Source organism: Erinaceus europaeus, chromosome 13 (assembly GCF_950295315.1).
Source record: "Erinaceus europaeus chromosome 13, mEriEur2.1, whole genome shotgun sequence".
Classification (NCBI taxonomy): Eukaryota; Metazoa; Chordata; class Mammalia; order Eulipotyphla; family Erinaceidae; genus Erinaceus; species Erinaceus europaeus.
In genome coordinates, this window is record NC_080174.1 from 59,796,512 (window position 1) to 59,868,295 (window position 71,784).

General features: G+C 44.3%; 1 protein-coding gene across 2 annotated transcripts; it reads right to left on the bottom strand.

Annotated features, from left to right (window-relative positions):
- Positions 1–332: 332 nt before the first annotated feature.
- LOC103112008 (fatty-acid amide hydrolase 1) lies at positions 333–31,882 on the bottom strand. 2 transcript variants are annotated; one of them, XM_007521366.3, is made up of 15 exons: positions 31,565–31,879; positions 20,524–20,637; positions 13,728–13,862; positions 11,314–11,447; positions 11,028–11,234; positions 10,069–10,109; positions 9,752–9,876; positions 6,903–7,028; positions 5,966–6,063; positions 3,846–3,945; positions 3,522–3,562; positions 2,542–2,581; positions 2,025–2,133; positions 976–1,121; positions 333–744 (listed from the first exon to the last, which is right to left on the bottom strand). In XM_007521366.3, exons 1-15 carry the CDS (start codon positions 31,757–31,759, stop codon positions 616–618), a joined length of 1,740 nt encoding a protein of 579 aa, XP_007521428.1. In that variant the 5' UTR covers positions 31,760–31,879; the 3' UTR covers positions 333–615. The 2 variants fall into 2 exon arrangements, with proteins under 2 accessions (XP_007521428.1, XP_060061938.1); XM_060205955.1 differs by lacking the exon at positions 13,728–13,862 and having other exon boundaries at positions 31,565–31,882.
- Positions 31,883–71,784: the final 39,902 nt, after the last annotated feature.

The following is a 71,784-nucleotide window of genomic DNA, read 5'->3' on the forward strand; positions in this document are numbered from 1 at the left end:
CCTTCACTTTTGGGTGCACTTCACTTTTCGGGATCTGAGCTAGTCCTCTAAGGATCTGATTAAGGTAGAGGAACAAAAAAGACACCCTCTGTACAAGGGGTGCACAAAGGAAGGAAAAGGAGAAAGGACAAAGTTCTGCAAAGCAGGCCTTAGTCTAAATGTGTGCATGTGTGGGTGGGTGAAGGCTCATGCCCACCCTACCCATCCTGGTGGTGGTGGGAACCATAGGAGCTTTAGGTGCGAGAGACTGACACAGCTGTGGCCCAGCTCTATGTCAAGTCTCCAACCTTGCAGTGCCTTGACAGTGACGGCCAGAAAAGACACAGACCAGGAACTGTTTCTTCCGTGTTAGTGGCCCTTTGCCCATGTCACATCCACTAACTTCCCCATGGGGGTAGGGGTGGGGGAGGTCAATGCAGAGAGAGGGAACCAGAGTGGGGAGAAAGGTCCAGACTCAAGGGGTCTCTACTCCTTGTAGAGAGTATGGGGAGGGGAGACAAGAAGCTCTGTCCCAGGTTGAACGTCTCCTCCAAGAGCAACAGCAGCAGTGCCCTGGCTGTGGTGAAGTGAGTGGTGGGTCCTCTGGGACCAGCAGGCAGATGGGCAGTCAGGCAATCAGGATGGTCTCTTTTCAGGGGTCATCAGGTGCTCTACCTCCCGCATGAACCGCAGACACAACTCTTCCTGCCAGGGCAGAGCCACACACTGCACGGCCACAGGCAGCCCCACGCTCCCCTTCACGGCCTGCAGGAGACACAGGCATCAGGATGGGAGGCAGTGAGGTCAGACCCCCGCCCCCAGTCCAGGAGCCCCCTCAGTAAGAAGTCCTCCAGCCTGCCGTCTTTAGGGATCTGTGATCAGAAAGGCAGGAGTGCACATGCGCATGCTGTTCCCCCTCAGCAGCCACAGTCAAGGTGCGGGTGTGAGTCCTGAGGAAAAGAGGCTGGGTTAAAGGGGCCAGGCCCACAGCCTTACCTCCTTCCATATCTTGTCCCAGATATCCCCAAAGTAGCCCTGGTACTGGTCCATCTGGGCCTCATCCTCCTTGGTCACAGTGGTGACGGGCACCACCCCGGCGGGGAAATCCAGGCAGTTGAAAAGCAGAGTGTAGCTGACAGCACCTGAGACAAAGTACAAATAGCTGGGCCAGGAGGTGGCGCAATAGATAAGTTTTGGACTCTCAAGCATGAAGTTATGAGTTTGTTGCCGGGCGATGCATGTACCAGAGTTACACTCTGGTTCTCTTTCTAGTTCTCTCCTCCTACCCATCTCACTAATAAATAAATAAATAAATAAATAAATAAATAAATAAATAAATAAATAAATAAATAAAATCGGGGACTGGGGAGATAGCGTTTGTGGTTATGTAAAAAGCCTTCATGCCTAGGGCACCAAAAGTCTCAAGTTCAATCCCCAGCACCACCTTAACCCAGCTCAGCAGTGCTCTGGTAAAATAATTAATTAATATATGTACTCTATAAAAATTTTAAGTGACTAAAACAGACTAGGGGAACTTCAATGCCAATTACCCTTTCTGTAGTTCAGTTCTCTACCCTAAGAAATGGCAGCCTGCTGTCCCTACACACCCACCCCTCACTGCACCATCCCCCTTCCACAAAAGGTGAGGTTTCCTCCCAGAACTAAAACCTGAGTGGTGAAGATCAGGAGTCCAGATCCAGCACAGCTGAGAGGAGGGGGCTGGAGGGTATCTTTATCCATGTAGTTCCCCCAGCTAGAATACTATTCCTGTTTTCTTGGCTTATCCAAATCCCACCTAGGCTTCAAACGCCACTTTCCCAAACCAGAAACTCAAGAACGTGCAGGACAGGGAACTCATTCCCTCCTCGGAGTGCCTAATACAACTCCCTCCAAGGATGGGGTCCTCCACTAGAGGTAAAGCTCCACTCCACCCAGACCCCCAGGTTCCTATTTCTCCTCCCAGCAGCCCCGCTAGGTGCAGGGCAGACTTTATAGACAAGAAGGGATGGGTGGGTATCACAGGCATTGTGGGGAAGCAGGCTCACCTGTGGCCCTGCCTGGGGCATTCAGGTTGGGAGCAGGGCCCAGCATGGGGGTGAGCAACACATCCAGGTCCAGTGCTTTCCACTGGGCAATGACAGAGTTGCGGTACTCCTAGGGAAGAATACCAGAACCCCCAGGTAGAGCACTCGGGCCCAGCCTACCACACGCACTGTCTAGTGCAGACAGTGTGGCTGGGGTGTTGCTGGACCCAGCACTCGTCCCTGGACCTGAACTGAGCCATGATAGGAAGGAGGTCACTGGGGCATACTGGCATGACGGCTTATAGGGGACATCAGTTACTCCACCTCCCATAGGAACCACCAACACCATCCTTCCTGCTAGAGAAAAGCTTCACAATGCCAAGCCACACAGAGAAGCTCCAGGGCAGGAACCCAGGCTGCCTGGGCCCCAAAGGCAGGCAGCTGGGAAAATGTGGGTGAAGAGGCCCCAGTGGAAGATGCCCTTTTCAACTCCCACCCACTACTACACTCTTCTCTAATCTAAGGACTCCAATCTCACCTCAAACTCATGATGCAGTTCCCAAAGCTTTCCAGCCGACCTGAGTAGAGGGAATAAGGTTACTGACCATGTGGATCCTAGCCATGGGGCTTAACAAGAGTAGAGCCCTCCTCTTAGCATCACCCAGGTCTCATTCATCCACGGGCCCTACTCATCTCCATCAGAGCTCTGAGAAGGAAGTAGTACAGCATGGAAATTCCAATTTCTATAGGCCTGCTGAGTCAGGGACAGACCAGGCCTAATTCCTGGCTACCCTTAGAACACAGGAGAGGCCAGAGCTGTCAGAGACCCTATATGTCTGGTGGTGAGAGAAGGAGCAGGTGCAGCAAGATGTCAAGGACTAACAATGGAGTCAATTATGCCCTGTATTTCCTGCTCAAGCCACTGGGGGCTAGGCAGGACCCAGCGCAGCTTAGCTCTAGCAATAACAGCCCACATGGGTTCCTCATCATTCCCCTCTTCCTTGCCCCCCACCAATTACTTCTTTCCACCCATGCCTCAACTAGACCTATCTCCTCACCCTTTCCAGCCCATTATTTCCCTCACGTATTTGCTCCTTAGCCAGATCTGAGCTCTGCTAAGAAGTCAAAGTCCAGAGGGTTAAGTGCAGGTGGCGCAAAGCGCAAGGACCGGCCTAAGGATCCTGGTTCAAGCCCCCGGCTCCCCACCTGCAGGGGAGTCACTTCACAGGTGGTGAAGCAGGTCTGTAGGTATCTATCTTTCTCCCCCCTCTCTGTCTTCCCCTCCTCTCTCCATTTCTCTCCTAACAATGAAGACATCAATAACAACAACAACAATAAAAAACAAGGGCAACAAAAGGGAAAATAAATAAATATCAAAAAAAAAAAAAAAAGAAGTCAAAGTCACACTAGAAGACCTGTCACCCTATCTAAGTCTCGTCTTTTCTTGTCAGAAATCACTTGAATCTGAAATGAGATTCTGAAAGAGGGGGGCAGGCATCAGGGCATGGGAAATATTACCGAGACTTCATGTTTCGGAGAAAGGCTGCCATCCGTGGGAGCTGTAGAAAGGCAAGATCATGAACTCAGCACAGGGCCAAATGCAGGCAACAGACCTCTTCTGGCCAAGCTGTTTGTGCCTCCTCTGGCTGCCCCTCTTCATCCTGCCCAGGAACCAGGTCAGCACCCCTTTTATTGGTAGCATGCAGGCTGGGAAGGAAGGGAGGGTCTGGGTAGGGGCTGGAGAGAAGAGGCCATGCCTAGCCCAAAGCAAAAAAGTGCAAGAGAGACAGGAGAGCCCCACAAGTTCCCTCCAAGCCCTTTGACTCCTGTGGCTTCACTCACCACAGGCCTTAACAGGAAACTTAGCAGTCCTTTAAGCCAGTTGGGCAGCTTCAAAATTAAGATCAGTTCCCCCAAACAGGGGTCCACAAAGTCACCTTTGCTGGGAGACAAAGGGGTTATTCCAGGCACTCTCACCCAGGCACCCCTGCAGGCTTGCCCCCCCCCCATCACTACTTACTACTCAGTGACCCTATCTACCTCCTCCCCAGATTACAATAACCACTGGCCTCCCCTTGCAAACTTGTGACTTGTTTCTGCTGATCCTTTGGGAGGGCCTGGGAACCACCTGACACCCACTGGAGTTCCTCAGAGCACAACTCTGTGTCTCCCTCCCAGGTAAATTCAGCTTGGGGCTCTAAGGAGGAAGGGGAGCAATCCCTGGCCAGGACTCAATACTGAGGTGTCCCTCCATTGATGTTGACATCAGCCTGGGTGTTGCAGAGTGCTTCCTCCCAGAGGCTTAACTAGAGCCTGTGGCTCTAGATCTCAGAGAAAGGTCTCAGGTGGCAGTTGTGGGCCTCAGTCCCAGGACCAGAGTGAGGGGGCAGCCCCTTCTACTGAAGCCTAGTGCACACTCAGTTCCTAGGGAAAGTCCAGGCAGCCCAGGCACCTCACTAGGAAGTGTCTGCACAGGCCTGTCTTCTGACTCTGTCAACCTTTAAGGATCAAAACCCTGCATGCAAAACCAGCTTCCCTAAACATGAGCTCCCTCTCTGTCTACCCCTCCTCTCTCCATTTCTCTCTGTCCTATCCAACAACGATGACATCAATAGTAACCACAACGACAAAACAACAAGGACAACAAAAGGGAATAAGTAAATTTAAAAAAATTAAAAGGGTTCGATCCAGTGGCCAGGTGCACCTGGTTGAGCATACATGTTACAGTTCTCAAGCTTGATCTGGGTTCAAGTCCCAAGCTTCATAAGTGGTGAAACAGTGCTGCAGGTATCTCTTTCTCTCATTTCAATTTCTCTGTCTCTATCATATATATATATATATTAAAGGGCTTTATCCAGCAGTCAGGGAGTCAGGGAGGTGGCTTAGCAACATAGCATATGCCTTGTATCAGAAGGCCCTGGGATCAGTCTGTGATACTGCATGTGATGGAGCAGTGCTCTGGTTTCTTTCTCTACTTTTCAACTCTCTCTCTCTCTCTCTCTCTCTCTCTGTAAAACTGATTAGACCCAGGGTCAAGTCCTGGCATCATATGGGAGGTGCTATGACATCAGAGAAAGTTACAGGGTTCCCCAGTCTCTCTCTCTCCCTCTCCCTCTCCCTCTCTCTCTCTCATTTCTGAATAAAAGGAAAAGTGATGAAATCACACATGTTCAAGTAGCAACACACACAGTACATATCTAATCTAACCCACCCACTTTAAAGAAAACGGAAATCCAGTTCAAAAGGGAAAGGTGCGGCTCAAGTCGGAAGAGATTGAAATCACAGACCCCTCCCTCCTGCTGAGATGGTGCCCTTGTTGTCCAATCTGCCAATCAGACAGCCTACTCCTAACCCATTTCCTTCCTCCCAGCAAGCTCAGCTCAAGGCCACACCATAGATTCTCAGTCCAGTCTCACCCTGAGCTGTACTTTTCTTTTTTTTTTCTTTTTATTTATCTATTTTCCCTTTGGTTGCTCTTGTTTTTTTATTGTTGTTGTAGTCATTGATGTCGTTGTTGTTAGATAGGACAGAGAGAAATGGAGAGAGGAGAGGAAGACAGAGGGGGAGAGAAAGACACCTACAGACCTGCTTCACCGCCTGTGAAGCAACTCCCCTGCAGGTGGGGAGCCAGCGGCTCGAACCGGGATCCTTAAGCCAGGCTTGCGCTTTGTGCCATGTGCGCTTAAAATGCTGTGCTTTTCTAAACTCCACACACCACCACCACCATCACCACCACCAACAACAACTCATCAGGGCATCTTTGAGCTCAATCTGTACAGATGAAGGGGCTGCAAAGCCCCTGTCCCCAGAATGCGCAGACCTCCCAGTCCAACTGAGGTCCTCCTCCCATTTTCCTGCAGAATTTCCCTTTGGTAAGGGAAGGTGTCACAGTACCCAGATGCTCTCCTTGACTTTGCCCATCTCCCAGATCCCGACAGACCCCAAAGGCCAACATCACTCACAAGTTCTGTAGGAAGCTGTAGCCACCATCACTGAATAGCCCACTTGGTGATAGGGTCTCCAGAGCAAAGGGTATATTGTTTGGCAGGAAGGGTATCAGCTGTAGGAATTAAGGTGTGTAAGACACATGCCCCAGTCTTAGAGACCCTTGGTGTTCAAGGCCCCTGTGCTGCCCAGGAAGCCTTGAGAATGGGCAGGGCAGCCCCTGCCCTCACTAGAGCCACAACAGGGTCCTATTAGACCAGGACAGCTCCTTGTAAAATGCACACATGCGGCAACTGGGTGTCAGTGCACCTGGTTGAGCACTCATGCTACAATGTGCAAGGACCCAGATTCAAGCCCCATCCCCCACCTGCAGGGGAGAAGCTTCACAAGTGACAAAGTAGTACTGCAGCTGTCTCTCTCTCTCCCTATCTCCCCCTTTCCTCTCCACTTCTATCTCTATCCAATAAGCAAATAAATGAAATATTAAAAAACGAAAGAAGATGCACATGAGAGAAGTCTGGAGCCTGCTGTCTCAAATGAGCATACCAACACCCACCAAGCCACCATCTTAGTGTCCCAGGAGCCTCTGGGTGACTGTGAGGTCCTCTCAATGAAGTGCTTATGCATTTCCAGCATGGGTCTGAATTGACCACCAGTCCTTCCTCAACACTCCCTAGCAGCCCTCTATATGTTGGGGTCACAGGGACACAGTTCCATCCCCAACCACAAAATGGTCAGCATATGAGAACACCAAGGAGGGTGGTGGCTACAGGTGCCAGAAGGAGATAGCAAAGAGGTTTAAGCAACAGACTTTCATGCCTGCTGCTTGGAGTTCCCAGGTTCAACCCTTGGCACTGTCATAAGTTAGAGCTGAGCAGTACTCTCTGGTTCAAAGGATTTTCACAAAAGGAAGAGAAAAGGAAGCTGCCCTGAGGGAGGGCTCTGCAGCCATACCGTATGGCCAGCGGCCTCAAGACTCTTCTTGGTCTCCAGCACAGCCCGCTTCATGGCTGGGGTGGGCATAGTGTACTTGTCAGTCTCATAATAGCCCACACGCAGGGGCTGAGAGCTTCGGTAGACCTGGGGGCAAAACACAGGATGCTGAGTCAGGTCAGGAGAGGGTGACCCAGGATAGGGCTGCCAGAGATCAGAGAAACTGAGCAGCCCCAGACATGGCTGTAAGGTCAAAACTGACTTCCAGGAAGGTCAGCAGCTTCTACATCTGACCCTTTTATAAAAGCACTGACAATGATTGGGCAGACAGGCAGAACAATTCTCAGTGATCATTTGAGAATGAGAATTTCCACTAGTAATATAAGGAAGCTGAGGCTTCAGGACTAGATCGGGACAGAGGCCCATACTGATACTACGACATGCTCAAGGCCACTCAATGCAATGACAATGGCCCAGAACCCAGGTACCTGTCTCCTGAGCCAATGCTTCCCATTGTCAGCACCATGAATACAAGTCCTGGGCTGGGGAGATAGTACAGTGGTTATCCAAAAAGACGTTCATGCCTGAGGTTCTGGAGATCCCAGGTTCAATCCCCAATACCACCATAAGCCAAAGCTGAGCAGTGCCCTATATCTATCTATCCATATAGCTAAGAAAATAAAATATTTAAAAAAAAGAATACAAGTACTGGAATTATGGGATAATGCCCCAGGCCCCCAGACAGAAACCTCCTATCTTCTGTCTCTTAGAAAGCAGTTCATGAACCACTGGGTTTAGATAGAACATTCTCTTCTGTTGAGGAGGGGGAGCCATTGCACCCAGTCCAGATCTCCCACCTGCCAAGTACCACTGAGGCCCGTTGTTCTGCCCAGGAATTCTCAACCCATCTGTTCCAAGGTGCCTGGGACAGGATAAGGACAAGAGGCCAGGACAGAGAAGTGCCCAACTGCTGGGGAACAGAGCCTACCTTACACAACATACAGTCGTATGAACATGATGCTAATATCCCACTGTCTGCATCCATCTTCCTTGCCTACTCCTGGATGCTTTGCATATAAAGTAAAAAATAACATGGGCAGGAATGTAGCTTGGCAGGTAGAGCACAGGACTTACTTGCATGAAGGTCCCAAGTTCCATGCCTGCCCCAGTACCACATATGCCAGGGAGGTGCTCAGTTTCTCTCATTTAATATATTTTCTTTCCCCCCCCCCCTACTCTCATTTAATATATTTTCTATGTATATGGTGCCAGGGCTTCACACATGCATGATTCCACTGCTGCCAGGCTGGGCTTTTATTATTATTATTATTCTTTTTATTTCAGATATGGAGTGCAACAGAGATGAAAAGACACCAAAGTACTGTTGTTACAACATGGAACTTCCCTGGTGTCATGTGCTCCCATGTGACACTGGAGTTTGAACCTGGAACTTTGTGTATGGTAAGGTATGTACTCTACCAATCGGCCTTTCTCCCCATCCCAGATAAAGAAATCTTAAAGAAAAAAAAAAAAAACACTTCATTGGCAAGAGAGACGTTTCACCATGCAATGAGCATGACCCAGATCCAAATCTCAGCACCATATGGGAGGTGCTACGGCACAGGAGATAGCTCCAGGGTTGTGTATCTATTCTCTCCTTCTCTTTCCCTTCCTCCTCCTTTTACTAGAGCAGAGCACTATTCAGTTTTTGTTTATGGTGGTGCTGGAGGATTAAACTTGGAACCTCAGAGCCTCAGGCATGAAAGTCTCTTTGCATAACCACTAAGCATAACCATCTAGCTGAATGAAAAAGCAGCTGAGAGCAGTGGGGACCCCCTTGGCTGGGGGGAGGTGTATGGGGAAAGGGGAGGGGACATAGACACACACACACTCCATGCATTCTTGAAAGACCTACCAATTTTTCAGCAAAAATCTTTTTAAAATTTTTTTTATTATCTTTATTAATTTATTGGATAGAGACAGAGAGAAATTGAGAGGGGGAAGACAGAGACGAGACGGAGCGAGACAAAGAGATACCTACAGCTCTGCTTCACTATTTGTGAAGCTTTCCCCCTGCACGTGAGGACCCTTTCTCTCTCTATTTTTCTTTGTCTCTAGCCAAAGCCTTATTGTTATTTTATCCAGTAAAGTAAAAAATAAATATAATCTAAAAATGTTTTTTTAAAAAAGGGAGCTAAGGCTCTGTGGGGGCAGTACTCACCACAGAAAATGACAAACAGTCTGATCAACAGGCTATTTTGGGAAACCAGCTGCCCACAGAGCCCAGTTTTCTTTAAAGGGAAACAGCTCTGCTTTCTATCCTTAACTTAATCCTTAACTCACTCAGCTTACATGCCAAGCATCCTACTGGAGGCTTAGACTATGGCAACATTTCCTATGATCTGAGGGCTAAACACAGACTAGGAACAATTGTTTTCAGACCTGCAAGTGACTACTGTTTCTCAGTACCATTAGCAGAGGCAGGGGCTAGAAGAGACTCCCCCAGTTCAGCCAGTAGTTTTTAAAAGTTTGAGGGTCTCCAGATACAGGCAAGGGCTCCACCTGGTGGCTATCTGTGAAACAGCAGCTGATGATAGGAAATCTACTCCCGACTGAGGAACACAAGTGACTTTTTTTTTTCCTATTTTATTTGAGAGAGGGAAATAGAGAGGGAGAGAGAAACAGAGACATCTGAAGATCTGCTTCACCACTTGTGAAGTGTACTCCCCTACCCCCACAGGTGAGGCACAGGGGCTCGAACCCAGGTCCTTGGGAATGATAATGTCTAGACTTAACCAGGTGTGCCACTGCCTGGTCCCCACAAATGAGAATTGAAACTACCCTCATCCAGCCCAGCCGGCCCTGCTCACCTCCTCCTTGAAAGGCAAAGGGGGCACAGAGGGGTCCAAGCGGAACATGTCTTCACATAGCAGAGCTCTCATGCACAGCGCCAGGCTCTCCACATCTCGGGCCATAGGGCCGACTGAGAGCTGAACTGTGGGGCAGGGAGAGAAGGAAGAGAGACCACCTGGCCCCAGTAGGCTCTGGGGCTGGGTCATCTCCAGGATGTGGTAGCTCAGATCTCAAGCACTCTGAGCACCGAACAACAGCCCAAGGAGGAAGGGGCAAAGGGTTATCAGGCAGACCCTGCCCCTCACCCTCCAGGTCGGGGAGCCCTGAACCTCACCTGCCACCTGTCCGTAGACACAGCCCTTCAGGCCACTCTTACTGGATGAGAAAGACAAGGTTTTGGTAAAAACAAAATGGCCACCCTCTGCCCAGCCCCACAGCCACCCAGCAATCCAGTGGGACTGTGATACTGCCTCTCAGTAGAAGCCCAGGCCGAATCATAAAGACTTAAGAGATAGGTAAGAGGCAGGGAGTCAGGCGGTAGGTAGCACAGTGGGTTAAGCACACGTGGCACAAGCGCAAGGACCAGCGTAAGGATCCCGGTTCGAGCCCCTGGCTCTCCACCTGCAGGGGAGTCGCTTCACAAGCGGTGAAGAAGGTCTGCAGGTGTGTCTCTCTCTCCCCCTCTCTGTCTACGCCTCCTCTCTCCATTTCTCTCTGTCCTATCCAACAACGACGACATCGATAACAACAATAATAACTACAACAACAATGAAAAACAGCCAGGGCAACAAAAGGGAAAATAAATTTAAAATATATTTTAAAAATTTGAAAAAAAAAAAAAAAAAGAGGTAGGTAAGAAGGAGTCAGGCAATAGTGCAGCAGGTTAAGCACACATGGCGCGAAGTGCAAGGACCAGCTAAGGATCCCGATTCGAGCCCCCACCTCAGGGGAGTCACTTCACAGGCGGTGAAGCAGGTCTGTAGATGACTATCTTTCTCTCCCCCTCTGTCTACCCTCCTTTCTCCATTTCTCTCTGTCCTATCCAACAACATCAGTAACAACAACAATAATAACTACAACAACAATAAAAACAAGGGCAACAAAAGAGAAATAAATATATTTTTAAAAAATTTTAAAAAGAGATGCTGCCCAGTATTTATTTCTGAATAAATAACTTAATCTAGTAGGGAAAAGCAGAGAGGGAACCTAGTGTGGTGTCCAGCAAGCTAGGCAGCTAGGCCAGTATCACAGCAAGAGAGCCGAGGACTCCCTCCACCCCTACACACACCATACCTGAGGCGGTTCCCTGTGGGCTTGAGGCCACAGATGCCACAGAAGGAGGAAGGAAAGCGGATACTGCCTCCGATGTCTGTGCCCAGGCCAAGCGGGGAGCCTCCAGCTCCGATGAGCGCTCCTTCACCTCCAGAGGAGCCACCTGGGCTCTTGGAGGACCTCCAAGGGTTCAGGGTCCGGCCAAACAGGGGGTTACTACAATCAAAGCTGGAGGAAGCAGGAACAGGTCAGTCCACACCAGGCTGTCACCAATGGCCCTGCCCCCAGCCCACACCTGAGACCCAACCTGAGCATGGACTGGGGGACGTTGGTGTGCACGAAGGGCACGGCACCCTGCAACTTCAGCACCTGCACCACCACGCTGTCACATTTTGCCGGTATTCCCTCATTGATGCTCAAGCCCAGCGTTGAGTCCTGGCCCTGGGAGGGATGGGCACCAAGAAGTGAGTGGCTGATGGACCAGGAGTTGTTCAAAACCATGGGCCCCACACTGTCTCCTCACAGGCCAGGCCAAGCACACTATGCCGTCCATGAAAGGCTTCTGGGAGATCAGGGATGTGGCTCAGTGGTAGAACACAAGTCGTATGTGCATGGAACCCTGGGTTCAATTCTTGGCACCACATAAAAACAAAAAAGATAGAGCTGAGTTTCCAGGTGTCATCAGGATGCTGGCCAGACTTCCCTGGATTGAAGACCCCACCAATATGTCCTGGAGCTCAGCTTCCCCAGAGACCCACCCTACTAGGGAAAGAGAGAGGCAGACTGGGAGTATGGACCGACCAATCAACGCCCATGTTCAGCGGGGAAGCAATTACAGAAGCCAGACCTTCTACCTTCTGCAACCCACAATGACCCTGGGTCCATGCTCCCAGAGGGATAGAGAATGGGAAAGCTATTGGAGGAGGGGGTGGGATATGGAGATCTGGTGGTGGGAATTGTGTGGAGTTGTACCCCTCCTACCCTATGGTTGTGTTAATTAATCCTTTCTTAAATAAAATAAATAAATAAATAAATAAATAAATAAATAAATAAATAAATAAAAAAGATGGAGCTGAGTGGTGGCACACCTTATTGAGTGCACACATAATCATGCGCAGGGACCCAGGTTTGAGTCCTTGCTCCCCACCTGCAAAGGAGAAATTTCAGGAGTAGTGAAACAGGTCTGCAGGTGTCTCTCTTTTTTTCTCCCTATCTCCTCCTCTCCCATCTCAATTTTTATCTGTCCTCTCTAATTGGAAAAAAAAAATGAGCACTAGGAGTGGTGGATTCATAGTGCCAGCACTGAGCCCCAACAATAACCACGGTGGCAATAAAAATATGAATAGATGGGGGGCCAGGTGGTGGTGCACCTGGTGGAACACATGTTACAATGTGCAAGGACCCAGGTTCAAACCCTTGTTCCCTACCTGCAAGAGGAAAGCTTTGCAAGTGGTGAAACAGGACTGCATATGTTTTTCTGTCTCTCTCCCTATCATTCCCTTCCCACTCAATTTCTGGCTGTCTCTATCCAATAAAAAAAGATAATAATAAAAATATGAATAAATAATAAACAAAAGGATGTGGCCTGGAATTCATGCAGTGAATTAAGTGTTGGACTCATAAGCATGAGGTCTTGACTTCGATCTCCAGCATCAAATGCTTTTCTATATATATAAATAAATAGTGTACTTTAATTTTTTAAATTTCTTTATTGGGGAATTAATGTTTTACAGTAAATACAATAGTTTCTACATGCATATATAAATAGTGTATTTTAATTTTTAAAGAAAAATCAAATAAAATATTGTAAATGATAAAGAAATACCTTCATGTCTCCATCTCATTTAAAAAGAAGAGGAAGAGGGGAGGGAGAAAGAAAAGAAGAATCTCTTTTTCAAATGTAATTTCTAGGGGCCAGGGAAATAAGCAAAAAGGTGTTCATTCATGAGTATGGGATGATCTCACTCTCAGGCAGAAGTTGAAAAACAAGATCAGAAGAGAAAACACAAGTAGAACCTGAACTGGAATTGGCGTAAAAGACTCTGGGGTGGGGGGGTGGGGGGAAAATACAGGTCCAAGAAGGATGACAGAGGACCTAGCGGGGGTTGTATTGTTATATGGGAAAATTGAGAAATGTTATGCATGTACAAACAATTGTATTTACTGTCGAATGTAAAACATTAACTCCCCAATAAAGAATTTTTTTAAAAAGATGTTCATTCATAAGGCTCCAAAGTCCCAGGTTCAATCCCTTATACCACCAGAAGCAAAGCTGAGCAGTGCTCTGATAATAATAATAATAGTAATAAGAAGAAGAATAAGGGTCAGGTAACGGGGCACCCAGTTAAGCACACATAATACTAAGTGCAAGGAGCTGATTAGAGCCACCTGCAGCGGGGACACTTAAGGAGCAGTGAAGCAGGTTTTCAGGTATCTGGTTTTCTCTCTTCCTCTCTATCTCCCTCTCTTCTCTCAATTTTTCTCTGTCCTGTTGAATAAACTATTTTTAAAAAAGAAAGAAAAAGAAAAGGAAAAGGGAAAAAAATGTCCACCGGGAGTGGCAGATTCTTAGTGCTGGCACTGGCACGGAGCCCCATCAATAAGCCTGGAGGTAAAAAAAATAAAATAAAATAAGAGGAGGAGGAGAAACGTCATTTCTAAAGCTGCAGAACTGGCTGGTGGTAACGGTGAGTCAGGACCCAGTTTCCACACAGGTCATACCTTGTAGCTGAAGCACTCCTTGAGGCTCACGGGGACACCGTAGAGCAGACCCTTCCTTGGGGCCTGTGACAGCTGAGTTTCACAGTCTGCCAGGTAGGTGGTCACACAGTTAGTCCCTTTGTTCACTTCCCAGGCCTGGAAGAGGGAGAAATAGATACATAGCAGAGTGAAGGTATCTTTCTTTCTTCCTTTCTTCCTCTCTTTCTTTTAATGGTAGTAAAATATACATGACAAGAAATCAATTTTAAAGTAAAGAAAGAGTAGCCAGCATTATTGGCCAGAAGCAGGAGCACAGAGGTAACATGGGGCCCAGCACCCACCTCACTTGGAACACCTAGCCCCAACCCATTGGCAACCTCTAGCCTTTCACCTCAAGATGGTGAGAGAGTGCTCCAGAAGCCAGGTGACAATAGGGGCAGCAGGGTCAAGCTGGGAGCAGGGTTACCCTAGGTCCCTGTCCCTCTTCTCCAAAGCCACAGTTCTGCTGGGTGGGGTAGATGAAAACCAGACAGCAGCAGTCCCCCACCTCCCAGAGTCAGGTATGCTCGCCCACACCTGCCTGGGCCACCGGTTCTCCCCATCTGTCTCTTGTTTCACACTGATAGCACTTGCTCAGAGGCAAGACTACTCCTAGTCCTGGAAATAGTTGAGAAAATTGGGTGTGGGTCTTATTGCCACACTTCACTGGCACCTGAAGTTTACGTCAGGATACCTGAGACTTGAGGAAGAGGAGAGGTCCATGCATAGACTGAATGCTCTCTAATGGGTGTTTAAGAAGGGCTGGAACCAGGATATTGAAATGGAAACAGTAACTACACCTGCTGAGATCATGCATGTTCTCTCAGTGCACCCAGCCCACAGGGCTCCAGCCCTTTCTCCATACACTCTCTCTCCTCTCACACTTCTGCCAAAGATACCCATCTTTTATCTGCTTAGTGCTCTTTCAAGAAACTTCATTCAGTTAACACTCACAAAACAGAGTTCCTTCTGTCTTTCATTTCAAGAATCCTTCTTGAACATTCACTATATGAAGACAGTGTTCAGTAGAAAATACAACCTGGCACGTGGCACAAAGCGCAAGGACCAGCATAAGGATCCTGGTTCGAGCTCCCGGCTCCCCACCTGCAGGGGAACTGCTTCACAAGCAGTGAAGCAGGTCTGCAGGTGTCTATCTTTCTTTCCCACTTCTGTCATCCCCTCCTCTCTCTATTTCTCTCTGTCCTATCCAACTACAACAACATCAATAACAACAAAAATAACTACAACAATAAAACAACAAGGGCAACAAAAGGGAAAATAAATAAATATTAAAACATTTTTTTTAATTTGTGAAACTCTCAAATTACTAATTTAAAAAAAAGGATACCTCTATGTTCATAGCTGCTTTTATTCACAATAGCCAGAGTGGAAGTGGCCTAAATGCTCATTAACAGATGACTGGATAATGAAACTATGGGATATATACTACATGGAATATTACTCAGCAATCAGAAAGATGATATTATGTCATATGAGACAAAATGGATGGAACTGGAGGTGACTGTGCTAGTGAAATAAGTAAAAAGATGAAAGACAACTACTGCTAAATGGTTTCACTCATATGTGGAATCTAGGGATTTGATTCATATGAACTTGTATTTTAAAAAATGCACAGAAGCAAGCAAACTGTTTTTAAGACTCTAAAATTAGGGAGCCAGGCAGTGTCACACATAGTTGAGCACACATGTTACAATGCCCTTGCCCAGGTTCAAGCCCCTGGTTCCCACCTGCAAGAGGAAAGCTTCACAATTCACCAAGCAGGGCTGCAGTCATATCTATCTATCTATCTCTATCTCCCCCTGCCTTGATTTCTTTCTATCTGTACCTTAAAAAGAAAAAAGGCTTTGTGAAAATTATGATGGTTATCTTTGGGAGGGTGGAGACAGAACTCTGGTGGTTATCAGATACAGCAGGTCCTTGAGAGGCAAAGCCCCTGGGACTGTGAGCAGAAGGCTGGCAAAGCAGGCTTTCTGTGTGCCCCTGACCTTTCTCTTAGGGTGATTGGAGAAAGCTGAGAAAATGATAAAGACTTTGCAGACTCTCTGGGAAAATGATAATTGTCTAACTACATTCTTCTTCTTCTTCTAGCGTTTGCCCTTCTTCCGTAGCCAGTCAACAGCATCAGGTTGAGCCTGATGTAAAGTTTCGAGACCTCCTTTGAATCTGGAGAGGTGGCAGTCGTTGACTATGTGGGTCATAGTCTGTCTGTAGCTGCAGGGGCAGTTTGGGTCGTCTCTGGCTCCCCAGCGATGGAACCTAGCAGCGCACCAGCCATGGCCTGTTCAATAGCGATTGAGGAGGGCCCAATCATAACGTGCTAGGTCAAAGCCGGGTTGACGCTTGCAGGGGTCTGTGATGATGTGTTTGTTCTTTACCTCAGCTGACTGCCAACTCTGTTTCCAAGAGACTGGAACAGAGAAGTTCAGTGTAGGCATAGGGGACCAGATTGGGTGACGAGACGTCAAGCGTTGGACAGGGTGGGTGAAGATATCCGCGTATATTGGCAGGTCCCGTCGAGCGTAGACGTGGGAAATGAACTTAGATGATGCCGCATCCAGACGAATATCTGGCGGGGCGATGTTGCTAAGAACTGGCAGCCATGGAACCGGGGTGGAACGGATGGTTCCTGAAATTATCCTCATGGAGGAATATAATTTGGAATCGACCAAGTGGACATGGGGGCTACGGAACCATACTGGGGCACAGTATTCTGCAGTGGAATAGCATAATGCCAGAGAGGATAATCGTAGTGTGGAAGCGCTCGCGCCCCATGAGGAGCTGGCCAGTCTTGCAATGATGTTATTCCTCGCACCCACCTTTGCTGCAGTTTTTATGAGATGTTCGTGAAATGACAGAGTGCGATCGAGAGTAACGCCAAGATAGACTGGCTGGGCTTCATGCCGGATTCTCGTATCGCCAAGCTGCACATTAAGCTCACGCGAGGCCGAGGCATGGTGTAGATGGAAAACAGATGATACCGTTTTTGCAGTGCTAGGGATTAGTCGCCATTTTTTACAGTAATCAGATATCAGAGACATGTCTTTCCGTGAGTGTTTCCTCGAGGATGTCGAACTTTGATGCCTGAGTTGCACAGCAGATGTTATCGGCGTAGATGAACTTCCTTGAAGAAGTTTCTGGGAGGTCATTGATGTAAATATTAAATAGCGTAGGAGCCAGAACAGAGCCCTGGGGGAGGCCACTTGAGACAAGTCTCCATCTGCTAGACTTGTCACCCAGATGCACCTGGAATCTTCTGTTTTGGAGAAGAAACGATATAGTGTTGGCCACCCATGGAGGCAGGCATCTTGAGATCTTGACTAGGAGACCACAGTGCCAGACCGTGTCATAGGCTGCTGTGAGATCAACAAAGACAGCACCCGTCTTTAAATTCTTCTGGAATCCATTTTCAATGTAAGTTGAGAGGGCCAGGGCTTGTTCGCAGGTAGATCTTCCTGGGCAGAAACCAGCTTGGGCGGGTGATAGGAATTTCTCTGTAAGATGAGAAATACGTGACAGAAGCAGCCTCTCAAGGAGTTTGTAACACACGGAGAGGAGAGAAATTGGTCTATAGCTGGCGGCCAGTGTTGGGTCTTTCTTTGGTTTCAAAACCGCTATAATCTTCGCACGACGCCATACTTTGCGCGTAGACTCAGATTCCAAGATGTGGGACAGGAATGAAGCGAGCCACTTCTTTGCCGCGGGACCCAGGTTAAGAATGAGTTCTGGGGTGATGTTATCATAGCCTGCAGCTGTTCCTGGTTTAACCGTCTTCAAAGCGTCTTCCAGTTCAGACAGTGTAAAGGGAGAGAGTTTTGGAGATGGACAAGATAACCGGAAGTGGGATGACCACTCATGGGAAATTTCTCTTTTCCAGACTGGGTCGATTTTAGCACGTCCAACTTGAGTTAGGTGACTGGCCACTGAGTTTGGAGATACGGGAGGATGGGAGACGGGAGGGGGTTGGCTACCGGGATGCACTGGATCGACCTTCCCGTGGTGCATCCCGTGAGTACCCATTCATTGGGGAAACTGACGATCCTTCCTAGCCGACTGAATCCACATGGATCCCAGTCACTTTCAAAGCCAGCAACAAGCAGCTCCTGACAGCTTTCAAGCTGTTGGTCCTGCTCTTCGAGTCCTCCAACTTAATGTTGAGGGGCTGTCCTTTGCCAAACGCGTTTTTATTGGTCAATTGGCGATACAGCATCAGGCAGATGTTATCTGCCTACAAGAAACACATATAGCAGTCGATGAAGCTGCTCGATTCACCATCAGTGGATTCGATTTAATATGCTATAATCTCCATCCTAAACACGGCCGAGCCATCTACGCCAAATCGTGTCTTGCGGACATTTACCATACGGCCTCTTCGACCTTCTACGACTCCATTACTATTGGGACTATTCAGCTCGTCAACATATATAAGCCTCCCAGTGCCTCATGGGATAATGAGGTCCTGCCTAGCCCGAATCACCCAGCTGTTTACGTTAGAGACTTTAATAGTCATCACCAAGACTAGGGATATTCCTCCACTCGTGCTGACGGCTCTATCTTAGCCAACTGGGCTTCAGCGAATGACCTCTCCCTATTATACGATCCCAAACAGCCAGGCTCTTTTCACAGTGCTAGATGGAATAAAGACTCGTCACCCGACCTGTGCTGGATTAGCACAGTCAACGGCCAAGCCTTTCCCGCTACGAGACAAGTTCTCAAGATCTTCCCCCGCACAGTCATCACCGCCCAGCTATCATCCACATTGGTCTCCAGCTCCCACTGATTCTGTGCTCGGAGAAACTAAGATGGAACTTTCGGAAAGCAAACTGGCGTCTGTTCAGTGATCTTACCAACAAATCTATTCCTGCAATTCCAATTAACTCTATCCCCTCTGAAGATTCCTACAGGCGCTTCCGCCAAGCCATCTTCAAAGCAGCTTCCCAAGCCATTCCTCATGGGAGACGTGCTAACTATACGCCTTGTCTTGATGCTGAATGCGAGCAACTACTAAAGCAGTATGATGAGTCGGGCGACCCGATGTGGCTGACCATCTCATTGCCTCCCTGGATGCAGCACGCCAAGCCCGCTGGCAACAACTCATGGAAAGTCTGAACTTCACCCACTCAAATAGGAAGGCCTGGAAGCTTCTTCACAGACTGGGTCTAACTACATGAACTTCTGCCTCAACTTTATCTTGCTCATGTTTTGAGAAACTGTACTTTACTTATGCACCTAGATTATATTTTAAGAAACCTTATGCAGAGCCAGTATAATTAAGCTTCTTGCTGTGTGTTATAAAAGGACTGTGAGAAAATAAATCTGCATGCTCAGTTAATGAAGTGGGGCCCTCCGATGCCATTACACTGTCTTCTTTCTTTTCTCAATCTTAGCGCCCTCTCCAGGTACTACTGTTCCTGGTTGGCAGGCTCTGACCAGAAGTGGTGGGTGCAGTATAGAGCTATACCCAACCACTATCAGTCACAAATTAAAAAAAAAAAAAAAAAAAAGAAGAAGAAAGAAAAGAACAGGGGTGGGTAGATAGCATAATGGTTATGCAAAGAGACTCTCATGCCTGAGGTTCCAAAGTCCCAGGTTCAATCCCCTGCACCACCATAAGCCAGAGCTGAGCAGTGCTCTGGTAAAAAAAAAATAAAATAAAATAAAGGAAAAGGCTTCCAGCTAAAGATGCTGCAGAATGAGCAGGTACAGACCATAGCAGGTCAGTGGTACCAGGGTACCACCAGCCAGTGAACTGCTGATGCCCTGAGATTCAGAGAGAGAATACTGGCAACAGCAGAGGATCCAAATCTGAAGAACCACAGCCTCAAGTGGGCATCCAGCCAGGAGGCAGGTGCTTAGCCATGGAGAGAGACAGTGGTAAAGGGCCAGGGCAGCAGAAGTGAGGTGGGGACAAACAGAGCTATGGGAAGGGAACAGACTAGAGTTGGTGAATAAAGGGAAAAGGGGGTGGAGTTAGAAAAGTTTTCACTAGGGTCAAGGTGGTGGTGCACCTGAATAAGTGCATATGTTACAATGTGCAAGGACCCTAGTTCGAGCCCCTGGTCCCCACCTGTAGGGTGAAAGCTTTGTGAATGGACAGCCATTACTGCAGGTGTCTCTCTCTCTCTCCCTCTTTATCTCCCCCTGCTCTCTCAATTTCTGGCTGTCCCTATCCAATAAATAAAGACAATATAAATTTTAAATAAATGGGAAGTTGGGCAGTAGCACAGCAGGTTAAGCGAACGTGGTGCAAAGTGCAAGGACCAGCGTTAAGGATCCCGGTTTGAGCCCCCGTCTCCCTACCTGCAGAGGAGTCACTTCACAAGTGGTGAAGCAGGTCTGCAGGTGTCTGTCTTTCTCTCCCCCTCTTTCTTCCCCTCCTCTCTCCATTTCTCTCTGTCCTATCCAACACGACGACAACAATAACAACAATGATAAACAAGGGCAACAAAAGGGAAAACAAATAAATAAATATTAAAAAAATAAAAATTTAAATAAATGAAGGCTAAGAAAGAGACAGAGAGAGAGAGAGAGAAAGTTTGCACCGAAAGTCAGGTCTCTGGCCAAGACAGAACACTGAATTCCACTCCCCCACCCCCAGTGCACCCCAGCCCCCCACACCCCCATTCACACAGCCATCTGGTTCCTTCCCCCGTGACAGCCCCCAGCACTGTGGCTGCCCCATGGCCCTCAACCCAGCTAGCCCTGGGCCAGGTTTATCCCCAGCCTGCGCAGCACATGTGTGGGGGAAAGTGCCACTTACCTTGCCCACATAGGTGAATAGTGCAGCCTCAGGAGATAGCTCTCCGCTGTGTAATTTCTGTACTAGCTGAGGCAGGGGCAGGGCCAGCAGTGCCTCTGAGTCCAGGTCTGGATTCTGGGGAGACACTTCGAATCAGTCCCCCCATTCTTCAGGCTCATACCCTGCAGCCCGCCCCCACACCTACCCAAGCAGATGTGGACTGTCAGACAGCAAGATTCAAGACAGACAGGTCCACCCAAGGCTCTGGCACCAGAAACCTGGGAAAGTGGCCAGTCTGGGCAAACTCTGTCACCTGTGAATAGTGCAGACAACCCCTTGTAGAAGCTGGATAGAAGAGGTACCCAGGGAGAGAGCAGGCCCACATTGATTTTCTTTTCCTTGTCATTTATTAATGAGACAGAGAGGCAGACAGAACCAGTTATCACTCTGGCGTACGTGATGTCAGGGTCTAAACTTGGGGCATCAGGCTTGAGAGTTCAGTACTTTACTGATCCACCTGATTATTAAAAATCTCTAAATGATTACTCCTGCAGTGCTCAGTGCCATGAACTCTATGATTTCATAAGCTCTATTGCGCAGAGGAAGAAACTAAGTTCAAATCATGGGTAGTGTAAGAAGATAATGTCAAACAATAGGACTGACTCAGATAGGATGCGCAAGCCTCTCTGAAGAAGTTTATTTCAGCTGTGATTTGAAGAATGAAAAGTCGCCAGGTGTGGGGACAGAGAGATGCTCCCTGAGGTCCCTCTGCAATAAATCTTCATATGGAGAGAGAGAGAGAGAGAGAGAGAAGGCAGAGTGAAAGAGAGACCACCGCACCAAAATCTCCTTCAGTGTGTTGGGAGCCAGACTTGAACCTGGGTTGCTCACAAGGCAAAAACAGCACAATATCCAAGTAAACTATTTCACCAGCTCCCTGTGGTCCCTCTCTGGGTGCCTCTTCTGTCTCTGACACTGAGAGAACTGGAAACAGTTGAGGAAAATGGGTGTTGGGTCTTGTTGCCATACTCAGGCACATGAAATCTGTCTCAAGCCCTATCAGGGTTCAGGAAGGAAAGACACTCCTGCAAAACCAAAATTCTCTCTTGTGGATGATGAAAAAGGACAAGGACTTTATCTGGGACATTGATAGGGAAGCTTTCACACCAGGCTCTCCACCTTTTCGGCTTCCTCACCCTTCTCACAGACTGACTCAATTGAGCTCAGTCCTACCCTCTGAGGTCTGTTCCCCATGTTCCATGGTTCCTTCTCTGTGTACTCTGCAATAATGTGATCTAAAAGAAACATTTCAGTGGCCTAGAAGGTGTCACAGCAGGTACAGCACCAGACTCAGGAGCATGAGGTCCCAAGTTCATCCTCATTGAACTCTTGTTCAAGCCTCAGTGATGACAAAAGGAGGAGGAGGAAAGAAATAAAGAGAGAGGAAGGAAAGATAAATGGGAGGGAGAAAGAAAGGGAGGAAGGAAGGGAGGGAGGGAGGAGGGAAGGAAGGAAGGGAGGGAGGAAGGAAGGAAGGGAGGGAGGAAGGGAGGGAGGGAGGGAGGGAGGGAGGGAGGAAGGAACGCTTCAGAGAGCTTTCAGGCTGGGGAATGAGACAAATCTTTCCACATGCTGCCTTGACAAATACCAGATTCTACAATGACAGAGACCCTTCTATTCTGTGATCTCACCCTATGTTTCTCTTCATCTGGTTGTTGATTTATATCCTTTATTATCCTTTATTTTAAAAAAGAAAGAATAACTAAAGGGGGCAGGTGATGGTACACCCAGTTAAGCACACACATTACCATGTGCAAGGACCCAGGGTTGAACCATCTCTCCTCACTCACAGGAAGGAAGTTTCACAAGTGAAGAGGCCTGCAGATGTCTCTCTTCCTCCCTATCTTCCTCTACCCTTTAAATCTCTGTCTTATCTAATTAAATAAATAAAAAAATAAAAATGGCTACCATTTTTAGGTGTGGTAGAATTGTCATGCAGGCTCCAAGTCCCAATGATAATTATGCTGGTAGCAATAAAAAAAAAAAAAAAAAAAAAAGGAAGAAAAAGAGAGAGCAAGCAGACTTGGAATGGTGAACCCTAAACCTGAGGAATTTAATGCTGTTTCCAGGTAGATAGTACCAGAATTGCACTGAATTCTCAAAAACCCGCCTGATGTCAGAGTTGTCTGTTGGTATAAGAAAGTCTTCAAAAGCCAGTTAGAATTGGATCCAGAAATCCATAGCACAACCTTTAATCAGAGAAGGCAGTGTTAAAGTAGAACACAGGGCACAACCAGGGCTCCTCCTCCTCCCTCCTACCTACGCCCAGCCAGTCACCAAGTTCCCTAAGTAGCTCTGGAAAATAGGTCTCTCTCCATTTCTTCTACCAAGACTTTTGTTGGTGCTCATCCTTTCTTTCCTAAGGACCATCTCATGGATTGCCCTGCCCAAGCCTTGCCACTCTCATCCAGCCTTCCTGCTAGACACTACAAAGCCCAACCAGACCCAGCTTCCCCATCACTCCACAAGCCCAGAGCAGGTCCCAGGAGTGCTTCCAGGCAGTTGTCCTGTTGGACTTCTCTGTACCCCCTCCAAGTCACTGCCCACTCATAGTCACCACCACCATCACCACCCCCCAGAGCTGAGTACACTCCACACAACCTTTCAGCTCCAGCTTCAACATCAGGAACAATCCGCCCCTTCTGTTGGTTTGCTAAAATAATACAACACTCCTTTGAGTTCTTCTTTTTTTTTCCCCAATAATGTAAAGAACTGCAATGGGGAAAAATGGATTTATGTTATTCTCCCCACACACACACACACACACACTAATCCCTGGTGATAGATTTTTCTTGTAAGATACACAAACAAAAAGTGAAAACAGTCCCTCCATTTCTAGGACCACTCTGTGGCAGCCTCCCTTCTGAGAAGGAATCCACAAGAAACTTTCTGATGAAATATTACAGGAGAAAAATGTGGTGGTCAGGGAAGTTGCTCAGGGGTAGAGCACAGGACTTATATGCATGGGGTTCTATCTCTGGCACTGCACATGCCAGAGTGATGCTTTGAATCTCTCTCTCTCTCTCTCTCAATAAACATCTAAAAAGGAAAGGAAGAAACAGAGAGAGACAGAGAATGGGAGGGGGATCAGGTAGTAGAGCATCTGGGTTCAAGCCTTCGGTCCCCATTTTCACAAGTTATGAAGCAGTGCTGTGTGTGTGTGTGTGTGTGTGTGTGTGTGTGTGTGTGTGTGTGTGTGTGTGTGTGTCCCTCTCCTCTCTATCACCTCCTTCCCTCTCAAGTTTTCTCTGTCTCTATGCAAAAAAAGAAAGATAAAAGAGGGAAGTGGGAAAAAATGGCCTCCAGGAGTGGTGCATTTGTAGTACAAGGCACCAAGCCCCAGCAATTACCCTGATGAAAAAAAAAAAAAAAAGAAGGAAGAAAACTACTTTTCCTTACCTTGCTAAAAGGCACCCACAAAATCCCTGAGTATATCAACTAGGAGCTATCAGCAAGTTCCCTTCCATTCTCAACTTTATTTATTTACTTATTAATTTATAAGAGATATGGGGGGCAGGGATGGAACTTGGGACCTCAGTGTTGCAAGTTTCCTCTGTTCTTCCATGTTGGCAGTGGACAACACAATCTATAACAGATGCTTTAAATCTTTAGCTAGTTTTTTAAGCACTTGAGAAATTTTTTCTTTCACAAGACACCAAAGTCTGTGCTTCTGAGAGGCAATTCCATGAATACAGGAAACTGAATATGTAGGGAGCAGGCAGGAGAGCAGACAAGCAACCTCTAACCAAGTGTGTGAGTTTCTTTCAGGGAGGGAAATCTTAACTACTGCTGAATTACTGTCCCAACTTATCTGTCTCTTTTTTCTCCTTCTGAAAAACCTGCTGTCCCAATTTCAGGCATCCTGTATTGTTCTTCATGTCTCTTTTATTTTCCCACATTTTTCTACCTCTTGCATTTTGTTTTAAGACACCACTTCCATGTGACCATGTAGGTCACTGATATTAGTCTCATCAATAACTATATTGTCCTTCAATGTCATCGGCTGAATTATTTCACTGGAAGTCAGGTTTGAGCAGGGAAGACAGTATAATGGTTATGCAATAGAGTGTTCATACCTTAGGGTGGGGGAAGCAGCATTATAGTTACACAAATAGATTCTCATGCCAGAGGCTTTGAAGTCCCAGGTTCAATTCCCCATACCACCATAAGCCAGAGCTGAGTAGTGCTTTGGTAAAATAAATAAATAAATAAAGTGTTCATGCCTGAGCTTCCAAAGCCCAAGATTTAATCCTCAGCATCACTATAAACCAGAGCTGAGCAGTGCGGAAGGAAAGGAAGGAAGGAAGGAAGGAAGGAAGGAAGGAAGGAAAGAAGGAAAGAAGGAAGGAAGGAAGGAAGGAAGGAAGGAAGGAAGGAAGGAAAGAAGGAAGGAAGGAAGGAAGGAAGGAAGGAAGGAAAGAAGGAAGGAAGGAAGGAAGGAAGGAAGGAAGGAAAGAAGGAAAGAAGGAAGGAAAGAAGGAAGGAAGGAAGGAAGGAAGGAAAGAAGGAAGGAAGGAAGGAAAGAAGGAAGGAAGGAAGGAAGGAAAGAAGGAAGGAAGGAAGGAAAGAAGGAAGGAAGGAAGGAAAGAAGGAAGGAAGGAAGGAAAGAAGGAAGGAAAGAAGGAAGGAAGGAAGGAAAGAAGGAAGGAAGGAAGGAAGGAAGGAAGGAAAGAAGGAAGGAAGGAAGGAAGGAAGGAAAGAAGGAAGGAAGGAAGGAAGGAAAGAAGGAAGGAAGGAAGGAAGGAAGGAAAGAAGGAAGGAAGGAAGGAAAGAAGGAAGGAAGGAAGGAAGGAAGGAAAGAAGGAAGGAAGGAAGGAAAGAAGGAAGGAAGGAAGGAAGGAAGGAAGGAAGGAAGGAAGGAAGGAAGGAAGGAAGGAAGGAAGGTTCGTTTAAGAATCCCAGGAGGTGGGGCAGTGGATAAAACATTGGGTTCTCAAGCATGAGGTCATGGATTTAATCCCCAGCATTCCATGTGCCAGAGTGATGCTCTGGTTCATTCTCTCTCTCTCTCTCCTTCCCTTTCATTAATAAATACATCTTGGGAGTCAGGCGGTAGCGCAGCAGCTTAAGTGCACCTGGCAGCAAAGCACAAGGACTAGAGGAAGGATCCCGGTTCAAGTCCCCAGCTCCCCACCTACAGGGGAGCCGCTTCACAAGCGGTGAAGTAGGTCTGCAGGTGTCTACCTTTCTCTCCCTCTCTGTCTTCCCCTCCTCTCTCCATTTCTCTCTGTCCTATCCAACAACAATGACATCAATAACAACAATAATAACTACGACAAGGACACCAAAAGGGAATAAATAAATAAATATTTAAATAAATAAATACATCTTAAAAAGAAAGAAAGAGGGGGAAGAAAATGAAAGAGAAGAGAAAAGAGAATAGGAGAGGAGAGGAGAGGAGAGGAGAGGAGAGGAGAGGAGAGGAGAGGAGAGGAGAGGAGAGGAGAGGAGAGGAGAAGAAGGAAGTCAAGTTTAAGATACACTTGGCATTCAACAATTTGTTTGGCTTTGTATCTTAACTCTCTTTTCAGCCTCCAGGTTCCGGATGCCAGCATGATGCCGACCAGACTTCCCTGGACTGAAGACCCCACCAATGTGTCCTGGAGCTCTGCTTCCCCAGAGACCCACCCTACTAGGGAGAGAGAGAGGCAGACTGGGAGTATGGATCAACTAGTCAAAGCCCATGTTCAGTGGGGAAGCAATTACAGAAGCCAGACTTTCCACCTTCTGCAACCCACAACAACCCTGGGTCCATGCTCCCAGAGGGATAGAGAATGGGAAAGCTATCAGGGGAGGGGATGGGATATGGAGATTGGGTGGTAGGAACTGTGTGGAGTTGTACCCCTCCTATCCTACGGTTTTGTTAATGTCTCCTTTCTTAAATTAAAAAAAAAAAAAATTAAAAAGATACACTTGGCAAAGACCAGGAGCTGGAACTACAGATTAGATGGACATGTAAGACCAGAGGGAATTCAATACAAGGAATAAGAGATCAGAGGAAAGGTATTTATTTAGGTAAAACTGTGTTAAGTATAGAGGCATAAGCAGATGTTCTGGGGTGTCTCTCCCAGTCAGAACCTTATGTTAATAGATGTCCCTCTCTTGAGTCTAAATAGGACAGAAAAATCCATTAAGAGAGAATGTAGGGGAAAATGGCAAAGGGTTATTACAGGCTAAGCCTCCTATGACATGCCTTACACTAGAGTTACTTCAGACTTCAGCCATTTTGTGATGATTTATTAATGGTTCAGGACTCCTTGTCCTCTAGCAAACCCCAGAACATAGGAGGTCATTGAGTTCCCAGGTAGTTCTGTCCAGAAATTATCAGACAGGAACTATAAGGCAAATTGCTAGAAGTCCCCCAGGTGCTGTTCAGTGCTTTGCTGACTTTAGGTATTCCTTGCCATTGCTGGAGTTCAGGACAGGCTACCCTCAAAATGTGCCAATATTGTATATACTTATTCTTTTTTTTCCCCTGCTTTTTAGAAAAAGGCGCAGGGAGTGGGGGACACAGAGATAATTAAAGAGGCCACAGCAGCAAGGAGAAGGGAGCCAGGTTCAGTAGCTAAAAGTGTTGGACTTATCGCACCAAAGTAAAAGACTCTGGGGTGGGTGGGTGGGGAGAATACAGGTCCATGAAGGATGATAAATGACATAGTGGGGGTTGTATTGTTAAATGGGAAACTGGGGAATGTTATGCATGTACAAACTATCGTATTTACTGTTGAATGTAAAACATTAATTCCCCAATAAAGAAATAAATTTTTTAAAAAAGTGTTGGACTTAAAATCATGAGGTCCAGGGGCTGGGCGGTGGTGCACCTGGTTGAGCACACATGTTGCAATGCACAAGGACCCAGGTTCGAGCCCCCAACCGCCACCTGCTGGGGGAAAGCTTTGCGAGTGGTGAGACAGGGTTGCAGGTGTCTTTCTGTCTCTTTCCCTCTCTGTCTCTCCCTTCCTCTCGATTTCTGACTGCTCTACCCAATAAATAAATAAAGATAATTTAAAAATTAAAAATATAAATAACTAAATAAAAAATAAATCACGAGGACCAGACTTCAATCCCCAACATCACATGTAGCAGATTAATGCTCTAGTTCTCTCTATATATATATTCATTCTTTCTCTGGCACATGCTAATAAAAAATAAATAAATAAAGTATACTTATTCTTTTGAATCAAATTTCATTGAGAAACAGTGGGTACAGCTGACAGCTCTCTGGCCTTCTATGTCTCCCTCAATTAATATGGAAATAAATCTCCCTTTATGTTTATGTTCCCTGCACCAGGGAACATAGAGACATCTTTACCTGGAAAACCAAGATCTTAAAGGCTGTGGAAACAAATTCTATTTAGTCTTTTTTTTTTCATTGTATTTATTTTATTTTTTTGAGATGCAGAGAGAGAGATACACAGAGAGAGAAACACCAGAGCACTGCTCAGCTCTAGTTTATGGTGGTGTGGGGGATTGAACCTGGGACTTAGGAGCCTCAGGCATGAGAGTCTGTTTGCATAACATTATGCTGTCTCCCCTGCCTCTATTTAGTCTTTTGCTAATTTCTAGAGAAACTTGCGTATTTAGCCTCAAAATTGTGTTTCTTTTTTATTATTATTTTTATATTTATTTATTTTCCCTTTTGTTGCCCTTGTTTTTTATTGTTGTTGTAATTATTATTATGTTTTTTTTATTTATGTGTTTATTTTGAGAGAGATGCAGAGAGAGAGAGACACAGAGAGAAAAACCTGTGTTTTTTTTTTTTTTAATTGACGTTGTCATTGTTAGATTCTGATGCTGGTTCTTGTGCCACGTGCCGCTGTGCTACCGCCCGACTCCCCAAAATGTGTTTCTCTGTTTAAAAATCACACAAGGGCCCAGGGAGATAGTATAGTGATGGGGCCGGGTGGTGGTGCACCTGGTTGAGTGCACATGTTATAAAGCTCAAAAACTCGGTCCCCACCTGCAGGTGGAAAGCTTCAAGAGTGCTAAAGCCAGGTCAGCGGTAGCGCAGCAGTTAAGCGCACATGGTGCACAGCGCAAAGACCAGCTAAGGATCCAGGTTCGAGCCCCCGGCTCCCCACCTGCAGGGGAGTCGCTTCACAAGCGGTGCAGCAGGTCTGTAAGTGTCTCTTTCTCTCCTCCTCTCTGTCTTCCCCTCCTTTCTCCATTTCTCTCTGTCCTATCCAACAACCAATAACATCAACAATTACAATAATAACCACAACAAGGGCAACAAAAGGGGGAAAAAATGGCCTCCAGGAGCGGTGGATTCATGGTGCAGGCACTATGCCCCAGCAATAACTCTGGAGGCAAAAAAAAAAAAAGAGTGGTAAAGCAGGGCTGCAGGTGTTTCTCTGTCTCTCTCTCTCTTCTATCATCCCCTTCTCTCTCTCAATTTCTGTCTATCTAACACACAAATAAAGATAAAAAAAAAAACTTAAAAGGTATAAAAACTCAGGGGTTGGAGAATGAGTTCTATCTATCTATCTCCAAGACATACAGAATAGATGTTAAGATCCCACTCCTAGGGAGTCGGGCTGTAGCGCAGCGGGTTAAGCGCAGGTGGCGCAAAGCACAAGGACCGGCATAAGGATACCGGTTCCAACCCCGGCTCCCCACCTGCAGGGGAGTCGCTTCACAGGTGGTGAAGCAGGTCTGCAGGTGTCTATCTTTCTCTCCTCCTCTCTGTCTTCCCCCATCTCTCTCCATTTCTCTCTGTCCTATCCAACGACGACAACAACAATAAAACAACAAGGGCAACAAAAGGGAATAAATAAATAAAATAAAAAATATTTTTAAAAAAATCCCACTCCTTCTGGAGACCCAGTAAACTACGGTAGAGGAAGATGACAATTTGGTGTTTGATGGGGTAGGCTGATCATTGGGAGATGTATAACTATACCCCTGTGACAACAATAGTCATGTAAAGCAACATTTCCTCAATGAAGTGATAAAAAATAAAATAAAAGTAACTCCATACCTTAGGCTACTGCTCAAAATAATAAGGCTTCTAAGATTGCCTTTCTACTGTCTTTGAAAAGTTGAAAGGTAGAATTCCCCTCACTTCCTCCAAGGAAGAGCCAAGCTTTCCAGTTTGAGGCTAAAGTCCTCTTGCCCCAGGGAAAGATGTAAATAGCTTGTGTAATTCTGAACCAAAACTTGTGCTGCTGTTGATTGACTTGACAGTCATTGTGACAAGTAGAGGCTAAAGCCAGATACACTTTGACTTCAATGAATAAATGAATACAGGAATGGTGTGGAGTCGATTCACTGGCTTGTGTCATTACAAATTTTACTATAATCAAGACTGCACCAAGGCCCAGTCCCTATTCCTAACATCTCCCTCATCTTCTCCACAGGACTGAATCTGAGTGAGTTGCTGCTGGGCTTTCTCTCAACTCAAAAATCCTGCCACAGCTGAACATCTGGCAAATGCAATTTTTTTTTAATTTATTCTCTTTTGTTGCGCTTGTTGTTTTATTGTTGTAGTTATTATTGTTGTTGTCGTTGGACAGGACAGAGAGAAATGGAGAGAGGAGGGGAAGACAGAGGGGGAGAGAAAGACAGACACCTGCAGACCTGCTTCACCGCCTGTGAAGTGACTTCCCTGCAGGTGGGGAGCCGGGGTTCGAACCGGGATCCTAATGCCGGTCCTTGTGCTTTGCGCCACCTGCGCTGAACCCGCTACGCTACAGCCCGACTCCCTGGCAAATGCAATTTTTTGTGACTTACTCCTTGTCTCCTAGCAAGATCGCTCCTGCTCTCCCCACTAACTGGAATGCCTCCTACCTGTCGGATCCTATCAAACACCTACCCCTATAAAACATGGTAACCTCTTCCCTTAGCACATATCAAAAACTATCAGGCACTGGTACATGGTGCAGAAGGTGGCTCAGCAGTAGTTTGAAGGCATGTGGTCTTAGGTTTGAGCCCAGGCAAGGTATATCTTCACTCTACTCTCATTCACTAATAAAATAAAAGAGAAAGAAAGGAAAGGAAAGGAGCCAGGCAGTGGTGAGTCTGGTTAAGTGCTGAAAGACCCAGGTTCAAGCCCCTGGTCCCCACCTGCAGTGGAGAAGCCTTACAAGTGGTGAAGCAGGGCTGCAGGTGTCTCTCTGTCTCTTTCCCTCTATCTTCCCCACCTCTGTCAATTTCTCTCTGCCTCTATTCAATAAATTAAAATATTAAAAAGAATAAAATTTTTAAAAAGTAAAGAAAATATTGAGGGGAGGGGACTACCACAATTCAGCATTTTGATTTCTAACTGGGACCATTGCCTCTAACGCCTCCCTTTTCTGGACCCAGAAGAAAACCTTGCTGGCAAACCACCCAGGAGATAAGTGGAGCTAAGTCTGCCTCTAAAGGGTGAGTGCAGGGGCTTGGCCACTGCACGTGGGCAGTAAGAACTTCCATTCCAGCCTGCTCATCAAAGGCACTTGTGCACTTGGGCAAGTCCGCCTCCCCCTTTGCTTCACGCACAAATCTGCTTATTTGAACTGTAAATTCTTCCTGATTTCTTCCTCCACCTCTCCTGGATCCCCAAATCCTGAGCTCTTAGCATCCTACCGGTCCTCATATTTGCGATTTAGCATTCTTACGAGTCAATGGTCTTTATATTTTTCAGCATAAAGCTAAGCCCCTCGACCTGCTCTGTCCGCTTCCTCTTGTCCCCTTTGCCCTTCCTTGCTCTGAAAGTGCACGCAGTGGACTAGGGAGAGGAAGGCTTCTGGAAACTTAAAACCTGCGCTGCCCACACACCTGCACTGCCCTCCCTCCACCTGCTCCTCCAGCTGGAGCGCGGCTGCAGAACGCCCCCCCCTTTACGAAACACACACACACAACACAACACACACACACACAACACACACACAACACACACAACACGAAACACACACACAACACGAAACACACACACAACACGAAACACACACACAACACGAAACACACACACACACACACACACACACACACACACACCCCGGGCCAGGACCCGGGCGGTCACCTGAAGCCGGAAGCGCTGCGCCGCCTTGTCCATGGTGTCCAGGGCCGCCTGCTGCCTCCGTCGCGCCCGAGCCACCGCGCCCCGAGCCGTCCGGCGCCCGGACCAGCGCAGGACCACGGCCGCCGCCACCAAACAGCAAACCAGGGCTGTCCCAGAGGCGCCGGAGAGCTCGGTCCACAGCACGTCCAGCACCATGGTCTCCCCCACCGACCGCTGCCCAGGGCTACAGATGCAGCGCCTGCACGCGGGGGCTCTGCTGCAAAACCCGGCCTGGATCGCCGCGGGCGCGGGAGGGGCGGGCGGAGGCGCGGGAGCGGCGGGCGGAGGCGGCGCGGCGGAGCTGGCTGGCGGGCGGGGCGCGCGGTTGCCGGGCAGCGGGCGACCCACCCGGGCGCGCAACTGTCAAGGTCGCGGGGCTGCAGGGTTGCCGCCTGGGGTCGCTCTTCTGTTCTCCTGCTCTGGGCTCAGCGGAGCAGGAGGGGCGGCATACAAGGGCCTTCTGTCTACACCCTGGCAAGCTGGGAATTAGCAGCAGTTGGGCGCCTCGGCCCAGCTCGGCCTCCACCCTGTGCACCTCAGAACCCCAATTCTCTGAGCCTAAGGCCAACCTAGAAGACTTGGAGCAGTGACAGACTGAGCTCATGGACATGATGACTGTCTACAATTTAGCAGATTCTTTCTTAGAGAACCTTGGAGCCAGGGTCATGCACACATTACCCACCTCCTGTCTCTCACCTGTGGGGGGGGCCGGGGGGGGGCTTCCCAGGGTACCTAGACAGATGAGCAAGTTCCTCTGAGTGACACACCTACTGCCGCCTTTTCCATTCCCCAAACTGAAGGCCCCTGTCTAACCTTAGGCTCTTCATGGACAAACCACCTTTCACTGGTCCTTTTGCTCAGATATTTTCCAGTCCTAGTCTGCTTGTATTTCACAACCAGGAAGCAGAAAGAATATCTGGCCAAGAAAACTCCAGCACACTTCACCTGGAGACACCTCTCACAGTTAGAGCTGAGTAGAGTTATCTTCCTCCTTCCCCACCCCACCTCTGTCACACACACACTGCATCCATCTAGGTCTCCCTCACACACTTTATGTGCTGTATGTCATTTGCCCCCCAACAAACCTAAGGAAATTTAAAATGATAAGGGCCAGCACCTGTAAACTGATTAAATCCTTCACCTTCACTGTAAATGTAGAGTCAAGGGTTAGAACATGCCTAGCTGTCTGGTTCTGTGAAGAGGTCATTCCCAAACCATCCGACACTCAGTGAAAGAGCAGAAGCACAAATAAGACAGAACTCATCATTGAAACATGCAGAGGGGCCAGGCAGTAAAGCAGCTGATTGGGAGCACATTACCATGCCTAAGGACCTGGGTTCAATCCCCAGGTTCCTACCTGCAAGGGGGAAGTCTCAAGCAGGGCTGCAGGTATCTTCCTCCTCTCTTCGCAGTTTCTCTCTGTGAAGTCTAAGCACAGGATCCAGGTGGCTTCAGTTCAGATGTTAACTCTGCCATGTAATACGTAGCCTTGAAAAACTAATCTATTCCACCTCAGTTCCCTTATCTGCAAAATTGGGGTGGGAGAGAGGTTGTAACGGTGACTGACTACTGGAGAGAAATAATAGGCATGAAATATAAGCAAAAGGAATAGAAATCATGACTCAGGACCAGAGCCAAAGGGCAGTCCCAAGGTATGTACCTTCAGGAAAACAGCACAGGGAGACTTTAAAGGATCAGGGAAGAAGGTCTGTAGTTAAGTCATTTTTTATTGTTATTTTTTATTTATTTAATTTATTCATTGTCACCAGGGTTACTACTGGTGACAATGAATATATATGTGATATATATATATATATATATATATATATATATATACCACAGAAGAGATCTGTGGTATATATATATACCACAACTTGCTCAGCCACTCATCTGTTGTTGGACACCTGGGTTGCTTCAAGGTTTTGGCTATTACAAATTGTGCTGCTAAAAATATATGTGTACACAGATCTTTTTGGATAGGTGTGTTGAGTTCCTTAGGATATATCCCCAGGAGAGGAATTGCAGGATCATAGGGTGGGTCCATTTCTAGCCTTCTGAGAGTTCTCCAGAGGTTGGACCAATTTACAATCTCACCAGCAGTGTAACAGCATTTGCTGCTGACTAATTTGACCAATTTGACCAATTTACAATTTGACCAATTTACAATCTCACTAGCAGTGTAACAGCATTTGCTGCTGTTACCTTTTCTGATGTATGACATTCTCACAGGAGTGAAGTGATATCTCATTGTTGTCTTTATTTGCATTCCTCTGACAATCAGAGACTTGGAGCATTTTTTCATGTGTTTCTCGGCCTTTTGGATCTCTTCTGTGGTGAATATTCTGTCCATGTCCTCCCCCCATTTTTAGATGGGGTTATTTGTTTTCTTGTTGTTGAGTTTGGCAAGTTCTTTATATATTCTGGTTATTAGCCTCTTGTCTGATGTATGGCATGTAAAGACCCATTCTGTGAGGGGTCTCTTGGTTTGAGTAGTGGTTTCCTTTGCTGTGCAGAAGCTTTTTAATTTGATGTAGTCCCGTAGGTTTGTGCTTGTCTTAGTGTTCTTTGTAATTGATTTGTTTCATTGAAGATGTCTTTAAAATTTATGCGGAAAAGAGTTCTGCCAATATTTTCCTCTAAGTATCTAATAGTTTCTGGTCTAACATCCAAGTTCTTGATCCACTTGGAATTTACTTTTGTATTTGGTGAAAAATAGTAGTTCAGTTTCATTCTTCTGCATGTTTCAACCCATTTTTTCCAACACCATTTGTTGAAGAGATTCCCCTTTCCCCATTTAATAGTCTGGGCACCTTCGTCAAAGATTAGATGTCCATAGGCTTACTTCTGGGCTCTCAATTCTATTCCACTGGTCAGTATGTGTATTCATGTTGGTATGCTTTTAAGTTCTGCTTCTTCTAAGACCTCTTCTGTTGCATTGCTTGACTCTGGTCTATTTAATCATTGTTTTCATTGGTTTAATCCCCACTGGTTCACACGCTATTTTCCTTCTCCCCACCCCCTATCCTACCTACTTCCTCTTCCTGACACTTCCGCCTCAGAAGACATAAAAGACAGGGCTTTCTAATGAAGAAAGATTAGAATAGAATAGAAGAGATTAGATTGGGAGTCAGGCTGTAGCGCAGCGGGTTAAGTGCAGGTGGTGCAAAGCACAAGGACCGGCATAAGGATCCCGGTTCGAACCCCGGCTCCCCACCTGCAGGGGAGTCGCTTCACAGGCGGTGAAGCAGGTCTGCAGGTGTCTATCTTTCTCTCCTTCTCTCTGTCTTCCCCTCCTCTCTCCATTTCTCTCTGTCCTATCCAACAACGACTACAACAATATAACAACAAGGGCAATAAAAGGGAATAAATAAATAAAATAAATATTAAAAAAAAAGAAGAGATTAGATTGTTGAACTGCATCCCCGCTCATCAATAAAGATTGAACTGCGTTCCCTGGTCATCTCTCTGCCGCCCAAGAAGCTAGCCCCCCCACCCCCCGCAAATGGTGCCCTGAACAGGGACTGGCATATTCATGTTCCAGTACCAAGCAGTGTTGATGACTATGACCCTATAATACAATTTGAGATCTGGGAGTGTGATGCCTCTGGTTCTGTTCATTTTTCTCAAGATTGTTTTGGCAATTCTAGGTCTTTTCTGATTCCAGATAAACATTTGTAGCATTTGTTCTATTCTCCTAAAAAATGTGCTTGGGCTCTTGATGGGGAAAGCATTAAATTTGTAGATGGCTCTGGGTAGTATATTCATTTTGATGATGTTAATTCTTCCAACCCATGAACATGGAATATTTTTCCACTTCTTGTGTCTTTTTCAATTTCCTTGAGTAGTGACTCATACTTTTCAGTATACAAGTCTTTCACTTCTTTGGTTAGGTTTACTCCTAGATATTTTATTGTTTTAGTTGCTATAGTAAAAGGAATTGATTTCTGGATTTCAATTTCTTCTACCTTAGTGTTTGCATAGAGGAATGCCACTGACTTTTGAATGTTAATTTTGTATCCTGACATCTTACTGTATTGTCTGATGATTTCCAAAAGCTTCTTGCTGGATTCCTTAGATTTTTCTATGTACACTCTCATGTCATCTGCAAATAGGGAGAGTCTGACTTCTTCTCTTCCAATCTGTATCGCTTTAATTCTTTGCTCCTGCCTGATTTCTAGGGCAAGAACTTCCAACACTATGTTGAATAGTAATGGTGATAGTGTGCAGCCCTGTCTAGTATCTGATCTGAGGGGAAATGTTCCAGTTTTTCACCACTGAGTATGATGTTGGCTGTAAGTTTGCTATATACAGACCCTACTATCTTCAGGAATTTTCCATCTATTCCCATTTTCTGTAGTGTTTTGATCATAAAGGGATGTTGGATTTTGTCAAAGGCTTTCTCTGCATCTATTGATATGACCATGTCTATTACTTGATCTGAGTGGAAATGCTTTCAGTTTTTCACCGTTGAGTATGATGTTGGCTGTAGGTTTGCTATATATAGACTCCACTATCTTCAGGAATTTTCCATCTATTCCCATTTTTTGTAGTGTTTTGATCATAAAGGGATGTTGATTTTGTCAAAGGCTTTCTCTGCATCTATTGATATGACCATGTGGTTTTTGGTCTTGCTTTTGTTGATGTGGTGGATCACATTGATTGATTTACATATATTAAACTAACCTTGCATGCCTGAGATAAAACCCACTTGGTCATGATGAATAATCTTTTTAATATAGTGCTGTATCCGGGTGGCTAGAGTTTTGTTCAATATTTTCACATCTATGTTCATCAGAGATATTGGTCTGTAGTTTTCTTTTTTGGTTGTGTCCCTGTCTGCTTTTGGTATCAAAGGGATGTTGGCTTCATAGAAGTTGAAAGAGAGTATTCCAGTGTCTTCAATCTTCTGGAAGACTTTTAAAAGTAGAGGTATTAGTTCTTCTTTGAAGGTTTTGTAGAATTCATTTGTAAAACCATCTGGTCCAGGACTTTTATTTTGGGGGAGATTTTTGATAACTGTTTCAATTTCATTAGCTGTGATGGGTCTGTTCATGTTATCCACTTCCTCTTTACTTAGTTTTGGAAGTTGGTAGGTATCTAGGAAATCGTCCATTTCTTCCAGGTTCTCTAGCTTGGTGGCATATAGTTGTTCATAGAAGCCTCGCATGATATGTTGAATTTCTGAGGTGTCTGTTGTGATATCTCCTCTTTCATTTAGTATCCGATTTATTTGGGTCTTCTCCCTTTTTTGTTTTGTGAGTCTGGCTAAAGGTTTGTCGATTTTGTTCACTCTGTCAAAGAACCAATATTTACTTTCGTTGATCTTTTGTATGGTTTTCTTATTTTCAATGTTATTTATTTCTGCCCTAACTTTAGTGATTTCTGTCCTTCTGGTTGCTTTAGGGTTCCTTTGTTCTTCTTCTTCTAGGTCTTTAAGATGTGCAATCAGGCTGTTTATTTGTGCTTTTTCTTGTTTCTTATTGGGTGCTTGGATGGCTATGAACTTCCCTCTCAGTACTGCCTTAGCTGTGTCCCAAATATTTTGATAGCTTGTGTCTTCATTTTCATTGAACTCTCAAAACATTTTGATTTCTTCCTTTATTTCCTCTTTGACCCAGTAGTTGTTAAGTAGTGTACTGTTGAGCTTCCACATTTTGGGACTATTACTAATCTTTTGTTGATTGTTAAGTGTCAGTTTAATTTCACTATGGTCTGAGAAGATTCTTGGAATAATTTTAATGCTCTTGAATTTGCTGATGCTGTCTTTGTGGCCTAACATATGGTCTATCCTTGAGAATGACCCATGTGGACTTGAGTAAAATGTGTATTAAAGTTTCTTGTGATGAATGACTCTGAAAATGTCAATAGTTCCAGTTTACCTATCTCCTCATTTAGCTGCTTCAAGTCTTTATTTATTTTTTGCCTGGATGATCTGTCAAGTTGAGAGAGTGGGGTGTTGAAGTCCCCTACTGGGGAGTTGGGCAGTAGTGCAGTGGGTTAAGCGCATGTGGTGCCAATCACAAGAACTGGCATAAGGATCCTGGTTTGAGCCCCTGGGTCCCCACCTGCAGGGGAGTCGATTCACAGGTGGTGAAGCAGGTCTGCAGGTGTCTGTCTTTCTCTTCCCCTCTCTGTCTTCCCTTCCTCTCTCCATGTCTCTCTGTCCTATCCAACAAAGATAACAACAATTTTTTTTAAAAAGTCCCCTGCTATGACTATGTTGCTGTTAATATATTGCTGTAGCTCTTTCAGTAGATGTTTGATATATTTAGATGGCTTCTCATTGGGTGCATAGATGTTAATAACTGTTAAGTCCTCTTGATTGACTGATCCTCTGAGCATTAAGTAGTGTCCATTCCTATCTTTTTTAATCTTATCTGTTTTAAAATCTATCATGTCAGATATGAGAATAGCTGTTCCTGCTCTTTTTTGTGGGCCATTGGCTTGTATGATAGTTTTCCATCCTTTCACTTTGAGTCTGTGTTTGTCTTGTTGAGTTAGGTGGATTTCCTGTAGACAGCATATTTTTGGGTTGTGTTTTCTGATCCATCTACCTACTCTGTGTCTTTTAATAGGTGAATTCAGGCCATTGACATTTATTGATATCAAGGACTTAAGATATTTTAACGCCATTCTTGTAGAGTTTTAGAGTGTTTTGATATAGGGCCTATTTATGGTGGTCTGACTGTTTACAGGAGAACTTTCAGAACTTCTTTCAGGGAAGGCTTGGTGATAGTTGATTCTTTCAATTGTTGCTTGTCTGAGAATGTTTTTATGCCTCCATCTAGTCTGAATAACAGTCTATCAGGATACAGTAGTCTTGGTTGAAAGCCATTCTCATTGAGCACTTGATAGATATCTTGCCATTCTCTTCTGGTGGGTATTAATTAAGTGGAGAAGTCTGCTGCTAATCTTATGGGTTTTCCTCTGTAGGTGACTCTTTGTTTTTCTCTTGCAGCCTTTAGGATCTTTTCTTTATTCTTATTCCTTTCCATTCTAAATATGATGTGTCTTTGGTGTCTTTAAGTCTGGGTTAATTCTGTTTGGGACCCTCTGGGCTTCTTGAATCTTTATGTCTTTGATGTTGTCTAGACTAGAGAAGTTTTCAGCTGTTATGGCCTGAAGAATGCTTTCTTCCTCTCCCTCTCTTTCTTCCTCTGGTAAGCCAATAATGTTATATTGTTTCTTTTGAAGTCATCCCGTACTTGATCTTGCTAATTCTGTCTTCAGCCTCATTGATTCTATTCTCTCTCCCCTCTACCGTTTTCTGGAGTTCATCTATTTTCTTACCCTGTTCTGATACTGTTTTACCTTGCTCAGCTAGTTGTGTTCTTAGCTCAGCTATTTCATCTTTCAGCTCTCTAATAACCTTGAGATAATTAGTGTTTTCTTCCAGGTCTCATTTGTTGTTTCTGCATTTCTGATGACAATTCTTTCAAACTCTTTATTCACTCCTGTGATTATTTCCTTAACTAGTGTTTGGATGTTGAACTCACTTTTTGTGCTTCAACCTTTGGGGGGCTTTTAGCTGGACTCTTGTTCTGATTCATTTCTCCAATATTTCTTCTTGTTGGTTTAACTATTCTATATAGTATGTTATGAGGTCCCTCTCTCAGTACTTTTCAAATTACTGGTCACTCTTGCCTGGATTGACCTGTGTCTAAGTAAGGTAATTAAAGGGTTCACAGTTGTGGAAATTGAGAGTTGTTTCAATATTATTTTAATTCCTGATATGGAGCTCAGTAGTTTAAAAGTCTCTCTTGTTCTTTTTCTTCCCTATAGGCTACGGGAGCCTGAGGGCTTTTAAACTATAAGTAGGCTTCTTAGCGTAATCACTGACTCCTGACCAAGAGATAAAGCAGGGTAGGGTAGAGATAATCCAATGGTTATGTAAAGAGCTTTCACAGGCCCACTGCTAGGCCACTGAGATATAGATCTTCTCCTGAGTTTTCTGCTTAGTTCTCTGTCCCCTGGTGTCAGCACAGGGCCTCCCTGCTGCTGCTCCAGATTCTGAGGGCAGTAGCAATGGAGACTCACAGTTGCATTTGGTGAGTCTCAGGGGAGTCCTCTCTTCCCTTCAGCAGTCCCCTTGTTGGTGAAACAGACTGGAGGTGGTTTCTCAACTGGTAAACTGCCAGACTGTTACCTGCCACTTAATCTCTCCCTAGGCTCCTCTCTGTCCACCAGGAGCCACATGTGTTTGCACTCACGATGATTTGGTGGCTTCCTGAAATCATTCTAGTCCTGTCTTGTTGTGGTCCCAGGTGGTCTCCTTTGGTATTCCTAGTTGACCCAGGAGAGGAGAGGAGAGAAGCACAGCTGCTGCTGCTGCTGCACTGTAGCCCTGCCTCTGGAAGTCCCTCTCCTCTTGTTTTCTGTTTTACTTTTTTTTTTTTTTTTTATAGAACAGAGAGAAATTGAGAAGATAGAAAGGGAGAAGAGTAAAACATTAATTCCCCAATAAAGAAATTTAAAAAAGAAAAGAAAGGGAGAAGAGAGAAGGAGAGACACCTACAGACCTGCTTCACTACTCATGAAGCTTATATCTGCAGGTGGGGAGTAGGGTCTCAAACCTAGGTCTTTGTAGGTTGTAATGTGTGTGCTCAACCAGATATACCACCACCTGACCCCTAAGTCATTGTTATGAGATATGTAGTTTGGGGGTTTGTTTGTGTGTTTATTCGGTAAGAGAGAAACCAGAGCACCAACCCACTCTGGTACATTCAGTACAAGGAATCAAACCCAGGGCCTCATGCATACAAGTACTGCACACTACCCACTGAGCTGCCTCCCACCCACTGAATCTATATATTCCTTCCTATTGCCACCAAGGTTATTGCTAGGGCTTGGTGCCAGCAATTTGAATCCACTGCTCCTGGTGGTTTTTTTTTTTTCCTTTTTTTTCTTTCTATTTGATAGGACAGAGAAACTGAGAGGGTAGGGAGAGATAAGAAGAGAGAAAAATGCAGACCTGCTTTACCACTTGTGGGGAGCTGGGGTTCAAATCTTGGTCCTTACCCATAGTAGTATGTACACTCAACCTGCTACAACACTGCCCAGCCCCCTCACTGCTCAGTTCTGGTTTATGGTGGTGTGGGGGATTGAACCTGGGACTTTGGAGCCTCAGGCATGAGAATCTCTTTGCATAACCATTATGCTATCTACCTCTACTCTGAAATTGACTCCTTTTTTTTCTTTTTCTTTTTAATTTATTTAAGAAAGGAGACATTAACAAAATCATAGGATGGGGAGGAGGTACACCTCCACACAATTCACACCACCCAATCTCCATATCCCATCCCCTCCCCTGATAGCTTTCCCATTCTCTATCCCTCTGGGAGCATGGACCCAGGGTTGTTGTGGGTTGCAGAAGGTGGAAAGTCTGGCTTCTGTAATTGCTTCCCCGCTGAACATGGGTGTTGACTGGATCCATACTCCCAGTCTGCCTCTCTCTTTCCCTAGTAGGGTGAGTCTCTGGGGAAGTGGAGCTCCAGGATGCACTGGTGGGGTCTTCAGTCCAGGGAAGCCTGGCCGGCATCCTGATGGCATCTGGAACCTGGGGGCTGAAAAGGGAGTTAACATACAAAGATAAACAAATTGTTGAAGAATCATGGACCCAAATGTTGGAATAGTGGAGATGAAGTGTTGGGGGGTACTTACTGCAAACTCTAGTGTACTACTGCTTTCAGGTATATATTTGCCCTAGTTTATAAATTGACTCTTTTTAAAAAATATTTTTTAATATTTATTTATTTTCCCTTTTGTTGCCCTTGTTCTTTTTTTTTTTTTTTACTCTTGTAGTTATTATTGTTGTTGTTGCTGATGTTGTCATTGTTGGATAGAACAGAGAAATGGAGAGAGGAAGGGAAGACACAGAGGGAGAAAAATAGACACCTGTAGGTCTGCTTCACCGCCTATGAATCGAACCAGGATCCTTATGCCGGTCCTTGCGCTTCATGCCATGTGCACTTAATCCACTGTGTTACTGCCTGGGCGGCCCCCGAGATGATTTATTTCTTATTTATTTCTTACCAAATAGTTGAATCAAGCTACTTAATTTCTCACCAAACAGCCATACATCTACAACTTTTTTTACAACTTTTTTTTTTAATATTTATTTTTTCCCTTTTGTTGCCCTTGTTGATACAACTTCTTTTAAAAATTTTTTAATTATATTTATTTATTGGATAGAGACAGCCAGAAATTGAGAGGAGGGAGAGATAGAGAGGGAGAGAGACAGACACCTGCAGCCTTGCTTCACCATTCGTGAAGCTTTCCCCCTCCAGGTGGGGACTGGGGGTTCGAACCCAGGTCCTTGAGCATGTGTACTCAAGCAGGTGCACCACCATCCAGCCCCACCACCTATATACATATAGGTATATGTGTATATGTAGTTGTTTTTATATAATTAAAAACTATATTTTTAATATTTGAGAGAGAGATACAGAGAAAATGACACAGACAGGGAGAGACCAGAGCATTGTTTAACTCTGGTTTATGGTGGTGACAGGGATTGAACCTGGGACCTCAGAGCCTCATGAAAAGTTACATGAAAGTCTGTTGCATAACCACTATACTGTCATCCTTGCCCAAATTTTGTCTTTAAACTTGATTGCTTAGACAAGATAGAGTCTACTTGACTCAAAGCAGATTTTCCTCACTGTATTATGAAAATTATATGAGATAACTCAAGGAAAGAGCTTGGAACAGCATCTCTCCTTTTTGAAGGACTCATAAGGGTTAGCTCATTATTTTCAGCAATCCTCACTGTTTGGGGGAAGGCAATTTGGAGAAAAGTGTAGAAAGGCAAGCTGGCAAAGAGCACAGAATGGAAGAGCAGATAAGGATTTAGTGGTCACTGTCTTCACCTGTTATCAGAAAAGCATCTGTAAGTCAACACCACCCTGTTCTGTGAACCAGAACAGCATGTACTTGTGCTCAAGTGATATATGTACTCTTTTTTTAAAAAATAGTTATTTTGGGAGTCGGGCTGTAGCGCAGCGGGTTAAGCGCAGGTGGCACAAAGCACAAGGACTGGCATAAGGATCCCGGTTTGAGCCCCGGCTCCCCACCTGCAGGGGAGTCACTTCACAGGCGGTGAAGCAGGTCTGCAGGTGTCTGTCTTTCTCTCTTCCTCTCTGTCTTCCCCTCCTCTCTCCATTTCTCTCTGTCCTATCCAACAACAACGACAACAACAATAATAATAACTACAACAATAAAACAACAAGGGCAACAAAAGGGAATAAATAAAATAAAATAAATTAAATTAAAAAAAATAGTTATTTTACTTGTTTTTTGTTTGTTTTTTTTTTTTAACCAGAGTACTGCTTAGCTCTAGCTTATGGTGGTATAGGGGATTGAACCTGTGACCATGGAGCCTCAGGCATGAGAGTCTGTTTGCATAATCCTTATGCTTTCTATCCCTGACCAAAAGATAATTCTTATAATTTTATTATGTGAGAGTATCACATGAGATAGAAAGTCAGAGCATCGGGAGTTGGGCGGTAGCACAGCAGGTTAAGCGCACATGGCGCAAAGTGCAACGACCATCAAGGATCCCGGTTCGAGCCCCCGGCTCCCCACCTGCAGGGGAGTCCCTTCACAGATGGTGAAGCAGACCTGCAGGTGTCTTTCTCTTCCCCTCTTTGTCTTCCCCTCCTCTCTCCATTTCTCTGTCCTATCTAACAATGACAACATCAATAGCAATAATAACTACAAAAACAATGAAAAACAACAAAGACAACAAAAGAGAAAATAAATAAATAAATATATATATATATATAAAGTCAGAGCATTTTGGTCCAGGAAGTCCAGACTCTCAAGAATGAGGTCCCGAGTTCAATCCCTGGCAGCACATATACCAGAGTGATGTCTGGTTCTTTCTCTCTCTCTTCCTATCTTTCTCATTAATAAAAAGAGAAAGAAATAAAGAAAGAAAGAAAAAAAGAAAGAAAAGAAAGAAAGAAAGAAAGAAAGAAAGAAAGAAAGAAAGAAAGAAAGAGGTGAAAGAGCATAAATCTAGTACATGGACTAGGGGAACTGAATCAGGTACTGATTCAGGCATGCAAGTTTGACACTGTACCAGTTAAATTATTTCCCTGGACACAGAAGAGTTACTTTTTATTTAATTAATTAATTTATTTTTACCAGAGCATTGCTCAGCTCTGTTTTATGGTGGTTTGGGGGATTGAACCTGGGACTTTTGGAGCCTCAGGCATGAGAGTCTCTTTGTATTACCATTAGGCTATTTACCCCCCCACACACACACACACACTTTTTATTTTATTTACTGTTTTTTCGCTTCCAGGGTTATCTCTAGGACTCAGTACCCACCCAATTCCACTGCTCCTGTGGCCATTTCTTTTTTTCTCTTTTAGATGGGGGTGGGGGCGGGGAGACAAACATGACAGCGTTAGTTCACCAGTTGTGAAACATCCCCCTGCAGGCATTCACTCCCATGTGGTTAAAAGACAAGACTTGGCAAGGATGACAGTATAGTGGTTATGCAACAGAATTTCTTTATTATTATTATTATTCTACTTATTTTATTTATTCCCTTTTGTTGCCCTTGTTGTTTTATTGTTGTAGTTATTATTATTGTCATCATTGCTGGATAGGACAAAGAAAAATGGAGAGAGGAGGGGGAAGACAGAGAAAGGGAGAGAAAGACCCCTGCAGATCTGCTTCACCACTTGTGAAGCGACTCCCCTGCAAGTGGGGAGCCAGGGCTCGAACCAGGATCCTTGAGCAGGTCCTTGCCACCTGCGCTTAACCGGCTGCGCTACTGCCCGACTCCCTGCAACAGACTTTCATGTAACTTTTCATGAGGCTCTGAGGTCCCAGGTTCAAAGACCTAAACTGGTGCACATGGCAAAGTGTGCACTCTACCAGGTGAGTCACCTGCCACCCCCCTGAGGAATTATTCATACCCTCCCCCCACGCCAGCAAGAGCTGAGTTGCTGAGGAGCTGCTCTTCAATTCTCTGAGTAGCATCCAGGCTCCAGGATTGCTAGTGACTTTGAGCTAGTCATCCTCAGCTGTCATGAGAGGAAGATAGGTAATATCTCGCCAAATTCCCTCAAAGGTGGGCGTGGAAACTGCAGAGGGAAGGGAGGACAGCTTGCCAAAGAGAAGGGAGCTTCTCAGATTCCAGAGGGTTTGAAGTCTGTCTTTGTTCAGAGGATAAGAACAGAATGTGCTCCTGTTCTCAGTGAGGGCTCTGCTTCTCTTTACTTTCACTTCTGTGAGCTCCTCCTCCGACCTCCTACAAATGGATAAGGGAGCACAGCGCTGCTTTAAGGATTCCCGCTGGTAACCTTGGGCACCATTCTCAGAGGCACTACCTGCAGGACTCTCATAATTTGCAAAGCTTTTTTTTTTTTTTGCCATTTCTACAAAAGACCTCCAGAGGTCATGTCAGGTAACTTGACAACAAAAAAGCCATATTAGCTCAGCAGAATCACCACTCAACAGATATATGTAGAGAAATAACAAATGGTTGTATAAACCACTTACCTGAGGGTTGGTTTATTAGCAACCAACAGTTATCTAATATACCTCCCAGGAGTCAGTAGGTAGCACAACAGATTAAGCACAGGTGGCGCAAAGCATTAAGGATCCCGGTTGGAGCCACCAGCTCCCCACCTGCAGGGGAGTGAAGCAGATCTACAGGTGTCTTTCTCTCCACCTCTCTGTCTTCCCCTCCTCTCTCCATTTCTCTCTGTCGTATCCAACAACAACAACATCAATAATAACTACAACAGTAAAACAAGGGCAACAAAAAGGAATAAATAAATATTTTTTTAAAAAAACAAAACTAAAATACCTCGCAGTACCTTTTGCCCAGATCAGCAACTGAGACCCACAGTCAACCGATGAGTTATTCAGTATTACACAGGGCCAAAGCTCTGTGACTCCAACCTGGATGTTTAAGCTGCAGAACCACTGTCTTCTGTGATATAGGCATAGTCAGACTTAAGAAGTCTTATTAAAAGTTTCTATTAGACTGGAGACATGTCAACCACATCTCATCTTAATTCTGTTTTTCTCTGCTTTATCATGTGTGTGGCCTAGCTTCAAGTTTGCCCTCCACTGCATTGTGGGGGAAGCTTCAGTGCTGTGGTATTGAATAGAGGAAAGAGAGAGTGAATTCCCTTCCTAGGGCCCAATGTGAGTTTTGCTTGAAAGAATTTCAAGAGAACATGCATGGTAGGTGTGTGACTTCCAAATTCTTTCCTTATTGGGTTCTGAAGTAGGATTCATGCAGAAGTGAAATTAGAAAAATAAAGATTTGGGGCCGGGCAGTAGTGTGGTGGGTTAAGCACAAGGATTGTGTAAGGATCCCAGTTCGGCCCTGGCTCCCCACCTGCAGGGGTGTCTCTAAACAGGTGATGAAGCAGGTCTGCAGGTGTCTATCTTCCTCTCCCCTCTCTGTCTTCACATCCTCTCTCGATTTCTCTCTTTCCTATCCAACAATAATAACAACAATGCTGTGGTCCGGGAGGTGGCGCAGTGGCTAAGGCACTAGACTCTCAAGCATGAGGTCCCGAGTTCAATCCCTGGCAGCACATGTACCAGCACATGGCTGGTTCTTTCTCTCTCCTCCTATCTTTCTCATGAATAAATAAATAAATAAATAAATAAATAAATAAATAAAACAATGCTAATAACAAAGATGAACAAGAAGGGAAACAAAAGGGGAAAAAAGCCTCCAGGAGCAATGAATTTGTAGTGTAGGCACCAAGCCCCTGGAATAGCTCTGGAGGCAGAGAGAGAGAGAGAGAGAGAGAGAGAGAGAGAGAGAAGGCAAGCATGCAAGCTCGTAGGGGCCTGGAAGAGGTCCATAAAAGTCCTTTCCATGTATATGTTCCCTCCTTTTATATCCTCTCATGTCACACCTGGGTCAGCTTTCCATTGGCCCACTGAAACCAACAGATGAGGTTACCTTATTGAAACTTCTCCCACTTGGTACATGCAATGCAAAATACCTTTCTTATGCTGCTCATGCAATGTCCTTGTGCCCGAATTCAATGAAAAGAGTGTCTGCCCTCTCCAGATTCTCCCTTTGCCCCTGTCCTGTCCCTCAACAGCATCTTTTTCTTACCTCTAATTCTGACTCAGTCTATATTTGAAAAATTTAGCTCATAGTGGTGAAGCCCTGGTGACAACAGAAAAAGAATTAAATAAATGTTAGTAAAGTGTTTACAACAGCTTTCAACTTATAGCAGATAATATATAGAATATAAAGGCATAACTAAAACTGAGCCATAGCAGTAACAATTTTATCAGGCAAATATTTTTGTTTTGATCCTGAGAACTACATATTTTTCTTATATCTGATGGCATCTGTATGAATGTTGAGTCAGTTTGTATGCTCTTCTATCCAAGATAGTGTGGGAGACATCTCGTGGGTGGTGGATCAGTTTTTAAAACCACAGACATGCAGAAAAACACTTGCCTCATTTATTGAGAAACACTGGTAAGACATTTTATTTTCACCTCACTTTTCAGAGTATATTCTTCGTAGGTTGTGTAGAGATCACATGCTAAAATAAATCTATGTAACTTAAAGAATTCCCTGGGAAATCATTCTGTAAAGAAAAGTAGATTTTGTAAAGCAAACCAATATCCTTTTAAAGGACTTTCATAGGGAAATTGCATAGTGGTATGCAAAACACTCTCATGCCTAAAGTTGCAGTTTGGTCCCTAGAACCACCATTATTTTTGTTTATGTTTTTACTTGGACTTATTTTTCATTAAATGCCTCTGTTTTTTCTTTTTATTATTTATTTTATTTATGTATTTATTAAATAGAGACAGAGAAGTTGATGGGGAAGAGGCAGACGGAGAGGGAGAGAGAGAGACACTTGCAGTACTGACTCATTGCTCATAAAGCTTCCCCCTACAGGTGGGGACTGCTGATCTTTTTAAATAGCTTATTGGTGAGTCAGAAAAAAAAAAAGGTAAAATTCTTAGAATATAGAAAGCAGACAAGAGGCTGGGTGGTGGCGTACCTGGTTAAGTGCACACATTACAGTACACAAGGACCCAGGTTCAAGCCCCTGGTCCCCACCTGCACGGGGAAAACTTCTTAAGTTGTGAAGCAGGGCTACAGGTGTCTCTCTCCTTCTCTAAGTCCTCTTCTTCTCTCAATATCTTTCTATCTCTATCCAATAATTAATTAATTAAAAAATGAGAATTAATTAGAAAGCAGAGAATATCAGAGCCAGGCAATAATGCACTGGGTTGAGTGCAGACATTACCATGCACAAAGATCCAGGTTCAAGCCTTTGGTCTCCACCTGCAGGGTGGGAAGGGAAGCTTCATAAACAGAGAAGCAGTGCTACATGTGTCTCTTTATCTTTTTCCATCTCTGTCCCCATTCCCTCTCCATTTTTCTCTATCTCTATAAAAATAAGTAAATAAATAAAATTTAAAAGAAATAAAGCAGAAAAAAAAAAAAGGAAAGAAATCCAATACACCAGGGGAGCTCTAGACAAAATCCCAGCAGGAATGGACTCAGACTCTGAGAATAGGAGCTCCTGGAAAATCTGCCTATGCAATTCTCCTGTGCACCAGGGCTGGAGAGGCTAGGAGTTGTACAGGAGTTGACATTTGGGGAAAGAATCTGTGAAGCCTACTGTCAACCCAGAGCTCCAGGATCAATGCATCTTTCCACCACTTTCACCACTGGTAGATGGTCCCCACTGAGCTTCCTGTATCTTCTCACTGGGCTCCTCAGCTTTTCTGTTGCCAAGTTACCTGACATGGCCTGTGCAGATCTTCTGAGGAAACAGCAGAAGATAAGAAAGAAGGAAAGAAAGAAAGAAAGAAAGAAAGAAAGAAAGAAAGAAAGAAAGAAAGAAAGAAAGAAAGAAAGAAAGAGGAAGGAAGAAATAAACCAGTGCAACTATTGAGGATACTGTGATAAGCAGCTATCAAATGTGTGCTGTTTCAAATCACGTGCTCAACAGGCAGTACTAACTTTTACATGTATTTCAAGACTCTCTTGTTTCAGGGGTAATGTTCTCAACAGGATTTCAGAAGCATCTAATCTTTGGAAATGAGAATTGACTGTACAGTGTTCTGACTTATAGTCGATGGTTTATAGGAAAATCAAAGTTTTGCTGCAATGGTATTTGTGATAATGCCTGGTTTTTACTAGTCTTTTCTCAATGAGTGGGGCTTTAAAATTGTTTTCTAATATTTTATTTATTCTAATATTTATTGGATAAATAAACTGAGATGGAAAGGAGAGAGAGAGACACCTGCAGTCAGTTTCACCACTTGTGAGGCTTCCCACCTGCACGTGGGGACCAGGGGCGTGAACCCAGACCATTGCACATGACATTTCCACTCAACAGAGTGCAACATCAACCAGCTCCCTAAAAATTATTTTTAGGCTTACAATTTAATGCTTTAAAATATACCTAGAGATTTTCACAGACATTCCCATGGTTTATTTATCAACCAATAAAAAAAGAAAAAAGCAACAACAACAACAAAAAAACTCCTGTATTCTCAAAAATAATCCCTCAACCTTAGGTAACACACTTTCTCTGTGTATCTCTATACCCTGGAATGCTAAAAAAAATTTTTTTTTAATTTATTTCTTTATTGGGGAATTAATGTTTTACATTCAACAGCTAAAAATTATTTTTAATGAATGTTAGTAGCAATAGTAAGAGCAAGGTTTGTCCTCTCTGGCTCCATCATCAGTAAGTAATTTCAGGAATGTTAATAAAAAGATGGCACCTAGCAGAGGGTAGATAGCATAATGGTTATGCAAAGTGACTCATGCCTGAGGCTCCAAAGCCCCAGGTTCAATCCCCTGCACCACCATAAACCAAAGCTAAACAGTGCTCTGGTAAAAAAAAATAATAATAATAATAATAATAATTTTTTTTAAAGATGGTACCTTTTTTCATTCTTGAGAGAGTGGTAGCAGTCTTAAATTTAAAAAAAGATGACACTAGGCCCTCTGTGGGGATTGTATTGTTATGTGAAAAACTGAGGAATGTTATGCATGTACAAACTATTGTATTTACTGTCAAATGTAAAACATTAATCCCCCCAATAAATAAATTACAAAAAAAGAAGATGGGGGGTATAGAACAATGATTTAAAAAAGAAGAAGGAGAAGAAGAACAGTGCTTCTGTGCTTGTACACAGGAAAGTCATCACTTGAGTGGGGGTAGATAGCATAATGGTTATGCAAAGAGACTCTCATGCCTGAGGCTCTAAAGTCCCAGGTTCAATCCCCTGCACCACTATAAGCCAGAGCTGAGCAGTGCTCTAGTAAGAAAAGAAAGAAAGAAAGAAAGAAAGAAAGAAAGAAAGAAAGAAAGAAAGAGGAAAAAGTCATCTCTTTCAGAGCTGCATAAGATGAGAAGTCTTGTAGAAGTCAGGTTGGCATTTTGATTAAAAAAAAAGAAGAAACATGGGAGTCGGGCTGTAGCGCAGCGGGCTAAGCGCAGGTGGCGCAAAGCACAAAGACCGGCATAAGGATCCCGGTTCGAACCCCGGCTCCCCACCTGCAGGGGAGTCGCTTCACAGGTGGTGAAGCAGGTCTGCAGGTGTCTATCTTTCTCTCCTCTGCTCTGTCTTCCCCTCCCTCTCTCCATTTCTCTCTGTCCTATCCAACAACAACAACAATAATAACTACAACAATAAAACAACAAGGGCAATAAAAGGGAATAAATAAATAAAATAAATATTAAAAAAAAAAAAAAGAAGAAGAAGAAACATGAATAGTCTATCCAGCCTTAGGGATATATATATATATATCAGCTATGATTTGGAGTTCTTTTTCTGTCCTCTTCCATAAACAAAGTAACAGTCCAGTCAGTTTTTTTTTCCATTCTATCAAATACAAAGAAAGATTTTAAAAAAATGATCACAGGGAGTGGTGGATTCATTTTGTAGGCACCAAGCCCCAGCAGTAACCCTGATGGCAAAAACAAAACAAAACAAAACAAAAAAAAAAACTGAGCATCATATGTACCAAAATGGTGCTCTGGCTTCTTATCCAGCTATCTAATATAAAATAAAGAAAAACTATTGGGCCAGGTGGTTGTGGTGCACCTGGTTAAGCACACACATTACAGTGTACAAGGTCTCAGGTTCAAATCCCCTGGTCCCCACCTGCAGGGGGAAACCTTCAGGAGTGGTGAAACAGGGCTGCAGGTGTCTCTCTGTCTCTTTCCCCTCTCAAATTCTCTGTTTTTATCCAATAATATAAATCAATCAATCAATAATAAACTATTATTTTTAGATAATAAAAATAGTCATATAAACATCTCGGGCCCTTTAACTTGGACTCTTCCAGCTAATAATTCAAGCTATGTGCCAAAGAAATAATGTAACCACGATTAAACATTAACTACACAGCCTGGCTTAGTGACCTTTGGCTTGAGTCATATACAAAACCACTTTTCAGCGTGGAGGAGAGAGCATAATGGTTATGCAAACAGACTCTCATGCCTGAGGCTCCAAAGTCCCAGGATCAATCCTCCCACACCACCATAAGCCAGAGCTGAGCAGTGTTTTGGTGTTTTTCTGTGTGTGTCTCTCTCAAAAATAAAATAAAAATATTTAAAAAAAAAAACACTTTTCAGATAATCAGACTCAGACAATAACTCCTAGCTCCAATTTCAAATCTTTTTGGAATGTCTAAAACACTAAAGTGTGCTTTATTGCTTTCTTTCCCTTTTTTTTTTAAGTATTTCATTTACTTATGTATTTATTTAATAGCTAGAGTCCATGAGAAATTGAGAGAGGAGGAGACAGAGAGGGAGGAAGAGAAACACCTACAGTACTGGTCACTGCTTGCAAAGCTTCACCCCTGCAAGTGCAAACTAGGGATTTGAACCAGTGGCCTTGTGCAATTTGTATGTGCTACAATTAGCATGTATGTTCAGCCAGGTTCATCACCATCTGGCTGAACATACATGCTAAAAATACAAACAGGCAGCGATGGTGAGGGAAGAGAGAGAGGGAGAAAGAGAGAGAAAGTAAATAACACCCAAGCTTCCTTGAATATCATGGAAGCCAGGCTCAAACCTGGATCATTTAAATGGCAAAGCAGTACACTAATCAAGTGAGCTATTTTGTGGACCTAACACATTCCATTGTCTTAGGGTACCAAGAGCACATAGCAATTACTCTACTTCCCCACTATCCCTAGGACAAGCATGTAGGCAAATTACCTTCCTCCTCAATACACTAGGAAAGAGTCGCACTAGGAAAGAGTCTCATATTCTATTGTCATTTATTAGTAACACTTAGTGAAAATCCATTTTCTTCTCTTTCTTTGTAGTGAACATAAACTTCTTGTCGCTTCAATTAATTTTGTGTATGCTTACTTACCTCACAGACTGCCAGGAACTCCAGATTCACAAACAACAACTAAAACTGATGATCCCTACCTCCATCAATCAATCAATATAATTAAAAAAACAAGCAGAGATTATGGTGTACCACTTCAGTACATGCGATTCTGGGAATAGAGCCAGGAATCTCAAACATGAGAAAGACTGATGCTCTACCAGTTAAACTATTTCCCCAATGCCAAGATATAAGAATTTTTAGTGGATCATTTAAAATTATAATGAGCAACTGAGGGAAGGCTAAATTGATAGAGTGTTGAACTGGTGTGCCTGAAGCTGCCAGTTGGATGGTCCTGAACATAATATGTCCTTGAATGATACTCTGACTTCTTTTTCTCCTCTCATGTGAAACTCTCTCCTATGTATAAATGAAAAATAAGTCTTTGGGAAAAAATTGAAATTATAAAGATAGCCAGCAGTTGCAGTAAAAACAGAAATTGGAAAACAAACAAAAAAATAGAAAGAAAAAAAGAAAGAAAGGGAAAAAAAAACTTAGGCAGACAGAGAAGGGCAAAGGTCATTCCAGATAAGCCTTTAGGAAACTGGACCTATCCTCTCTGCCTTACATAAATTCAGGAGCCATAGCCAAACTGGAAGCCACCTCTGTACACTAACCTCTGAACACCCACACACTGTCCACAGGAGCAGGGACTCTGTACTCTGGGGCTACGGCAACTCTGGCCAAGGCCCTGAGACTAGACATGTCCCAGGGTGGAGAGAAATAACCAGAGTCAGTTGCCATGCAGTTGATCAGAAGAGGTCTGGTGGGAATATACACATATAACATCCCTAGCTAGGAGAGTGTCAAGTGTATATGCGCGTCCATCTCAAACTTCAATTAGTATTTATTTGTAAAACTTATACATTACATGACATTGTTCAGACAAATACAGGCCTCATGGTTTATATTAGTCAAAAGAATGTACCTTGTAGACAAATAACAAGCAAAACTTTTTTTTAAACTTTTTAAAAAATTTTTTTAAATTTATTTAGTTTATTTATTCCCTTTTGTTGCCCTTGTTGTTTTATTGTTGTAGTTATTATTGTTGTTGTCGTTGTTGGATAGGACAGAGAGAAATGGAGAAGAGGGGAAGACAGAGAGGAAGAGAGAAAGACAGACACCTGCAGACCTGCTTCACTGCCTGTGAAGCGACTCCCCTGCAGGTGGGGAGCCGGGGTTCGAACCGGGATCCTTATGCCCGTCCTTGTGCTTTGCGCCACCTGCGCTTAACCCGCTGCGCTACAGCCCGACTCCCACAAAACTTTTTTTTGCCTCCAGAGTTACTGCTGGGGCTCGGTGCCTGCATTGCTCCTGGAGGCTTTTTCCTTTTGTTGCCCTTGTTTATCATTGTTGTTGTTATTATTGTTATTGTCATTGGATAGGACAGAGAGAAATCATGAGAGGACAGGAAGACAGAGGGGAAAGACGGAAAGACACCTGCAGACCTGCTTCACTGCTTGTGAAGCGATCCCCCTGAAGGTGGGAAGCCAGAGGCTCGAACCAGGATCCTTACACCATGCCTTGAACTTAATGCCATGTGCGCTTAACCAGCTGTGCTACCACCCAGCCCCCCGCAAAACTTATTTTGTAAACAAAGATGCAAAGGTAACAATCAGTAGGATTTTTAATAACAACTATCAGGAAGTCTAGGATCAGAAAACTTCTTCAACACACCCTACTCTTCTCTTAGCGACTGTTTATTAACTTGTTTATTCCAATAAACTTTATAAAACCTTTGTAACTGCCTCATTCTCACTCCCTGATCCCTTGTGCATCACCAGCCAGAAGAAGGCAAAATATTTCTTCACTTTCTGTCTCCACTGAAGCAACCCCTCCTTTGGGAGGACTTCAGTTCCTTAGCCTGGGCCCAGAGCTACTCCTTAATGCTCCCAAAGCTGCCAGTGCTTCTCTGATCACACAGGACTGAAGTCATCTATTTACATGTTTGTGTGGATGCTCCTTGGGGTAGGGGCTAATTATACCATCAATTCCAGCACCATGTACACTTATTGCCCATTTGTTGAATAGATTGTATAAAAGCATGAATGAATGCAACTGCTTTTGTTTCTTTGTTTTGTTTGTTACCAGAGTTCTACTCAACTCTGGTTCAGAGTGGTTGTGGGGGGAAGGGAAGGTTGTTGCCTGGGATTTTCAGGCTTGAAAGTCTTTTTGCATAATAACCATTATGCTATCTCCCCACCACCACCACCACAATGCAATTGTTTTGCTGATATTTACATCCTAGAGACTTTGGAGCCTCAGGCATGAGAGTCTCATTCCCTAAACAGCCCTGTAACAGATTCCCATGAGAAGTCCTTCTGGCTTTATTGCACTGAACTTCTCTGTTCCAGTCTCTTGGAAACAGAGCTGGCAGTCAGCTGAAGTAAAGAACAAACACCTCATCACAGACCCCTGCAAGCAGCAACCCGGCTTTGACCTAGCACGTTATGACTGGGCTCTCCTCAATCGCTATCAAACAGGCCATGGCCGGTGTGCAGCTATGTTCCATCGCTGGGGAGCCAGAGACTACCCGAACTGCCCCTGCGGCTACAGACAGACTATGACCCACATAGTCAACGACTGCCACCTCTCCAGATTCAAAGGAGGTCTCGAAACTTTACATCAGGCTCAACCTGATGCTGTTGACTGGCTACGGAAGAAGGGCAAACGCTAGAAGAAGAAGAAGGGAAGGGGGGGAATAAGGAAGAGGGTGAGGAGGGGGAAGGGAGGAGGAGGGGGAAGAGGAGGAAGAGAGGGAAATCTATGGACTTTCAGGAGTCGCTTCACAAGCGGTAAAGCAGATCTGCATTTGTCTATATTTCTCTCCCCCTCTCTGTCTTCTCCTCTATTCATTTCTCTCTGTCCTATCCAACAACGTCGACAGCAATAACAATAATAACCACAACAATAATAAAACAACAAGGGCAACAAAAGGAAAAAAAAAAGAGAGCCTCCAGGACCAGTGGATTCATGGTGCAGGCACCGAGCCCCAGCAATAACCCTGGAGGCAAAAAAGAAAGAAAGAAAGAATTTGTAAACCACATTGGACCCCAAAGTTCCAGACATGAGTCTTTGGGTGATAGTTTATTTGAATATGAACCCTACATGGAAGACTTAAAGAGGATCACAGGAGAAAACCCACAAAGTTCCAAATTTAATCTCTGACACTGCATATGCTAGAGTACTGCATCCTCTCTCCTTCTCCCTCTCCCATAATTGATGAAGTAAATAAAATAAAATTTTGGCCAAGGAGATAGCATAATGATTATGCAAAAGACCTTCATGCCTAAGGACACACACGAAGCTTGTCAAGTGTCAGAAGCTGTAGGCAGTGGGCAGTAAGAATAAGCTAGAGATGTACACTCTAAGAGCTTGGGATCTACCTGTTTGGGTCCTTACTTAGACATCTTTGCATTTGATTTTCTTTTCTATTCCTTCTTCTTCTTCTAGCGTTTGCCCTTCTTCCGTAGCCAGTCAACAGCATCAGGTTGAGCCTGATGTAAAGTTTCGAGACCTCCTTTGAATCTGGAGAGGTGGCAGTCGTTGACTATGTGGGTCATAGTCTGTCTGTAGCCGCAGGGGCAGTTCGGGTAGTCTCTGGCTCCCCAGCGATGGGACATAGCTGCACACCGGCCATGGCCTGTTTGATAGCGATTGAGGAGAGCCCAGTCATAACGTGCTAGGTCAAAGCCGGGTTGCCGCTTGCAGGGGTCTGTGATGAGGTGTTTGTTCTTTACCTCAGCTGACTGCCAGCTCTGTTTCCAAGAGACTGGAACAGAGAAGTTCAGTGTAGGCGTAGGGGACCAGATTGGGTGACAAGACGTCAAGCGTTGAACAGGGTGGGCGAAGATATCCGCATATATTGGCAGGTCCGGTCAAGCGTAGACGTGGGAAATGAACTTAGATGATGCCGCATCCCGACGAATATCTGGCGGGGCGATGTTGCTAAGAACTGACAGCCATGGAACCGGGGTGGAACGGATGGTTCCTGAAATTATCCTCATGGAGGAATATAATTTGGAATCGACCAAGTGGACATGGAGGCTACGAAACCATACTGGGGCACAGTATTCTGCAGTGGAATAGCATAATGCCAGAGATGATGATCATAGTGTGGAAGCGCTCGCGCCCCATGAGAAGCTGGCCAGTCTTGCAATGATGTTATTCCTTGCGCCCACCTTTGCTGCAGTTTTTATGAGATGTTCATGAAATGACAGAGTGCGATCGAGAGTAACGCCAAGATAGACTGGCTGGGCTTCATGCTGGATTCTCGTATTGCCAAGTTGCACATTAAGCTCACGCGAGGCCGAGGCATGGTGTAGATGGAAAACAGATGATACCGTTTTTGCAGTGCAAGGAATTAGTCGCCATTTTTTACAGTAATCAGATATCAGAGACATGTCTTTCGTGAGTGTTTCCTCGAGGATGTCAAACTTGGATGCCTGAGTTGCACAGCAGATGTCATCTGCGTAGATGAACTTCCTTGAAGAAGTTTCTGGGAAGTCATTGATGTAAATATTAAATAGCGTAGGAGCCAGAACAGAGCCCTGGGGGAGGCCACTTGAGACAAGTCTCCATCTGCTAGACTTGTCACCCAGATGTACCCGGAATCTTCTGTTTTGGAGAAGAAACGATATAGTGTTGGCCACCCATGGAGGCAGGCATCTTGAGATCTTGACCAGGAGACCACGGTGCCCCCCCCCCTGCCCTGCAAGTTGATAGATCCCTCTCCCTTCCTCCCCTCCCCCTCCTCCCTTTCCCCTCCTCTCCTCCCCCTCCTCTCTAGACAAAGACCAAACCATCCCTATGTACCCTGCCATTTTCAAACCGTCTGTATGTACACCATCATTTTTCCTCTTTTTCCTTAGAAATGCTTTTGCTGCAGAGGGTAGATAGCATAATGGTTATGCAAACAGACTCTCATGCCTGAGGCTCCAAAGTCCCAGGTTCAATCCCCTGCACCACCATAAAACCAGAGCTGTGCAGTGCTCTGGTGTTTCTCTCTGTGTCTTTCTCTCTCTAAAAAATAAATAAATAAATAAATAAATAAATAAATGCTTTAGCTGTTTTTGCTTTTTTAAAGTTCCGTATAAATTCCTGAATAAACTGTTCAATTTCCTCGAATTACAGTCATTGGGAATTCAATAGGAATTCTACAGATTGTATAGATTACAGACTGCTGCTGAGAAGTGACAAGGATCAGAGACTTCAAGAACTAAGGAGGGGACTGGTAGGGAGTTGGAAGAACTTGGTAGTATTGGGGAATATTTACATTAGGTTCCATTGGTTTACTGAAATATTTCTATAAATCCATAACCCCTAGCACAAATAGAGACTGTGTACCCAACAAAAGACTTTCGAAGTTAACTGGGAAAAGTCTTTTGTGATTTGTTATATGAGATTTGCATTATTTCTATAGTCAAGAGGTTTTTTTGTTTTTTTTTTAGATTGCGTTTTATGACTACCAATTTTATGGCTGATTTTGTGCTAGGGGTTATGGAAAATCATTGAAGACATACATTTAACTTATCCTTAAGTTCATATTGGTCCAGACAGTCATGTCTAAGGCTCAAGTCAAGCCCTGGCACATAGGTCTCTCTCTCTCTCCCTCTCTTTTTCCCTCTCCCTCTCCCTCTTCTTCTTCTTCCTCTCCCTCCCCCTCTTCCTCTTTCTCTCCCTCTTCCCCCTCCTTCCCTCTTGATTTCTGGTTGTCTCTATCCAATAAGTAAAATGATAATTAAAAAATTTTAAAAAAGAATTACTAGACTGGGAATTACTATAGAATGATGAATTTAATGGGTAGTTGAGAAGACAGTGGTGTAATTAGAAAAGAAACAACAAAAAATGGCTAACTTCAGCATATAAAATTCAGTGTGGGCTGGGGAGATAGCATCATTGGAAGTACAGTAGACTTCAGTGCTAGAGAGAGAGAGCTTTCCCCATGCAGGTGGAGACTAGGGGCTTGAACCCGGGTCCTTGATGACATCAATAACAACAACAATAATAACTACAACAACAATGAAAAACAACAAGGGTAACAAAAGGGAAAATAAGTAAATATATATATATATATATATATATATATATATAGAGAGAGAGAGAGAGAGAGAGAGAGAGAGAGAGAGAGAGAGAAATATCTGTAGGCCTGCTTTCACCACTCATGAAGCTTTCCCCTTCCAGGTAGAAACCAGGGGCTTGAACCTGGGACCTTGCTCACTGTAATGTGAGCAATTAACCAGGTGCGCCACCACCTGGCTCCCAGAATTGAATATTCTCTCTCTTTTTAAAAAGATTTTTTAATATTTATTTATTTTTCTCTTTTGTTGCCCTTGTTGGTTTTCATTGTTGTTGTAGTTATTATTGGTGTTGTCATTATGTCATCGTTGTTGGATAGGACAGAAAGAAATGGAGAGAGGAGGGGAAGACAGAGAGGGGGAGAGAAAGAGAGACACCCTCAGACCTGCTTCACCGCTTGTGAACCAGGGGCTTGAACCGGGATCCTTACCCAGTCTTTGTGCTTTGCACCACCTGTGCTTAACCCACTGTACTACCGCCCGACGAGTCTTTGTGCTTTGCACCACCTGTGCTTAACCCACTGTACTACCGCCCGACTCCCTCTCTCTTTTTTTAAGAATATCTTTTTAAAAAATTTATCTTTATTTATTGGATAAAGACAACCAGAAATTGAGGGGTAGAGGGGAGAGAGGTAGGTAGAGGGGAGAGGGAGGTAGAGGGGGAGAGACACTTGCAACACTGCTTCACTGCTCATTAAGCTCCTTAAGCTTTCCCCTTACAGATGGGGACAGTGGGCTCCAACCTGTGTCCTTCCATATTGTAACACGTGCTCTCAACCAGGTGCACCACTACCTGGACCCAGAATTGAATATTTTTTTAAAGCATGATACATAGAACCACACAGAAAGATTATTAAAAATGCTATCTGGGGGGGGGGGGGGGCGGGGCGGTAATGCAGCGGGTTAAGCGCACTTGGCGCAAAGCGCAAGGACAGTCAGCCATAAGGATCTGGGTTCCAGCCCCCGCTCCCCATCTGCAGGGGAGTCGCTTCATAGGTGGTGAAGCAGGTTTGCAGGTGTCTATCTTTCTCTTCTCGTCTCTGTCTTCCCCTCCTCTCTCCATTTCTCTCTGTTCTATCCAACAACGAGCGACATCAACAACAATAATAACCACAACAACAAGGGCAACAAAAGGGGAAAAAAGGAAATGGCCTCCAGGATTAGTGGATTCATGGTGCAGGCACCGAGCCCAGCAATAATCCCGGAGGCAAAAAAAAAAATGCTATCTAGAACTCCATCTCTACTGATCCAGGATTTCATAATATGCATTCAATTTAAAAACATTTATTTATTTATTTATGATAAAGAAGAAGGAGAGAGAACAAGAGCATCACTTTGGCACATGCAATTCCAAGGATCAAACTTGGGACCACATACTTGAAGGTCCAAAACTTTGTGAATGTGTCACCTTCTGAACTACTGTATAAATGTTTTTTAAACCCTCTTCAGAAGAAAAATGACTACCAGATAGTTTCACTCATAGGTGGAATCTAGAGATCTGATTTACATGAACTTGCCAGAAACAAACAATTTCAAACAAAACAGACACAAGCAAACTGCTTGTAAGACTTATAAGAACTATGGATGGGGTGGGGGGAGGCAGTGGCACACCAGGTTATATACTCACACTACAGTGCACAAGGACCCAGGTTTAAGTCCCTGGTTCTTACCTGCATGGGAAAAGCTTCAGGAGTGGTGAAGCAGTGCTGTAGGTGTCTCTCTGTCTCTCTCCTTTTTTTTTTAATTTTTTTAAAATACTTATTTTATTTATTTATTCCCTTTTGCTGCCCTTGTTGTTTTATTGTTGTAGTTATTATTGTTGTTGTCGTTGTTGGATAGGACAGAGAGAAATGGAGAGAGGAGGGGAAGACAGAGAGGAGGAGAGAAAGATAGACACCTGCAGACCTGCTTCACCGCCTGTGAAGTGACTCCCCTGCAGGTGGGGAGCCGGGGTTCGAACCGGGATCCTTATGCCGGTCCTTGTGCTTTGCGCCACCTGTGCTTAACCCGCTGCACTACAGCCTGACTCCCCGTCTCTCTCCTTCTCTGTCTCCCCTCCATTCTCAATGTCTCTCTGTTTCTATCAAATTAATTAATTAATTAATTAATTAAAAAATAACTATGGATGGTGGTTATCTTTGGGAGGCAGGAGGGTAGGGATACAGAATTTGGTTGTGGGTGTGCATGGAATATACATTGTAATCTTACAATCTTGTAACAAAGTATTAATAACAAAATTAAACTAATAAAACACCTCTTCAGATTATTTGAGAGTTTAATAAGCATTGAGAATCAGTGATTTAGATAGACTTGAGACAGTGATGTTATTGAAGGGATTTGTATATTGTTTGGTGACTAGACCAAATGACCTTTGTGATCTCTTTTGAGATCTGACCCAAACCCAATGTCATAGACATATATCTCATTCTCTCTTTCTTGACCAGGCTTATCCTACCCACATTTCAAGGTATATAGTTGCTTATTTTTGTCTTGAAGAATTTCTTTTTTTTTAATATTTACTTATTTATTTATTCATTCTCTTTAGTTGCCCTTGTTGTTTTATTGTAGTTATTATTGTTGTCATTGTTGTTGGATAGGACAGGGAGAAATGGAGAGAGGAGGGGAAACACAGAGGGAGAGAGAAAGATAGACAGACACCTGCAGACCTGCTTCACAGCTTGTGAAGCGACTCCCCTGCAGATGGGGAGACGGTGGCTCGAACCGGGATCCTTACACCATCCTGAAGAATTTCTAATAGTTGTACTTATTGAACAATTTTTCCATTATCACTTACCTATGATACAATGTTTAATTTCTTCCACATATAGGATGGTGAAGTTTGGGCACAGATGACCCTTTACACTCAGAACCATGAAATGACCATCTTGTCTGAGCCCTAAGTAGGGACAGAAGTCCCTCACCAATTACTCTAGAGCTGAAGGCAGCTGTGGAAGAAAGGAGATGCTTGGCTTCAGCAGCACATGATCTGTTGTCTGTTTCCTGAACTGTTGCATAGTTAGAGGCTACCAGGGGCAGCTCACTTACCATTCCTGAGCCTCAGTGTTCTCAGGCTTAAGGGTTAAAGCATTCCTAAACATAAACTTTATAAATTATGAAAGTGTAGAGATATTACATTATTATTTTAAATATTTATTTATTTTTGAAAGAGAGGGAACCAGAACTTCACCCTGGCACTTTCAATACTGGGGATCAAGATCAGTACATATTTGAGAGTCCAGCACCTCTATCCTCTATGTTAGCTCCTCCTCTGCTGAAAGTTAAAGTATTAATAAAAAGGAATTAGTTGGGTTCTGAATCTTAGGTGCAAACTGTTGCTGAGAAGCTTGTCAAGTGAGCCAGGAGGTGACACAGCAGATAAAGTATCGGACTCTCACACATGAGGTCCCAAGAATCATATGTGCCAGAGTAATGTTCTGGCCTTGCACTCTCTCTCCTCTCTCATAAGTAAATAAAATAAATCTTGGGTGAGGGTAGATAGCATAATGCAAAGAGACCCTCCCGCCTGAGGCTCCAAAGTCCCAAATTCAATCCCACATACCAGAATAAACCAGAACTGAGTAGTGCTCTGGTAATAAAATAATTTAAAAAATCAATAAATAAGTAAAATAAAATAAATCTTTAGACTTTAGGGAGGTGGTGCAGTGGTAGACCTTTTGAAGTAGTATATAAAAATAATTTCAGTGGTCCGGGAGGTGGTGCAGTGGATAAAGCATTGGGCTCTCAAGCATGAGGTCCTGAGTTCAATCACCGGCAGCACATGTACCAGAGTGATATCTGGTTCTTTCTCTCTCTCCTCTTATCTTTCTAATAAATAAAATATTAAAAAAATAATAATTTCAAATATTTATACTAGATCTAAAGGACACGCAAAAAAAAATAAGGTTTAATCCCCTCATCTCCTCATGTTTGCAGGGCCTGAGGGCTTTTAAGCAAGTTAACTTTTTACTAGCTGTTCCTCCCTCAGGCCACCATGTGGTTTACATATCCTCTCATGATCTGCATGTACTCTAAAATTGTTCATCATTACCCCATCTTTCTTTGTGTGTTGTTATGGTATAAAAGAGAAGCTCCATCAGAATTGGGGGCCCAGAACTTGTATCATGAGATAATTCTGGGTTGGCACCAATAAACTCTGTTTTCCTGCACCCCCTGGTGCCATGATTTTTGTTTACTGCTTCCTTGTTTACACTTTGAGCTTGTAATCATGAAGTTGTTTTTTTTTTAATATTGATTTATTTTCCCTTTTGTTGCCCTTGTTGTTTTATTGTTGTAGTTATTATTGTTGTAATTGATGTCGCTATTGTTGGATAGGACAGAGAGAAATGGAGAGAGGAGGGGAAGACAGAGAGGGGGAGAGAAAGATAGACACCTTCAGACCTGCTACACGGCTTGTGAAGAAACTCCCCCTAAAGTGGGGAGCTGGGGGCTCGAACTGGGATCCTTACGCTGGTCACGCAATGGGCTGTGCTACCGAAGTTTTTTTTATATATAAATGTTTATTTATTCCCTTTTGTTGCCCTTGTTTTATTGTTGTAGTTATTATTGTTGTTGATGATGATGTCGTTGTTGGATAGGACAGAGAGAAATGGAGAGAGGAGGGGAAGACTGAGAGGGGGAGAGAAAGATAGACACCTGCAGACCTGCTTCACCACTTGTGAAGTGACTCCCCTGCAGGTGGGGAGCCCCGGCTTTTGAACTGGGATCCTTACGCAGTTCCTTGCACTTCGTGCCACCTGCGCTTAACCCGCTGCGCTACCGCCCTACTCCCTTTTTTTTTTTTTTATATTTTATTTATGAGAAAGATAGGAGAGAGAGAGAGAAAGAACCAGACATCACTCTGGTACATGTGCTGCTGGGGATTGAAGAGGGGGGGAGGGAGAGAATAGGTAGATAGGTCAGAGAGAAATGGAGAGAGGAGAGGAAGACAGAGAGGGGGAGAGAAAGACACGTGCAGACCTGCTTCAGAGCTTGTGAAGAGACGCCCCTACAGGTGGGGAGTCAGGGGCTCGAACCGGATCCTTACTCCAGTCCTTGTGCTTGGCACCATGGGTGCTTAACCTGCTGCTCTACCGCCCGACTCCCCTTCTCTCTCTCTGTTTCTTTCCCTCTGTCTCCCCGACCCTTCTAAATTTCTGTCTCTATCTAATACATAAATAAAAATTTTAAAAAAGAATATTCAGTTCTGGCCAGGGGTAGATAGCATAATGGTTATGCAAAGAGACACTCATGCCTGAGGCTCCAAAGTCCCAGGTTCAATCCCCCACACCACCATAAGCCAGAGCTAAACAGTGCTCTGGTAAAAAAAAAAAAAAAAAAAAAAGAATATTCACTTCTGCATCTGGTATCAATACATCCCTATCAGGATGCTTGCAGTTGCAAATAACATAGAAGCAGAGGGGGTGGAGGAGATAGCATAATGATTATGCAGAGGCTCTCATACCCGAGGCTCCAAAGTCCCAGGTTCAATTCCCATACCACCACAAGCCAGAGCTGAGCAGTGCTCAGGTAAAAATAATAATTAAGGGAGTTGGGCAGTAGCGCAGCAGGTTAAGCACAGAAGCGCAAGGACCTGCGCAAGGATCCCAGTTCCAGCCCCAGGCTCCCCATCTGCAGGGGGGTCACTTCACAAGCGGTGAAGCAGGTCTGAAGGTGTCTATCTTTCTCCGCCCCCCCTTCTGTCTTCCCCTCCTCTCTCCATTTCTCTCTGTCCTATCCAACAATGACATCAATAATAACTACAACAATGAAACAACAAGGACAACAAAAAGTGAATAAATAAATAATAATAATAATTAAATTAAAATGCTTCTGTGGACATAATGTGAAGCAGAGTGGGCTTAGGCAATAAAGATAATTGCCCTAAATAACAGAAAGGGCTTGCTTGGTGTATTGCACCAAAGTAAAAAACTCTGGGGTGGGGAAGTACAGGTCCTGGAAGAGGATGACAGAGGACCTAGTGGGGGTTGTATTGTTATGTGGAAAACTGAGAAATGTTATGCACGTACAAACTATTGTATTTACTGTTGACTATAAAACATTAATCCCCCAATAAAGAAATTTAAAAAAATAATAACTGGGCCAACATGAAGTGAGTGTCAGAGTTTGATCAGGGTGCTGATACTGAGTCTCCTCAGCACTCTTGGTTTCACCTTCCTCTCATTTATCACCATCACCTTTAAGGTAGTTTTTCTCAAGGGTCCAGGGTGGTTGCCCAGCAGCAGTGTTTCCTCCATGCTTCTTCATTTTCAGCCAGAGAACGTTCCTACAGCCCTTCAGAAAAAATCATGTATCCACTGTGTCAATCAGTGTGGCACAGCGGTAAGTTTACCTAGATAGGGTTAGACTGTTGCAGGAAAAGTGCTGGCCCACCAGCTTAGTCCCTGGAGGGTCCGTCATGGCATCTTCTTGAAAGAATTACAAGATACTCTGTGATCAAATATACAAAATTTTCAAATTTCTTTTCTTTTTTCTTTCTTTTTTTTTGCCTCCAGGGTTATCACTTGGGCTCCGTACCTGCACTACAAAATCCACTGCTCCTGAAGGCTATTTTTCCCCTTTTGTTTCTCTTGTTGTTTATCGTTGTTGTGGCTATTATTATTGTTGTTATTGCTGTCATTGTTGTTGGGTAGGACAGAGAGAAACTGAGAGAGGAGGGGAGACAGAGAGGGGGAGAGAAAGATAGACACCTGCAGACCTGCTTCATTGCTTGTGTAGATAGTGAGCTGGAACAGCCAAAACGTGACAGACAAAGCAGAAGTAGAAAAGACAGACAGGCAGTAAAAAAAGTTCTGTCCTTGGAGTCTGTGAATCAGGTTCTTCAGATCATGTCAGGTGACATCTAGGGTTTTGGGGGGTGTGCCACTGTAGTCGTGCCATCTAGTTGGTGATGTCAGAGTGTGCAGGGGTCCAGATGTTTTTTTTTTTTTTTTTTCGGATTCTTGTGAAAGAAACACAAACAATCTGCTTCTCGTGGTTAGCAGGGCATCTGATTTGAATTTTTTTATAGAAAAAGAGGTTTGGTGCCTTAGCCAACTGAGTATTGGGGGATGTATCTTTCCTATTTATTTATTATTATTATTATATTATTTGTCATGGTAATCAGCTGTTATCTGGAAGGTCCTGGATGATTCACGGGGAAAAAGAACTTATCTTTTAACAAAGACTCTAAGGTGTAGGGAAGCAGGAACTTATCTTTTAACAAAGATTCTATGGTCACGCCAATAGCAACCTTGAGGGCATATGTGGCTCCCCACATGTCCCCCTTTCATATATATATATATATATATATATATACATGTGCATGTTTTGATGTTTGGCGGACTTTATTTTCTGGCAGGGTGGACTATGCCTGTCTTAGGTTGGGGATCAGCCTTCCGTCTTACCCATCATTGGAATACCTGGTCATTTTTGCCCAGTAGTACCAGGTGCCCTGTCTTAGGTTGACTGGATAACGCTAGTTCCCCCTTTACCTGTCATTGACTAGCCAGCCCTCTACATGGTGGACATTCTGATGGAGGGGGGGCAAATCCTCCGCAGCAACTCCATATTCTGCCATGTCCAGCGTATGATAGTGAACTTATATAGGTTGCATCTTTATGGCATCAATCTTTTGTTGCAAAAAGGCCATGAGCTTGTTAGGAATTATAGGACCTACTGTGAGCAGAAGACGTAAAACAAACAAGGGTCCAACAACTGAGGGTAGCCAGGTAAGGAAGGGGGAATTTATCCATTGGTATGAAGAGGTGGGATCATAACTCAAGTCTAAGGGAAGCAGTCAGTGGATATGATGTCCAGGGGAACAGCCATTTGTCTTTGGGGGTAGTAAAGGATGTCTGTGGCATGGGTGATATTATAAAGGGAAACATCTTTAAATTGTTGGCTGACAAAGGCAGGCCTATGGTGGCAAGACAAGATACACCAGTTAAGTGTACAAGAATATGTGAATGTTGTTAATTCACATAGGTTGTATATGGAGGAACTTCTTGTAGTTTAATATGAACAAATGATTCTTCATATGAAGGCTTGATAGCTGTAATCATTTACTTGTGAAAAAAATAAAACTTGTAACAAGTTAGAGGTTTACTATAATTGATACCTTGATGATTATAATTGGTTTAAATATCTTTATGATTTTGTTTGAAGGTCATCTAATGTTACCTCTCATAGCAGTCTCTACAGCAGGATCTTCAGACCAATTTTGATTAAAATATATATTTTGATTTTTTAACTATTTTACTTTGGACTATAAACAGACTCAAGTTACTTAGAGAGTTAACGCATGTTAGTGACAATGGTTTTAACATTTACAGTGCCAGATTGATGCCAGATCTGTTGTGGATTAATTTCCACAAGATAGTTTACAGGGCACTTTTGGGGGCCCTCCAAAAGCACCCTGTATAGAGAATTTGCATTTTAGTTTTGAGGATATATTGTCATGTTAAATATTTAGACTTTACCTTAAATAGTTAGTTACTTAGAAAATTAATTTTACCTTGCCTGGAATTAATGTAGCTTCAAGGTTATACTTTTAACCATTAAGTTAATGTTTACCAAACTTGAAACATACCTATAAGCATTTAGTTATAACACACAGGAGGAAAAAAAACTTTTGTTATAAAAACATATCATTTTAAAAACAAATTTATATCCATCTTTACTCACACAGTTTAAGACCAAGCACTTACATATATACCAAAACTTATATCTAAAAATCAAAAGAGAGAGAAAAAAAATTTGGAATGTTTCTGGACCTCTCCAGAAACTTTAGCTGCATCCAGCATTTTTATATAAAGTTAATTACCTTTTAGAATACTCTGAGCAGATGGGTCATACAAAAATTTTTGGTCATTCAACACACTCACAAAACACAACTGGCCAGTCATAACATAAGACATTCAGGGAAGGGGTAGGAGAGAGGGCTCTGTGAGCCAGATTTTCCAGATTCTGCCATGTCATATTATGGATCCTGGGATGTATCCTGCATCTAGTCCTCTTGTAGTATTTCTTGTTCTTCAGGGATAGCAGTGCCATCATGTGGGTATTGTCAGACATGGTGGGCAGGAACCCAGACAGGTTTAAAGTAAATCTGTGGGAAAATGCATGCAAAACCCCTCCCCATGGTCAATAGGGGGTCAGGCCCTTTCGAAATTTTATCGAGTGGGTCTTTCCACTTGGCCTTAATAGCTGGAAGAGTAGATGGTGTTTGCCAGTGAAGAATAATAGGAGGTAAGTCCGAGTTATTGTAAATATTAAAGAGATTTAATGTAGTTGATGCTTTTGCCAGTTGGATATTGGGGGGGGGGCATTCCTCCTTTGTCTTTATTTAATTGAGCCTTAAGGGTTTGATGGGCCCTCTCGACAATGCCTTGTCCCTGTGGATTATAGGGAATGCCTGTGGTATGAGTAATGTTCCAGAGGGAACAAAAACTTTAAATTGTTTGCTGGTAAACGTAGTCATATTGTCAGTTTTCAGTTGAAGAGGTAAGCCCATCACAGCAAAACAGGAGAGCATATGGCTTATAAGCTTTTTAGAGCTTTCTCCCGTCTGAGCTGTTTCCCACATAAATTTAGAAAAGGTATCAATTGAGACAAAGACATATTTTTGTTTGCCAAAGTTTGGTATGTGGGTGACATTGATTTGCCAAAGGGCATTGGCTTTTAAGCCTCAGGTTTAACCCCAAGAGTTTGAATAGCAGGTGTTTTTATGAGACTTGCACAGGAAGAACATGTAGCAAGGATATGTTTCAACTGTGGTAAAGGAACATCAGGAAATCGAGCTCAAAGGCCATTAAGATTAACATGGGTTAGGGAATGAAAGTCAGCTGGATCAGAGACAGAGACTAGGAGAGTTCCTGTGGAGGCAAGGCGGTCAGCTGCAGCATTCCCTTCAGACAGGGAACCAGGAAGATGGCTGTGGGAATGAAGGTGTTGAATATATAGTGGTTGGGTTCGAGAACAGAGTGTAGAGGTGATTTGAATCAAGAGAGGGGAAAGTGGGTCGTCATCAATTTTCACATAAGAACAAGCAAGCCATGGAAGTAAGTTAACAGTATACACACTGTCAGAAAAAAGGTTGAAGGATTCTGGTACAGCTTTTAGTGCAAGGAAAACAGCATAAAGTTCTTTGTACTGAGGGGAATTATCAGGAAGCTCAGTAAAGAGAGGTTTAGGGGATTGTTTGTCTGGGTAATATATAAGGGCAGCAGCTCCCTTTTTTCCACCATCAGTGAAGACTGTAGGAGCAGAAGGGATGGGATCTCGAGAGAAAAGTTTAGGTGCTAGTAGGGGCAAAAGAGGTAAAGAAGCTATCAATTTATTAGAAGGAAAATGGTTATCTATTTGTCCTGGAAACCCCATGAAGCTTATGGCAAAATGGGAATGGTGGTGTATGAGCCACTCTGTATCTGTGAGAGAAAAAGGAAGAATAATTAAATCTGGTTCTTTCCCTAACACCTGCACAGACCTATTTCTTCCTTGGCGAACCATGAATGCTAACACGTCTATCTCAGTGAGGAGTCTTGGAGCTCTGCCTACTTGTGTGTGAAGCCACTCGAGAACCCCATGTTTCTGCCACAATGCCCCCACTACTGTGGGGGTGGAATTAAAGATTAGAAGGTATACTGAAGAGGAGGGGGAGAATCGAACAAGGTGCATGTCTTGGAGGGCCTGGTTAACCCTTTCCAGTGCCAAGGAGGCCTCGGGAGTTAACCTACGGTTTGAGGAGGGATGTTTGTTTCCTTTTAACAGGTCAAACAGTGGTTGGAGGCAGCTAGTAGGCAGATAAAGATACTGCCTAAGCCAATTTAAATTTCCAAGAAAACTTTGTAAAGAAGCAAGAGTAAGGTTAGAAGGAAAAGTAACACTAGGTTTTAAGGGACGAATTTGCATTAGAGAAATCTCTGAACCTAAGAAAGATATTGGAGGAATTAGCTGTATCTTCTCAGGAGCTACATTAAGGCCACTTTTCTTTAATGCAGGATTGAGAAAATCACGTAGGGCACAGAGATCTGTATCTAATTCTCCCCATATTAAGACGTCATCCATGTAGTGAAAAACATTAAGGCCCTTATGAATATATGTAAAAAGGGCAGATTTAACAGCCTCTTGACAAATTGTAGGACTATTGGCATGCCCTGGGGCAGCAGCACCCATTCAAATCTATCAGCAGGGCTGGCGTTATTAATAGAAGGAACAGAGAAGGCAAAATGTTTACAATCTTGTGGATGCAAGGGAATAGAGAAAAAACAATCTTGTGTATCAATGGCTATGATTGAAATTCACGTAGGAATTGTAGAAGCAAGAGGCAAACCCCTTTGGGGGGAGCCCCAGACCTGCATGGTTTTATTTACTGCACGGAGATCTTGGAGGAGGCGTCATTTTCCTGAGCACTTTTTAATCACAAAGACAGGAGTATTCCATGGGCTTCGAGAATGACGAATGTGTCCCAAGGACAACTTCTCTCAGACGAGCTCTTTTAAAATTTCTAGCATATCCCTAGGCAAAGGCCACTGTTCCACCCAGACAGGCTCATTAGAAAGCCTGTCTAAACGGGGAGTTTGGTTACGAACAGTGGCAGTTAGTATTGGGGGTGCTGATTAGATCTAGTCTCGCAGGAGCGGGTGTTACACTCTGCAGAGGCATCTGTGGATATCCTAACATCAAGACATTCCAGAAGATCCCTGCCCAGTAGGTTGGTGCTAATATCAGCTACCAAAGGGCGGAAGTGTCTGGTAGTCCCTTCAGGGTCTTCCCACATGAGCGAATCTCTTGTGAGAAAGGCTTGGGTCAACTCTCCAATTCCATGTAAACGGGGTCCTGGGAGAAGTACCCAATTTTGGGGAACCTCTGCTTGCCTTAAAATCGTCTTTTATGCCCCCATGTCAATCAAAAATTTAAAATGAATATTGCCAATCCTTACTGTCATAGTAGGGTGACCGTGTTCTAAAACAGGAGTGGTCCACAAAATCTCAGGCCCTGAATTTGTACCATTCAGGGGCATGCCATCTTTATGAAATTTGGACCAACAATCTCTCTTCCAATGAAAACCTTTCTGACATCTAGGACAAGGCGTTCGTGGCCTCTGGCTCCCTGACTGAAGGCGGGGTTGCCCTGACTGGAGGCGTGGTTGCCCTGACTGGACGTGTGGTTGCCTTGACTGGAGGCGTGGTTGCCCTGACTGGAGGCGTGGTCGCAGCTTATCTGGACATTGGTTACGCCAATGCCCTTGGTGACCATACTGAAAGCAGGCACCGTTTTGATTACATGGGGTAACTGCATAAGCCTGTGTCATAATGGGTGCCTCATAAGAGCCTGATCTACGTTCCTGTGTCGCTAAAATCAAATTATCTGGGTGTTGGTGTTTAAGACTAAGGCATGCATGACAGAATTCTGGAATCATGCCATCCCAGACAATGGAATGCAGGAGGAGAGAACGGACTTCAGGATTATAAATCTTTCTCTCTAAGGTTGACCACACCCTAGAAATGAAGTCCGTTAAGGATTCATTGGTTTTTTTGGCGAAGGGAGTTAATGGGGACTGAGGCCTCTCCTGTGGATGGGGTTAACCTTTCCCATGCTTGTGTTGTGCAGATGCGTACCTGTTCAAAATAACCAGTTGGAAACTTGGCTTCTGCCTGCTGAGTTCCAGTTTCAGATTTCAGACTCTCCCACTCCAAACAAGGCATCAAAGTTCCATTCTAGCTGTTTGTGACTATTTTTCTGGGATTGTCTAGAGCATTCATCATGAAAGTATGCCTCCCATTGCAGGTAGAGGGGGTCTGGGAGTGCAGCACAAGTTAAATCTTTCCAGTCTTGGGGGGTATTAAGGTGCTGGAAAAAGCTTCGTAAAATGGACTTGGTCCATGGGGCATGAATTTCATCCTCCTTCACTGCCTGCCTGAGTTTTATGAGTTCTTTGGAGGAGTGTGGATGCCACACCTGAGGGTTTTGTCTATTGGGGGCCACATTTACCGGGAAGGTGTGGACTTGGTTTGATAACATGGGGGAAGGAGTCACGGAAGTGGGAGCTGCTAGGGTAGCGGCTTTCGGAGCTGCTGGAAGAGAACTCTTGGGGCAAACTATAGAGGAATTAGGGTGGTTAAGCACCGAGAACATCTCTTTTAACTTTTGTATCTCAGCCTTAAGGTCTCTTAATGATGAGGTATCAGCGGGGGGAGGAGTCATGGAAGCAGAAGCCACCACAGGAGAAACTGAACACGTGTCTGAGGGAATAGAAATCTCGGGGCAGACTGCAGAAGGCTTAGGGTGTTTAAGTGCCGAGAACATACGCTTTAACTCTTGTATCTCAGCCTCAAGGTCTCTTAATAATGAGGTATCAGTGGGGGGAGGAGTCACGGAAGTAGAAGCTGCAGAAGACTTAGAGGGATTAAGTGCCAAGAACATATCCTTTAACTCTTGTATCTCAGCCTCAAGGTCTATTAACCTTTTGGCAGAACACTTGTACATATCCTGAAAGTTGCAAATATAGCCAAGAGAACCCACGGTGTAGCTCCAATTAAAGCATCTCTGAGATCGAGAGCCTGTCCCATAAGAGAAGGATATAATGTCTGGGACATCTCCTCATAAAGCGGAAAAAATACCATGGTGGGGGGAAACGCAGGGCCACAGAGTCAGGCAGCTGCCACTTACCTGGGCAACTTTTCTGGACCTCAGGCCGGGCCACCCAGTGGGGCATGAATG

Bases quoted from the DNA above. Each gene is read 5' to 3' on its own strand.
- LOC103112008 (XM_007521366.3), bottom strand. From the start codon at position 31,759: ATGGTGCTGGACGTGCTGTGGACCGAGCTCTCCGGCGCCTCTGGGACA. The intron at 11,235-11,313 runs GTTGGGTCTCAG...TGCTTCCTCCAG, and splicing joins GTCCCCCAGTCCATGCTCAG to CTTTGATTGTAGTAACCCCC. The intron at 3,563-3,845 runs GTGAGTGAAGCC...GCCTTTCTACAG, and splicing joins GTTTCCTGTTAAGGCCTGTG to CTCCCACGGATGGCAGCCTT.